General features: G+C 40.3%; 1 protein-coding gene across 3 annotated transcripts; it reads left to right on the top strand.

Moving 5' to 3' along the window:
* Positions 1–19,318: 19,318 nt before the first annotated feature.
* LOC124269977 lies at positions 19,319–67,037 on the top strand. Of its 3 annotated transcripts, XR_006896646.1 has the most exons (4): positions 19,334–19,575; positions 49,114–49,263; positions 49,934–50,374; positions 67,018–67,037. XR_006896646.1 is itself a non-coding variant. In XM_046704977.1 (3 exons), exons 1-3 carry the CDS (start codon positions 19,386–19,388, stop codon positions 57,287–57,289), a joined length of 498 nt encoding a protein of 165 aa, XP_046560933.1. In that variant the 5' UTR covers positions 19,319–19,385; the 3' UTR covers positions 57,290–57,637. The 3 variants fall into 3 exon arrangements, 2 of the variants coding, with proteins under 2 accessions (XP_046560933.1, XP_046560932.1); XM_046704977.1 differs by lacking the exons at positions 49,934–50,374; positions 67,018–67,037 and adding an exon at positions 57,132–57,637 and having other exon boundaries at positions 19,319–19,575; XM_046704976.1 differs by lacking the exon at positions 67,018–67,037 and having other exon boundaries at positions 49,934–50,475.
* The last annotated feature ends 5,052 nt before the right edge of the window (positions 67,038–72,089 follow it).

Below are 72,089 nucleotides of genomic sequence, written 5' to 3'. Positions count from 1 at the left end.
CCCCAAGGATCTGTCCTTGGACCTTTACTGTTTAGTCTGTACATTCTTCCCATTGGTGACATTGTCCGAAAGCACTCACTGAAATTTCATCTTTATGCTGATGACAATCAGTTATATCTGTCAGCGGAGCCTAACCTTGCTGAAGATTGTGCACTGAAGAAACAACAATGTATTGCTGAAATAAGAGACTGGATGACCTTGAACTTTCTGAAACTGAATGACACAAAGACTGAGTTCTTAACCATCGGATCCAGGCATCAACCTTCCAAAGTGTCTGAAAGTTTATCTCTTGAAATTGGACAAGATGTTATCACGCAGTCAGACTCTGCTAAAAATCTTGGTGTCATCTTTCAATCAACAATGTCATTAGAAAATCAAATCAAATCACTCAGCAAAGGATGCTTCTATCATATCTTCAATATTAGCAAGATCCGAACCCTCTTAGACTTTAACACCGCCCAGCTTCTAACGACCAGCCTTGTTCTCTCTAAACTTGATTACTGCAACTCCCTCTATTACAACATTCCTCAACAGCTCCTTTCACAACTCCAACGGATTCAGAATTCAGCCGCCCGTGTTGTTGCCCGTGCACCACGCTACATAACTGTGACACCTATCCTCCAAACTCTTCACTGGCTTCCTGTATCAAGCAGAATTTAATACAAACTGCTTCTTCTTACACACAGCTGCATCTATGAAAACATGTTTTCTCAATATCTTAAAAGCCTCATTCATCTCCATGTTCCAAGCCGATTGCTCCGCTCGTCAAACTCCCTACTGCTTACACAGCCTCACGTCAAAACAGCCATGGGATCAAGAGCGTTCTCTGCTGCAGTACCCTATCTCTGGAACATTCTACCACTCACCCTAAAAGAAATAGAATCTGCTGATGCTTTCAAAACTGCCCTCAAAACTCATCTGTTCAAACTCTCTTTTCCATAGACATTGTCTACATTTTTTTCTCTTCATAGCGCCATTGAGCAATATCTTTTGGAAATAGGCGCTCTATAAATCAATTATTATTATTATTATTATTAAACAATGGAGACCAGTGCGACAGCCTCACCTGTTTCATATTTAGATCTAAAGATTCAAAGTGACAACACACTATCCACACGAGTGTGTGATACGAGCGTTGACCAATAGCCAAATTCCCCTTCTTTTTGAACACTTATCCTGCATCCCCAACTTTTTGTGTTTACATTTCTCAATTATTGACGTACACAGGAGCATGCCCTTGTCACCAAGCTTTTAAATAGTCTCACGATTCTTTCTCAGAAGATGTTCAGTGAAGGTTACACCATTCAAGGCCTCAGTAAAGCTTCCGGAAAGTTTTATAGTAGACATGAGGAGGACATTTCCAAATGTGATGTGTTTGTGGCTAAAATGGTGTCCAGTGTAATAATTGCCTATTTCACTTGTACCACAGGTGAACAGTTGAGTAGCCTTTGCATGTTATGGCTGGTGCAACCGGTGCGGCAGGAAACATTCATCTCAATTTATATCGTCGGATCGAGGTTCCTCGTGGAAGTGGAAAGGGTATTTATTCATATTCCATGGGTAGAAATAGAAACTACAGTAGCTCTTCATTCAGAAAAAAAACAACTAAACCCAACACGTTAAAACAACCAGCAACCAATGTGCGAAATAGTTTCCAAATTTTGCTAGTCCGTCGGGCTAGCTATGCCTAACGTTACAAGCCCACCAAATAATTCACTAGCCCAAAAATTGAATGTAGACACGGGTTTCATCATTAAACTGCTAATATGAATAATTTATCAGTCCATGATCTTGCATGATTTGATAGTCTGTTATAACTTAGCATGTCGATGAGAGTGATAAATTTGCAATATGACTCCATGAAGGTTCACTTGCCAGTCGGGCCAGTGACTGTTGAGATTTACTGGCCGACTGGACCTCTACTAGCCACGGACAAGCAGTCCAGTGGCTATTTCACACACTGCCATCAACCTGACTCCACCCAAGGCCCCCCTTCCCTCTCCACACCCCAGCGTTTAACACACACCCACCTCACACACGTTACACACACAAACAGAAAACACGCAAATACCTTTCTCGAAGTTCTTTCATCCCAACAAACATCAGTGTTTTAAATGAATTATTTCAATGTTTGTTAAGCTTTTAAAAATACTTTATCAATTGTTTCAAGCTGTTATCTTAATCTACTTTTAGTGCTAATGTTCCTCAGCATAATTTTAATGTCGTCCCTATAGCTTCAAATCTTAAATCTATATTTATTTATTCATCATTTATCTTTACCTCATATGTTGGGCGTTGTTGCCAGCTATTCTGGTAATATTTAACATATGCATGGGTGTTTTTGTGGTCTTATGTATGTGTTGCTCAATGTTAATATGCAACCGTGTACAGCAACTTTCCACCCATTGATGATAGCATATTTAAAAATTCATTCCACTTGTAACAGTTCATATGTTTGTCGTTGTGGCCAATGAAGGAAGTTTCTTTTCGAGTTAGCTTGCTCCGTCGACTGGTTTTAGAGCTTTCTCGCAGCCTTCATTGAAGTCGACAAAGCGATTTCCCCGCTCAGTCACCATTCAAATTGTACGTGTCACGCAATATCACAAAGGAATAATTTGACTGACAACTCATAGGCAATATATCACAACATTCAGTGTTAACCACAAGTGTTAGGATGGGACAGTCATGTGAGTACACACACTGGCGAACTCCTCCACACCCAACCCCAAACCCCACACCCCAAACCCCCAACACCCAACCCCTAATCCCAACCACACCAAACGCCTCCCTACACCGATCTGGAAAAAATCACTAATTTGTTTGGCTATAATGTCTTTCAGTGGCATTTAGAAGTTGTACATAAAAATATCTTGGACATATATGATGATTCAAGCAGATTCAGCCCGGATATTTTCTCAGTACTTCAAAAATTTCCTGTATGCGATTGATTTGGTGCAGACCCCCACTTGATTTGATTTTCACACAAAAGAAGCAATAGTGCGCTGGTCCGGACTGGAGAAGGACCCATGAATATGGTTTCTCATTGAACGCCGAAAAAAACCCACATAACATGTTGAAGGATTTCATAGCAGAATATGAACACTAGAACTACTTCAAACGATAAGAAAGTAAGCATCATATATAATAAAGAAAGTGTCATCCATAAACTATCTTACTTTCTTATTACTCAACTTAAAGAGTCAAACTGATACTTCAAACAAGAACGACGATATTGACGTGGCTTTCATAAACACGAGATAATTTGTTTTGAGGCACCAGCAGTAGATTTGACAGTGCTGTAGGTGTGATCACACAAAATACCACCAGACATGTATAAAATGTATGATTACATACAATGTAGGAATGCGCACGTAAAATCTATAAATCATCAGTCTTTGATTTGGTTTAAGATTTCCATACGTATTAGTAGACCCTTAGTGTTTAAGCACATCCCACTTTGCAACTAGCCTTAGCCCTGTTAACGCAGCAACACTTATGTGACACGTCATAGATTATGGATAGTTTAACTTAAAGAGGTAGTCTTCTGAAAACAGGAATCTAAGTTGTTCGGATTAATATTTTAATGTTTGAATAAAATTCATGCAATACAAATGAATAATTAATGAGAAAATGAGGTATGTATAGTATAAAATTTATTATACGTGTATGCATTTAAGTGTATACATCTGCAGGTTTTATGAAAGTGGCAAATGTTGATTACAGGTGTCAGTGGGTACGAGAGATACATTTGGTTAAAATGTGACAAAACCCTTTCCACAGTCATAAGGAATTTCTGCTCAAAGCATTGTACAATTGTGACCACATATTTGTTGCAGCTACATTACAGCAGTACGATGTTGTTTGTTAACATATCGAGTCTGCACATGCATGGCTAATTTTGTTATTTTCTTTGCTGCAGCTGCATGGTGGTAATGTTTCTGACTGATGAAGTAATGAAATTGTTTGTGCAATGTAATTATATAAAAGTTGTAATTAATATATGATATATGACCATTTATCACTATATGTTAACAATTGTATTTTATATGGTTTATATTTATCTACTGCAAAAACATTGACATGATTTGCTTTTTATTTCTATCAAAGCTGCAGAGTTATTTGTTTTCTGCCCTGCGATAGACACCTAGAATAAAATAGTCCTCTCCCCTCCCAGCATTGCGTTATCAGGAGAGCTGGTCACACAACGTTAAGCTGACATACCGTGACGTAAGTGTAAAAGTGGTTTTATAAGAAGCGTCAAGTGCACCTCCCTAAGACAAAGGAATGAACTGACTCTGAAAATCCGGTTTCCTGGTTTGTTTAGGGTGAGAGTAAGTACGTTAATCACACCCCTTATAGAAGTACATGTAGGTGGTTTGTTGGGGGTGAGAGTAAGTACGTTAATCACATCCCTTATAGAAGTAGGTGGTTTGTTAGTGGTGAGAGTAAGTATGTTAATCACACCCCTTATAGAAGTAGGTGGTTTGTTAGTGGTGAGAGTAAGTGCGTTAATCACACTCCTTATAGAAGTAGGTGGTTTGTTAGTGGTGAGAGTAAGTGCGTTAATCACACCCCCCCTTATAGAAGTAGGTGGTTTGTTAGTGGTGGAGTTAGTATGTTAATCATCACACCCTTATAGAAGTAGGTGGTTTGTTAGGGTGGTGAAAGTACGTACATTAATCACACATACCCTTATAGAAGTAGGTGGTTTGTTAGGGGTGAAAGTAAGTACGTTAATCACACCCCTTATAGAAGTAGGTGGTTTGTTAGTGGTGAGAGTAAGTGCGTTAATCACACCCCTTATAGAAGTAGGTGGTTTGTTAGTGGTGAGAGTAAGTACATTAATCACACACCTTATAGAAGTAGGTGGTTTGTTAGTGGTGGGAGTTAAGTATATTAATCCACCCCTTATAGAAGTAGGTGATTTGTTAGAGGTGAAAGTACGTACATTAATCACACACCTTATAGAAGTAGGTGGTTTGTTAGTGGTGGGAGTTAGTATGTTAATCACACCCCTTATAGAAGTAGGTGGTTTGTTAGTGGTGAGAGGAAGTACGTTAATCACACCCCTTATAGAAGTAGGTGATTTGTTAGAGGTGAGAGTAAGTACGTTAATCACACACCTTATAGAAGTAGGTGGTTTGTTAGTGGTGGGAGTTAGTATGTTAATCACACCCCTTATAGAAGTAGGTGGTTTGATAGGGGTGAGAGTATGTACGTTAATCACACGCCCTATAGAGGTAGATGGTTTGTTTGGGGTGAGAGTAAGTACGTTAATGATTTCCCTTACAGAAGTATGTGGTTTGTTAGTGGTGAGAGTAAGTACGTTAATCACACACCTTATAGAAGTAGGTGGTTTGTTAGTGGTGGGAGTTAGTATGTTAATCACACCCCTTATAGAAGTAGGTGGTTTGTTAGTGGTGAGAGGAAGTACGTTAATCACACCCCTTATAGAAGTAGGTGATTTGTTAGAGGTGAGAGTAAGTACGTTAATCACACACCTTATAGAAGTAGGTGGTTTGTTAGTGGTGGGAGTTAGTATGTTAATCACACCCCTTATAGAAGTAGGTGGTTTGTTAGTGGTGAGAGTAAGTGCGTTAATCACACTCCTTACAGAAGTAGGTGGTTTGTTAGTGGTGAGAGTAAGTGCGTTAATCGCACCCCTTATAGAAGTAGGTGGTTTGTTAGTGGTGGGAGTTAGTATGTTAATCACACCCCTTATAGAAGTAGGTGGTTTGTTAGTGGTGAGAGTAAGTGCGTTAATCACACCCCTTATAGAAGTAGGTGGTTTGTTAGAGGTGAGAGAGTAAGTACGTTAATCAAACACCTTATAGAAGTAGGTGGTTTGTTAGTGGTGGGAGTTAGTATGTTAATCACACCCCTTACAGAATTAGGTGGTTTGATATGGGTGAGAGTATGTACGTTAATCACGCCTTATAGAGGTAGATGGTTTGTTTGGGGTGAGAGTAAAAGCACGTTAATGATTTCCCTTACAGAAGTATGTGGTTTGTTAGTGGTGAGAGTAAGTACGTTAATCACACCCCTTATAGAAGTAGGTGGTTTGTTAGTGGTGGGAGTTAGTATGTTAATCACACCCCTTATAGAAGTAGGTGGTTTGTTAGTGGTGAGAGGAAGTACGTTAATCACACCCCTTATAGAAGTAGGTGATTTGTTAGAGGTGAGAGTAAGTACGTTAATCACACACCTTATAGAAGTAGGTGGTTTGTTAGTGGTGGGAGTTAGTATGTTAATCACACCCTTATAGAAGTAGGTGGTTTGTTAGTGGTGAGAGTAAGTGCGTTAATCACACTCCTTACAGAAGTAGGTGGTTTGTTAGTGGTGAGAGTAAGTGCGTTAATCGCACCCCTTATAGAAGTAGGTGGTTTGTTAGTGGTGAGAGTTAGTATGTTAATCACACCCTTATAGAAGTAGGTGGTTTGTTAGTGGTGGGAGTTAGTATGTTAATCACACTCCTTATAGAAGTAGGTGGTTTGTTAGTGGTTAGAGTAAGTACGTTAATCACACCCCTTAAAGAAGTAGGTGGTCTGTTAGTGGTGAGAGTAAGTGCGTTAATCACACTCCTTACAGAAGTAGGTGGTTTGTTTGTCGAGAGAGTAAGTTAGTTAATCACCCCCATTCTAGAAGTAGGTGATTTGTTAGGGGTGAGAGTACGTACATTAATCACACCCCTTATAGAAGTAGGTGGTTTGTTAGTGGTGAGAGTAAGTGCGTTAATCACACCCCTTATAGAAGTAGGTGATTTGTTAGAGGTGAGAGTACGTACATTAATCACACCCCTTATAGAAGTAGGTGGTTTGTTAATGGTGAGAGTAAGTACGTTAATCACACCCCTTATAGAAGTAGGTGATTTGTTAGGTGTGAGGGTAAGTACATTTACTCTATTCCGTATAGAAGCAGATGGTTTGCTAGGGGTGAGTGTTTGTACGTTAACCACACCTTATAGAAGTACATGTAGGTGGTTTGTTAGCGGTGAGAGTAAGTATGTTAATCACACCCCTTATAGAAGTAGGTGGTTTGTTAGTGGTGAGAGTAAGTGCGTTAATCACACCCCTTATATAAGTAGGTGGTTTGTTAGTGGTGAGAGTAAGTACGTTAATCACACCCCTTATTGAAGTAGGTGGTTTGTTAGTGGTGAGAGTAAGTATGTTAATCACACCCCTTATAGAAGTAGGTGATTTGTAAGGGGTGAGGGTAAGTACATTTATTCTATTCCGTATAGAAGTAGATGGTTTGCTAGGGGTGAGTGTTTGTACGTTAACCACACCTTATAGAAGTAGGTCTATAAACTCTGTCAAAAAAGAAACGCAACCCTGTATTTTAGAGATTTTGATCTGAAGTTTTAAGACGACACAGCATTTTTATTATTTAAGACAGAAGTCTGAAATTTGGCAGAATAATAACCAAGATGGGCATGTTTAAAATTGTCATTTCAAAAGTCATCTCACAGACACCAGTTTGTCACCAGGGGGCGTCTTTCTCAGTATCTCGTATGAGCACCACGAGCTGCAATCACTGCACGGCATCTCCTTGACAAGAACGGATAAGACGCCGGATTCTTTCCTGGGGAATGGCTCTCCACTCCTCCTGCAGTGCAACGCCGAGCTGTTGCAGCGTCTGTGGCGGCGGCTGACGTTGACGTACGCGTCGACCCAGAGTATCCCACAGGTGTTCAATAGGGTTGAGGTCTGGTGATTTAGAGGGCTATGGCAAGACATTGACGTTGGAATTCTGCAGAAAGTTCATTGTTGCACGCAGTATGAGGCCGGGCGTTGTCTGGTTGAAAATCTGTGTCTGTTGGTCAATAATCGGGAGAAGGTGAGGCTGTAATACGTGGTTGATGTAACGTTGGGCTGTCAGGTTCCCTTCAACGATCACCAAGTCTGATTTCTGGTTGTATGAGATGGATCCCCAAACCATAACGCTTTCTCCGCCAAATCTGTCCCCCTGTCGGACGCAGATGGGCGCAAAACGTTCATGACGTCTCCTATACACACGTTTTCTTCCGTCGTGATGTTGCAAAAGAAAACGGGATTCATCAGAAAACCAGATGCGCCTCCAGTTTTGTAAAGTCCATATCCTTACGTTGTTGCACCACCTGAGTCGTCGGCGGAGATGTAGGGGCGTAGTACAGGTCCAACAACTGGTCTACAGGCACGTAAACCCGCTTCTTTCAGACGGTTCCTAATCGTTTGAGCTGACACTCTCCTCAAACCTGGTATTTGTGTGGCAGTCACGGTTGGTAGGGCATGCCGATTACGCAGGTGATGGACCCGGATGTACCGATCTTGAAGGGGGTCGTGATTCTGGCCTTCCACTCTCGGGCGATCGTTGGTCAAATTGAAGTTGTTGTAGCGGCTCCAAAGTCGGGATATCGTTGTTTTGTGAACATTTAGGTGCCGTGCAACAGTTCCAAAACTTTCTCCGGCTTGAACACGACCAATGGCGATATTTCGGTCGGCAGCACTCAATCGTGGCATTTTTCACACAGCTTTTCATGCGACAAATGAATGAATATAATACGAAAGCACATGGGCTTTATACACCCCTACATTAACTGCCATTTTCATGATTTGCATGTGTTTTTTGTGCGAAGTCACCATGAGGGTCATTTCATGCGTTGTGACGGAATAAGCAATAAAATACACTTATGCGTACAAATGCAGTTGTTTGGATGGTAATCTTCATTAATTACGTGTATAATTTCAATACATCTGAATAACATTTAGTTTGGAAGCAATAACTTCATTCAAACGAATTTTCATATCTGAGGACAGGGGTTGCGTTTCTTTTGACAGAGTTCTTTGGGGTTCTGGTTAAACTGTGACGTGTTGATATAAGAAACGCTGTTATCAGCCATTTGAATGACACTTTCTGTGGTGAATGTGGGCTAAATACTTTAGTTAATGGAAATACATATATAAACGCAAAATATTTGACTGATTAACGAATCAGAATCCATGAAACCATTTGCAATTTATGTACGCATTTATCAATTAAACTTAATAGTCTTTGTAAACACGATTTTACTCAGTAAGTTTTTTTCATGTGTGTACACAGTATGTCTTTTCCATGTGTGTACACAGTAAGTTTTTTCCTGTACGGTGTTTCTCTAGTTCCATCCGGTCTATAAAACTCACAACCGTTACTTTTAAACTTGCAACTAATTTCATGCCACAAGATATCGGAAGACAACCTCCTAAACATCCACAGAAATCGTTCACCATCACCATCAAGCATCCCTGTACACACATCTGTCAAACAGCGAGGAGTAGGTCTTTCTTGCTGCACCTGTTCAACTGGTTAAATGAGAGTTTGACGTCCCTATCCAGAAACTCATCACTCTAGTTGTGCAGGTTCCTTAGTACAACAGGTTAGCATAATGTAATGGCCGTATGGTTATGATGAGGAATATTTGGAGCATATTAAAAGTACCCATCCAACTAAGTAAATCCGCAACCCGTTTTTCATAACAAAGTCAGTTATCTGTTTGCCGCTTTGCACTGTATTTCAGTTATATAATTTTCTGCGGAAGTTTGGTTGGTGCTTAACGCCGCACTCTGCAGTATTCCAGCTATATGGCGGCGGTCTCTAAATAATCGAGTCTGGACCAGACAATCCTGTAATCAACAGCATGAGCATTGATCTATGAAATTGGGATACGATGACATTTGTCAACCAAGTCATCGAGCCTGACCACCCGGTAATGTTAGTCGCCTCTTACAACAAGCATGGGTTACTGAAGACCCGGATCAATAAGATATTGATCAAGATATCAATAAGATACTGAAGACCTGGATCTCCACAGGTGTTCTGCGGAAGGAGGTGGAGTAAAATTGGGACTTATGGTGGTTTCATTGTGCTAGCTCAGTGAAATACCATGTTTAATTTAACATGGATACCCCACTCACATACGCTGACCTATATTGTCCTAAGAATGTCGAGTGTACAATTTGCATTTCACTATAAGGCAAGAACATACATTTTGAAACCAAAAGAGACTGTCACAGTGCATCTTTTTTACAGTGCTGTCTGCAATTATTTCGAAAACTATCACTTTGTTCCAAACGAAAATGGCATTCAGTCTACTATTGCTCGTGGTTACATGGTTACAGCGGAATGTGTAGTATCTCAGCGTACAGAGACCGTCTATCCGTCACATGTTCAAAAAAAGCATCTATCATACATACAGTGTGACTAGAGACTAACAGACCCACAGGGAATTATTTTGTCGACAGACGCTTTTGTGTTTTAGTTCACCTGACTAAGAGTCAAGAGAGCTTATGTCATGCCCTGGTTATGAGTCGAAATATGAAAGTCCGACAGTGTGTGGGTTGAATAATTATGAAGGCGGGCGGAAAACGGAAACAATGGTACTTTCGGTGTTTTCATATAGCCGTATGTCATCGATGTCTGCCGTCCCAACTTGCTTCTTTCTTTCAAGCCGTTCGTCACCACTCGCCCCTTTCCTTAAAGGTCACATGCAACCAAAATATCAAACACGATTAAAACACAATTATCACTTATTCGTGACATATAATGTACATTGCTGGTTATGAAGAAACATATAAACAAAATTATAAGCGTACAATCGCAAATCAAAAGTGCAATATTGTGTACTTGGGTTTACTTCCCAAGAAACGAAGCAGCCGGGATACCGAACCCAGTCAGAGCGGGTGGGTGTGCACTCAAGTGTAACGGCTGGTTCATTTACGTATGCCCTCACGGCTTATTGTGTGTGTATATGTAGAGATGTTGGGTTTTGTAAATACATGCTCATTTTTTGTGTATAACATTTTGCAATCAACAGACATCATAACATGTCAAGTGTTCAACTATCACACCTGCCTGTCTGTGTAATTACATAATGTGACAGAGACCGAACTCGGGCCATAAATCAATGCATTTTGTTTATGGTGTAAAGCCTGATTGGTGTTAAGTTCAAATTGCATGTGGTCAGTGATAGCAGCTGTGTATTAAATATTGTCATTAGCAGACAGGCAGGCAGACACACAGGTGTCAATAAAACAAGACATTGAGTTTTGTCTGTGACAACGACATATCTATATCACAGTTAGAAATTCTGTCAACGCTAAATAATGACATTGCTCTTACGTATCGAATTGAGAAAGTGACTCGGTAAGAAGAACGTGTGGTGAAATTATATAAACAGTTAATTTACTGTCATAACATATAAAAAGCTTGCGCCTGTGAGATATCAACAAAACATTAGAAAAATAGCTCACACCAAAGCCTTCACCGAGTATTCACCGGACAACCCGTTTCCAAGCTGCGCGAACCTATTTCACTGCGCATGTTCTATGAGCGCAGCCCAGCTGTTGAAACCCGTTTTCCCCAGAAAAGTCGGGGGAAAATTAGTGAAACATTTGAACTCCGATTTCGCGCGTTTTTTTCATCGCGTTATTTTTCAACTTTATAAGTTGACTTTGCATTTTTGACGATTTGTTTCGGTAAGTCCATACCGAAAGGTATCAGAATCTGCAAAGTTGTGTTTTACGTTGCATGTGACCTTTAAGCAGTCAACAAATCAGCTGTTCGTCCCCACTCGCGTGTTCGTCCCCACTCGCCTCCTCTTTCCGTGAGCACTCGCCTCTTTCCGTGAGTCAAGGAAACAAGTCCTTCGTCGCCACTCACCCCTTTCCGTATGCAATCAAGCCGTTCGTTACCACTCGCCTCTTTCCGTAAGCAATCAAGTGGTTCGCCCCCACTCGCGCCTTTCCGTAAGCGGTCAAGGAATCAAGCAATTCGCCACCACTCTCACCTTTCCGTAAGCAGCCAAGGAATCAAGATTGGTTATCCATGCCTTGCGTCTAGTGTGTAACTGTGATATATCGGCATTTAAAACCGTATTGTGGCGTCATCCTATTCTTCTTGTGGCTTCTTGTGGCTTCTTCAAACAATGGAAAGTCTGAAAAAGTTGTGTCCATGCCCTGGGCATTCCGGGAGAATGACTGGACATTCTGATTTTCGTCTGTAGTACAAGTATGTATTGGCTCGCAGCAGTGACAGACCAATCTCCCAAGAGTCAATATTACAAACTTCTATAGTACATATATTCGTTTGTTTGAGTGGCATTCTAGAAGTTGGTGGTATAGAGATGACAAGACTTTATGAATGATCAACTTCTTTATTTTGACAATGGCGACGTTTCGGTATAGATGCTTATACCGTTGTATGCTTGTAAACGGTAAAAGCATCTATACAGAAACGTCGCCATTGTCCAAATAAAGACGTTGATCATCCATAAAGTCTTGTCATCTCTACACATATTCATGCCAAAAATGAGAGGTCGATATGAAAAGTCTTTACGGTACCTTTTCTTCCAGGCTGGCTACGTGCGACTCAGTTCTTTGAGACTGTCGGGTTGATCGCCATTGGAATAGCAGCTGTCATCTTGTTCCTCTCCCTAGTGGTGCAGTCGCTTCGGAACAAAAGGCTCGTCACCATCCTCAACGCGCTGACCTGCTTCGTTGCTTGTAAGACTGTTTGTTTCACATTCTGGTTCATTTCAAACGTAATTCATTCCTCAATAAGAGCATCTGCTTTTTACCCAGATTCGAACTAGCGGACAAAAGCAATTTAGATGTTGGAGGATGTTATGATAAATAAAAATAATAAATCTTGTTACATTGCGGACCAAAGAAAAGCATACACCTAAAAATTGATTATGACATCAACATACAAATATTATCAAAATGTTATTAGGTGTGAAACAGTCACGTAAACACTGTAAACTTTAGGCATACTAACTTTAGGTATAACAACTTTAGATATAACAACTTTAAGTATAACAATTTTAGGTATAATAATAACTTTAGGTGTAACAACTTTAGGTATAATAACAACTTTAGGTATAACAACTTTAGGTATAATAATAACTTTAGGTATAATAACTTCAGGTATAACAACTTTAGGTATAACAACTTTAGGTATAACAACTTCAGGTATAATAACTTCAGGTATAACAACTTTAGGTGTAACAGCTTTAGGTATAATAGCTTAAGGTATAACAACTTTAAGTATAACAACTTTAGGCATAACAAATTTAGGTATAATAACTTTAGGTTTAATAACTATGATACCCATAACAAATAGTCTGCCGATTAAATAATTATTTCTTCATTTTCTAACTGATAGACACCATCAATGCTCATGATGTCAATCACCCGATTGTGTTGTTCTCGCCTTGTATTAACTAGATTATTTACAGACACAGATGGAAAATTTCTAAAAACAACAAAACAACACTCATTTATAAACTATGTTCTGTCTATCGCAGTTGGAACCATCATTGTCGGCGCCATCATCTACGCCTCCCGGAGCAACAACAGCAGCTACCTGAGCTGGGCGTTCGCGCTGTGCATTGTGGAGGCAATACTGGAGGGCGTGACAGGCACGCTAATCCTTGTGGGGTCGTTTGCGACCAGAAGTTAATGTATTCTTTGACACCATCAGGCGCATCTGGCGTTACGATCTACTGTTACCTGGAAGTCTATCAGTACTTTCTTCTCATCAGGTTAACAACTTCCGGAAACCCGAAGTGAATATTCCTCGTTTTCTCAGTTGCCGGATGTTTGATGGAATTCACAGCAAATTTGCTTCTGAATCTAATTGGCTGATCACTTGATCGTGGCTCGTAGTCTGGAAATGGAACAATTAATTTTAATTAATCACCATTGTGAACTCACAAAAAGCTTACATCAAATGAAAACAATTGGAGTTTACATAAACCTGAATATAGCTTGTACTATGTAACCGAGATCTGCGATGGGGCCCAGAAGGGGTTACATGATACTACATGATCCTTCATGATCTAACAGTCATGACATGATCCTACATGACTCCATGATTGTACGAGTTATATCGGACACAATCACGTCTCTTGGCAAGGTAGAATGTAGAAATGTTTGTTACTGTAGACTACATGATCTAACTGGCAGTCAAAAACACACAAGGAAACGCCTTCTTAAAGGCACAATGTCACACATTTTCGACAATATTTTGGCCTAGATAATATATATTGGGGTATATGCACTCACTTTAACTTCCTATTGATGTAATAAAGGACCTATTATCCCTTACGACTTGCCTGAAATCGATAATTGAAACTTCGAGTCGAACCGCTTCCAAACAGAGAATACTTGTCATATCATTCGTCACCACTCGCCCCTTTCCGTAACCTCCAAGAAGGCTCGTCCCCCTATCGATGCTTGTTATGTGCGAACATACGACAAACCAATCAGAACGCGCGTAATGATAAAAATAATCCCGACTACTTAAATAGTTTATGGCATTATGTTATTGTTTAAAAAATCTTGAAAAATATGTATCGTCATACTGAAAATACTAAGAACGTAGCTAACAGAATTGTGCTGTCTACTGTGAAGTTTTTGATAAGAATCATGCGATTGACGGTGAGACATTCAAATACACGCACGTGCGTTTGTTGACATAACGGTTCTCACTGGTCCAACTGAGTGTATTTCTGACGATCTTGCGGGCTTGTTGTGGTGATTGTACATTGTACATGCGCTTCCAACAGTTAGGAAATGTAATGATAAATCGCTACGAGTTTCAAAACAATACTTTTATATCTGTATGTATCTAATCAACTTTAATCTTTAACATTGGGCATATATTTCACATCTCTGGGAATATTTTAGTCTGACCTTTTTTTGGTCATTCATATATTTTTCAGTGAATTCATTTAAAATTCCACTTGGGGTATGTCAGCAAGGTTACAGGTATGTTCAGTTTGAGAAATATTTTAAAGTCATTTTTTGAGTTTCTGTTATTTGGATCCAATGTAGCTGGGTTTTTTTAAAAATAATTTTTTTTTGCATATTCAATAAAATCCTATTTGTGATTATTAAATCCTTTTCAGAAATATAATTGGAAATATAAGGTGAACATCTGGTAATAGTTACGTCAGAATATGTCCTTAAAAATATGTTTTTCTCCTTCTTTTAGTTGTATCAAGGGGGTTTAATTCTTTAAAATAAATAAGCAAAAACAAAAACAGCAATACAATGTATGAATACTTCGGTGGTATTAAGTACCATTGGAAATTAAACAGGAATAGAGTTATCGTTCCTGTTTGAAGTAGTTCTGATGTTCCTACGCCAATATGAAATCCTTCCAGAGGGGCACGAGTTGCTATTTGGCTTGTCCCGGAATAACACGAGTTGGTCACGAATGCGTAGGATATTCGTAAAGAGCGCTTTAAGGGACATAACTCTACTGGCTTCGCTTGAAATAATGTTCGACCGGTTGAGGGCGCAAGAGTCGATTTAATGCAACGTTGCATTCATTCATTCAAACTTTTTAATTTAATATTTTAATCTAAATACGTAAGTTTTTTTGGAATATATTATATATGATAGCTTCCCTGAGGACTAATAGTTAATATTATTGAGAGAAATACATTATCACTATTCCCAAAATCGGCATATTAATAATGTTGTTCATAGCATTGGTATTCGATGGATAATTCGCCACACACGCCTCTCAGATAGGTTAAGCTAAATCTGTTCCGCACGCTACTATTTCGTGACCAGCTGGGTTGAAGCATTAGGGCTGAAGAATCGAAGTTTAGGAAGTGGTAGAAAATAGAGAGCTTAAGGCCCTCCCGGGTCGACTAGTCTTGTAAGAGTTAGTTCCCTTTAGTTAAATCGCCATGGATTCGATAGGGCTCGTCGTCTTCCGTGTTACAAACACGGTTTTCACCCATCGCTGGCCATCTGTTGTCCAATCCTTCCCAACTTATATTTGTAAAAATGATCTCTTGGTAATTGTTAAAATATAATTAAATGTCTCCCACTGTCAAAACAATATTACGTTGCTGGCATCGTGAACGATAAAATACTGTACACTTCCTTGGCATCTAATTAGCATGTTTTGCATAACAGTTGTATAGCTTATTGTGTGTGTGTATACAATGTCGACATTTGACCTGTCAGAATGTGCTTTTTTTGCCTTGAGTTTACACCTTTACAGCTTATCACAAGCTGATAAAAAAAGGTACCGTATTTCCTCTAATAAGTGCCGGCTTAAAGCAGCTCACAAACAATTACGGTAATTAGACCCAGTAAGCGCAAAAAGCGCCGGGCCTCTAATGAGCGCCGGGTCTGGAAGTCCGCTGAAAAAATCAGCGCCCCGGTGCATATTATAGGAAATATGGTATTTAAATCGCTGTCATTTCAGGAACGTAACTGAAGTATGCAGATTTGCTAAAATAACTAGTTGTTCTGAGAGGTCATCCTTTGATTTTCCATATGGTTGAATATAATACTTTTGTCAGTTTTTGCAACTTCCGTAATTGAAGAACAGGCTTTATACAGTGTTTCAAGTTTTACACACGCCAGTTTCTCGATTGTCATATTTTCTGTGGTATAGCGTTTGTACCTTTTTTATGAATAAAATAATTTATGTAACCAGCGGAAGGCGTCCTGGTACTGTGCCATGGGATGGCCGAAGTGGAAACTCCTAGGGGGAAGTCACGTTGGGATATCAGCACACACACACACGCGCATGCACGCACACACGCGCACGCACGCACACACGCACACTAATGGCATTCTTAGGGTGGGGGATGGATGGACACATGGATGGGAGGGTCATACATGTGTTTGTGTTGGTGGGGTGGGGGTGGTGGGGCGAAATCATTTCGTCAAGTGCTCATATCATGTCAGCGATGGTTACCTGTTTGGTACAGCGGTGTTTTGTGCAGCTTTGTGCTGTACGAGAGCCAACCAGAATAATTGAACTCGGGGACAACAATTGAGAGTTCCAGGTATCTTCTTATTAAAATGGGTACATTTTGTAAAGCCCATTCATGGTGTCGTGATATTGCTGGAATATTACTAAATGCGGCGTAAAACCAAACTCACTCATTCACTCCAATTAACAACATGTGCAAAACACCTTTAGAACAACTAGGTCATGATGACCGAACCATTTTTGATGCATCAAAGAAAACACTTTTTATTATATGCTTTGCAAGTAAATTCTGAGACTGTGGCTTTCTGCTATGGTCTTATTAGGTCAAGAGTAAGATGATGCTAATGACCACTGCACGGGAGGCATGTGGGTTGTGGACGAGGTTCCACATGGTCTTGCCATATTACCATTTTAGGAATACAGTCGGAGATATAGTCAAATTAATGAGCGCTAGTGAGTTAGTTTGGAACTGGGAGCTGAGCACTAAGCTCCTAGTTAAACACAGCTCACAATAAAGTGTTGTGGACCCACTGATGAACGTTCGTATTTGAAGAGACCGATATCCCCAAAACCTTTAACCAGCCCGGGATACCTTTTACAAAGCTAATGTCACAACACTATTTAGAATTGTGTTTAACGATATTTACCTTAGTTACGTTGACCAATTAGCATGGGGGAGAGAAAGCATGGGTGAAGGGTATGTACTATTTTGGTGAAACCCACGAAAGACGGTTTTGTACTTACAATGAAAGATCCAGGTTTAGTGCGAATAAGGGATTCAAACACACGGTCACTGGATCCCAGCGAGTCTATGGGATGCAACTCAGCGCTTGGTTTGTTAATGTTTAAATAAAGATGGTACAGAAATACCGTGTCGCAGGGTGTGTAGACTCCCCGACACTGAAGCTTTCTGTATAACTCGAGTTGAACAACTGAACTCGTGGACAACAATTCAGAGTCCCAGGTATCCTCTTATTAATATGGGTACATTGTGTGAAGCCCATTCCTGGTGTCCTCCACCGTGATATTGCTGGAATATTGCCAAAAGCGGCGTAAAGCTAAACTCACTCTCTCACTCACTCACCCAAGTACTCAGTCAGCACATTGGGAGGTACCAAAGCCAACCTGGATGCAAGCTTGAAACTTTTTTCTGCTTCTTGTTAATCAGATATGTCAAAACGGGCGGAACATGTTAAAAACTATGTGATTAGTTTTATCAAGAAGGTGCGTGAGTGTGTTTAGTTTTACGCCGTACTCAGCAATATTCCAGCTATATGGCGGCGGTTTGTAAATAAACGAGTCTGGGCCAGACAGTCCAGTGGTCAGCATTATGAGCATCGATCTACGCAATTGGGAAACGATGCATCATTCATTCATTTCATCTGGAAAATACTATTACCGAATCGGGAGGCGTATTCTTATTGTACACACCATTGATGGGTTCGGGGTAGGTTCGGTCGGGTTCCAGGTAACTTCAACCTGGTTCCCGGGGTCTGCTGCACTAACGTTTCGACATTGAGGCTGCAGTTAACTCAAGCAACCGAGTTATTATCATGTAGGGCAAATAGTGTCATGACGTCGCTCAGAGATACAACACTAAAAGTGAAATGCTGTCATGCGGACAGACAATCCTGTGTGAGCTTGAAAATAACATGTAAGTGTATTTGTGTATGAAAAAGTCAAGGTCAAGGTCAGTAACTGAATCCAGAAGTGGTGGTAAAATGTTTCTTTCAAAGCGTGTATGAATTACAGGAGGACGTTCACGAGTGTTTTATAAACACTTGACTCGCCTTTGCCTTTATTTATGACCGGTGCCACCGGTGGGGGCCGATATGCTCATCTTTCCGCGAACACCTGGTATCATATCACTATTTGATATTGATTCATAAACACCTGCTTATCTGATAGGCGGAACTGTACAATCAGCCATGCTTTAGCAGATTCTTCTTATGGATTCGAAAGGGGTTTTGTGGCTTCTATTTTATCAGACGATATTGACGAAGTTATTTCTTAGCTGTTTCAGAAAGATTATGCGAGTTGGTCATAAACAACAGAAAACGCTGGTATCGTGTGCAAAATGGGATTTCTGTTGTGACGTGTCTAGGTCACATGATACTTACGTTCTTACAGTTTGGGAGGGAGGGGGGAGGGGTGGTTGGGTGCGCTTAATGGATACCTTTGATTGAAGAGCCAACAGTTAAAACGTGGGAAATACTGTTCTTATTTACTGTTTGTTGACTTGTTTGTTTGTTGTTTAACTCTTCACTCAACAACTTATAGTGTAATATGGAAACTGACAACGCTAATTCAGCTGTTGGAGGAAATAGCTGCATCATGATGAGGACGCTGGTTATCTGATCCTATTCCTCTGTGATGAAATAATACACGAATATGTCTCCTCATGTATATAATTATATTTCTTTTGTCCCGATTTATAATGTTGGCGGACGAATGGTCACATGTTATGTGTGTTAAATTTCATTTTGAAACGTGGGTGTTAGCGATTGGTTAAAGTCTGGTTTGGCGGCATGGCTGGTAAAGCTGACGAGTGCCGCGTGATTGTTGCGCAATGACACCCGACGCTCAGACCACAGTGACCCTAGAGTCCTACTGCAGGAGAAACAACCATGGCTGACCTGTCGAGCACATCTATTTGGGTTAAAGTGTGTCTAATCCTCATTCCTTTGGGCGGATTGCTCCATTTAATAGGTTACGCATCACCATATTGGGTCAAAGTAGGAATAGACCACAGTGGACTCTGGCGAACTTGTACTACAATCTGCGTTGATTATCTAGACTATCAAGAATCGCTGGCGGGTAAGTACCACAAACCTGTTACATACAACAAATACATTTACCCCGCATTTGTTGAGGATTCAGGGGAGATAATCTTTTGCAACCATCCATATCTACAGCCCGTTTGATTTCATTAGAGACCGATGAATTGCTTACTAACACAAAATCTAATAAACTTTCATTATTTTGTCGTCACTTTTCGTTATGTTTTACGAGGAGGGCCACTTGCTAGTAGAACAGCCAGGTGTGCGAGTTGCACGTGTGAAATTGAAATTTCATAACACACGCTTGTTGATTACCTGGCTGTTCTACCAGCAAATGGTAGCCCTCGTGAAAAATAGCGAAAAGTGACAACAAATTAATAAAAGATTATTAGACTTATTGATCGTTGGTTAAAACAACTATTTTTTCGGGTGTCCAAAATTATGAGACAAATCATCAGAGTTAATCTGTCGATTTCATTTGGTTTTGTTGCAATTATTATATTTTGTGTTAATGAGCATTTCATCAATCTCAAATGAAATCAAACGGACTGTACCTATGTTTGGGGTTTAATACCCCTTTTATAGAACGGAACGAAGCTATAATGTGATCTTTTCGTCTATGAACTGATCATAACTGAACATAACTATTTGTATAGCCTTGTGTCACTCACTACATGTTATGCAATGACGTGAATGTAACACTTCTGGCTGAATTTCTTTACTGCAGAGTTTCTGCAAAGTTTTAGAAATAGTAGACATTATTTTTAAATATAAAATATACTTGCAAAATATGTTTTCACAAGTATCACTTGATATCGCAAGGAATGAAAGACTTTACAAAGTCTGTAATTCCGGACTCGTGGAGACAGAATACCATTTTTTGCTCACCTGTGGATAACTATTATAATATTTACTAGAGACATATCCCTTTGAATTTTGAATTCCCAACTCTGGCTAAGTTTAATTTACTTATGTCTTCGCAACAAGAATCTGTCATTAGAAACCTCAAATCTCCGCCTAAAGCTCTTGTATGAGTACCTTGTAAAATTATATGACACTGTATATGGGCTGGTATATCTTCCAGGCCTTGATGTACTTGTATGAGTACCTTGTAAAATTATGTACTACTGGATATGGACTATTATACCATGCCTCAAATCTCCACTTTAAAGCTCTTGTATAAGTACCTTGTAACTTTATGTATTTAAATGGACGCTATACCACTCCATACCTCGATATTTGTATAAGTACTTAGTAAAATATATGTATCACCGTATATGGACCGTCATGTCTTCCATGCCTTGATGTACTTGTATGAGTACCTTGTAAAACTATGTATCATTCGATATGGACTGTTGTATCCTCCATGCCCTAAATCACCGTCTTGCTGTACTTGACAAGCACTTTGTATTGTGTCACTGTATATGGACTGGTATATCTTCCAGGCCTTGAGAAGCGAATCAAGCCGAAGACCCGGGTTTGATTCCCATCATGGGCACAATGTGTGAAACCCATTTCTGGTGTCCACCGCCGTGATACTGCTGGAATATTGCTAAAAGCGGCGTAAAACTAAAGTCACTCACTCCAGGCCTTGATATACTTGTATGAGTACCTTGTAAATTTATGTATTACTGGATATGGACTGTTATATCTTCTATGCCTCGAATCTCCACTCTAAAACTCTTGTATGAGTACCTTGTAAATGTATGTATTACTGGATACGGACTGTTATATCTTCCATGCCTCGAATCTCCACTCTAAAACTCTTGTATAAGTATCCGTGACTCTATGGCAGATGTGTAAACAACATGTCTGTGTCTGAACCTAGTGAAGTTGATCTGCAACCTATCTATAGGTAGGTTCATTGACAGTAGTGTTCGTAATCAGCAGAAGTTCACTAAATTCAGATCTTTCAGTGAGGAGGAAATAATCAAGCTGATCAAGACATGTAAACCCACATCATGTGCTCTGGACCCTTTACCAACGTCCGTGCTGTGCTGTTAAACGACCTTGTCGTCCTTCTCCCTGTCTTGACGGTTATCATCAACACCGGCCTTGAATCCAGTGAAATGCCTCATGTGTTCAAATCAGCACTTGTAAAACCATTACTGAAAAAGCCAAACCAGGAGACCGGTTTCTAACCTCACCTTTGTCTCCAAGCTCATTGGACGTGCAGTGTGTGATAGACTGTCAGAACATCTCCAACAACACGATTTGTCTGACAATCTCCAGTCTGCATATCGTGGTCATCACAGTACTGAGCCGGCGCTAGTCAAGGTCCTCGATGACTGGAGGCGTGGTGTTCATGAACAGAAAGTTGATATATTAATCCTTCTCGATTAAAGCTGTGCCTTTGATACCATCGACCATGGTAAACTCATCCATCGACTCTGGTGTGATTTCTCAATTGACGGAATAGCTCTTACTTGGTTCCAGTCGTACCTGTCGGGTCGTGTTCAGACCGTCATCATTGATGGTCATTACTCCGACTCGGCCAGCATCAAGTATGGTGTTCCACAGGGGTCGGTCCTAGGACATTGGCACTATTCGTCAATACCTGACAACTGAAACAGCAAGAACTCTTGTTCTATCCCTTGATACAAGCTGTTAAACACACCATAAGGTATACCCCCATTAACTTAAATTTACAAATAATTACTACCAGTGCACGGCTAGCAGATTCTGCTATTTCCTTAGCAGTAAAGTTAAGATCTAAATTTTCTTGTAACCATACACCTAAATATTTGTAAGCAGGAACATAGTCTATAACATCATCAGCAATTGAAAATACATATTCAGATTGTTTAATGCTACAGGGACGGTAGTGTACCACTTTAGTTTTATTAATATTAACCATCAAACGCCAAGTTGAACACCATTCTTATACACAGTCTAGCATACGTTGTAGCCAATTCTCGTCCGGGGCTAGAAGAGCAATATCGTCAGCAAAGAGTAAAAGGCTAAGCATACTACCGTGTAATTGAATGCCACAATTCAAACTGTTAATCTTATCAACTAAATCATTTATGTGTACGGAGAATAATGTAGGCGATAAAACACATCCTTGACGGACACCAGACTGGACCTGAAAGGGATCAGTAATACTGAAGCCTTTTCATACATGGACTAAACGGCGGTTAAAATCTTACCATTTATACCAAGCTTTAATAATTAATACCATAAACAATGTCCAGTAACTTTATCAAAAGCTTTCATTATGTCAATATAACAAACAAAGGTTGACTGACGGGATTGTTTCCTATTGTTGATAATGGCAAATATATTGTAAATATGCTCCTGGGTGCTACGCCCTTTGTGAAAACCTTTTTCCTCATCAGCTAAAATGTTGTCACTCTCCAACCAATAACTAAGACGACTGTTTAAAATATCTGAATAAGGCTTGCAAGGAACAGACACAAGGGATATACCCCTATAGCCTAATGAATCACGTGGATCACTGTCGGCTTATTTAATTGCCTTAATTATACTATTACCCCAAACATCTGGGCATGTACCGTTATCAAAACAAAAAGTAAAAAGTTTGTGAAGAATGTCAGTGCATGCACTGTTCTTCAGTGACTCGGCAGGTAGTAAGTCGGCAATTCGCTGTGCAGAGTTGCGTCTCTTAGTCACACCAGAAAACTATGATCATGGGTTTGAATCCCAGAACCATACACATTCATCACTTACGTATGACAGTATGTAATCGGAGGCGTTTCGTTACGAAATATAACAAAATTACTGATATGCAAAATATCTATGGCGAATCATGATGGGCGCGTAGAGAACATATTAGAAAGTCCTACCGAAATACATTGAGTGAGTGAGTATGGCTTTACGCCGCTTTTAGCAATATTCCAGCAATATTACGGCAGGGGGCACAAGAAATTGGTTTCACACATTGTACCCATGTGGGGAATCCAACCCGCATCTTCCGTGTGACGAGCGAACGCTTTAACCACAAGACTACCCCACCGCCCCCTGAGTGCATGGGTTTGCTATCAGGAATACAGCCCTTCTGAAACTCAAGGTAATGCAGAAGGCTGCAGTGTGAGGGAGTCTTCGACGTGACGAGCGAAATGTATTCTCTGAAATATAGTCAGGCCCAGCTGAGTAGTATACACAATGGGGCTACGGGACCAGATCCCTTCCAAGAGCTCAATTAAAATTAAAAACAAAAAAATTGAGCTCTTGGAAAATCCTTAATCCCGTAGCCCCATTGTGTATACTACTACTGAGTTGCATGCAAAATTTGTTGAAAATCGGTCGAATAGTTTCTGAAATATTTGACTTTTAAGCGAGCATGGGGTCGGTCGGGAAAAAGGCTCGGGTCGCCTCAGAGGTGGTTGCTCCTCCGAGGGCTGTGGGTGGGCGAGTCGCAATGCGTGTGCGTGTGTCTCTCTCGGCTTGGTGTACGGGTGGCTGGCTGGCTGGCTACATTAAGAAGAAAAATAGACTGATAAAAATTCATGACGAGAAACTATCATCACACGGTGGGTGATGTGTAAGGTACTGTGTCGTGAGGTACAATCATCAACTCCTCTCTGACGAATGCTCTCGGCGGTCCGTCTTTCAAGTAGTACAAGTTCGGTTCGACATCTTTGATGTCGACAAGGTCTATGTTGTACGTTTTCATGGACTATATCGGATCAGTGGCACGTTTTCTGCTGTCTCCCTCGTATCCTCCCGGCTGGTACAAGTACCTAACGCTGACCCGGTCCGGTAAAGTTTTCTCTGTTTATCATGACGTGCTGCTGCAGGCAGTCTGGTGACTTCATTGTTGATGACATCCACCACCCGTGGCAAGCGTACGACCCATTTCGTGTTTCTGTTTCCGGGATCCATTAAATCCTGCGAGTATTGGTGCGAAAACGTTCGGCTAGGGTGCGATTGAATCTTTCAACGATGGCTTGGCTACGGTGAACTCCCTCACTTGGACTTTGTGCTTGGCCAGCAGCTGTGACACGGCTCCCATGAACTCGCGTCTGGGATCGATTTCCAATACGGTAGACCATGTCAAGCGACTGCGTTTGTTTATGCGTTCAAAGGCTTTGGAGACTTCGTTTGAATCTTTCGTTGTCAACGGTTTGGCTTCCTTGTAGCGACTGTTGACGACTGTCAGAGCGTACTTGTAGGTTTTGCGCCTCACCCTGTCGTGAGGCAGAAACAGGAGGTCGGCTTTCCAGTACCTTTGTGGGCTGTGATAAATTTTCTCCATGATATATGTACGCATGTGTGCGTAAGTGTTCAATTATTTGATATGTGTTTGTGCCAATACGCGTAAGTGGTGACTCTGTCGATGGCGATCCATCGTTTCGTGTCCATGGGAGACAGCAAGGTCTTGTTGATTCTCAGTCCGTATATCCTGTGTCCGTCGCTTCTCAGCATGTTCTGCTAAAAGCGGCTTTAAACCATACTCACTCACTCACTCTCAGCATGTTCATTTGGTGTTTTAACGTTTTATTCTTGAACATGGCTTCCTTGAATCTGGCGTGTTTGATGTGTTTTTTCACCACATGTTTTTTCACACCTTTCGCCTTTCGGATTTCATCATCGTCGGCTTTCTTGATGGAATACATCTTTGGTCTCAAGCCGACGTGCCCACGCATTCGTCCTTCAAATTTACAAGCACTTTTTTGTTGACTTGGCTGTGCATAGGGTGATCTTTAGGGTAGTAGCTGGTGTCGTACAGGTGCATGTGTTTCTTCATGTCCTCGTACACGTCCTCAGTGTGAATTTCCATCAGCAGGGAATCTGTGTCCGTGTACAGCACCTCGCACCTGTCGTCGTACTGCTTTTTCAGCTAGTTGTAGTAGAAATCGTACATCAAGTGTTTGGATAAGTCGAGGATGCTCATCCCGACATAAACGGGCCGGATGAATTTGATGTGGCTTTTGCTCATGTGCAGCGCTGCCAAGTCGTTGTCGAATATCTTGCTTCGGTTGAACGCCTGGCTGGCTATGAGTTTCCTGAGTTTTCTTCCTCACTGTCTCTGACTAATTTCACGTTAACGCGTTTTCTCAAATTCTCCATCGTCTTGCCAAACACCGAGTTGTTCATGAGCTTGTACAAGTTTTTTTCGAAGTCACTCTCGGCTTGTTTTCACAAATTCTTGTTCAACCGAATGTAAGGTTCCATCCATGGACTTTGATCGAACTGGAGCGCCTTGTGTATTTTTGTGAGTTTCATTCCCAGTGAACGACGTATTTTGACTTGTTCATCAAGTTAGGCACGACGTTAGCCAGCTTGTTGTCTCCCAGCAAGTTTCGTTGATATTCGGACATCCAGTCCGGGTTCACCATCAATCGTTCGGGAAAGATTGAAATCTCATGAACAAACACACGAGAGAAAACCGCTCGCCCTCTCACTGCTAGCCAGTCGCCGTGGCGGTAGTCAACTGATATGTGACGAACTAAACCTGCGAGATTATGGCGGCACAAGACGAAAACAAGTGAGATCTGCAAAACGTAAGGACCAAACTCGGTGGTGCTGGCGCTGCCGATCTGAGAGAAATGCCCCAGCACGCCAAAGAAGCGTTGGACGAAATCGAAAATACTATTGGTCACATACTCGAACGAACCCTTGCCCGGTTTCGAATTTCCTCTTAGGGAACTTCAGGGTGTAGACAAAGCCTTGAAAAACGTATGCGGAGAACTCAGAACAACATGGGTAACAACAGCCGCGTGCGCAAAACCATCAACCGAGTCTTGAACGAGAACACCACGCTGGCCGACAGGATCCGAATTCTGTTCCGGGAACAAGGAATCACCATTGCCAGCGTTCTCACGGCTTTGGGCTTCATTATATCGACCCTGGTCATGTCGCTGACGGGCGGTGGTGGTGTACCACCACTAAGCCCAACACTACCAAGCCCATCATCATCAGGCGATGACGTCAGAGACTGGATCAAAACACATTTGAAATCTCTCTGCTAAGCCCTGGCTAAACTGGCCGGCAAAACTGCAGAAGCGCTGCCTGGCATCTTGGGCAGCATCGTTTCCTGGTTGTTAGGATTCTTGTCGAAAACCATCATGTGGCTCGGTGAAAACCTGTGGGCTTTTGTCGTCACCATGCTGGAACGCGTTTGCATCTGAGCGCCCAGCACGGCCAACATGTACGTTCGAATCGAATCGTTCAATCTGATGACACCGGCATGAGTAAACCCTTTCGAAATGTCCAGCATTAACATTTTCCAATCGTCCGCGTGTCCCTGCTCAAACCTCCAAACGCGGTAATCCTTGCTGTCGTTGAAAGCCATGTAATCGTCATTCCACTAGTTCGTCTTGACATAATGATACGACTTGTAACCCCAATCTTTCACTAGATGTTTGCTGGCTTCCACGAGAGACATGTTGTGAACAATGGGAATGCCCAAACCATGGTTCGCAAATGCAAATGGACCGTCTTCGGATATAGTTCGAATTCACTGCAAACGCGTTCGTATGCACGTCGATCGTATGGATTGTTTACGGCTCTGCGATATCACCTACTACCCGCAATGGACCAACATCAACGGGAAAAACAACAGGCTATTTATCAATAACGCCCGCAACCAAATAATGGACGGCTACTACAGCGTGTGCTCGCTCAACGAAGAAATCTTCAAACACGTGGGAGCCGAACTCAAAATGAACAACTCGAACGGCACGGTCATGTTAGCCAACAACGGAAAAAAACGACTTGAGACTCAGTCATCTGAGTTTACAGGTTTACGTAGAGCGACATACCACCGGAAAGCACCGTGACAGGCACGAAATTACCTGATCTCGTTTCGTATCACAAACTGTGCATTCATCTCGATCAGCTGAGCACGACTGACAAGGCGAACGACCTTCCACACTGCTAAAGCCTTGCTGGTGAAAATGGAAAAGTACAACGACGGAAGAACCGAATCGTTTACGTTGCAGCATTACAAGAAATTAATCCGAGGCAACATCACGGAATTGAAAATATCGGTTTTAGACGTTAAACACGATCCCATAAGCATAGGATATCTTAGCGCGACGCTGCACATACGACAATGACAGAGTCTCATGGTCCTGTAACATGTGTTAGAAAATGCGCCAACATAGCGATCGCCGACCTCAGGGACACGCTTGGATTCAACAAACCCGGAGTTGACAGCAAACTGGATGCCTTACAACTGAGAAACAGCATTTACAAACGTGTCGAACTGCCACCCTCTACTGGCCTCTACGCTTCTCGTAGCTTACGTCCCTACGCAAAAACGGCGCGTGATCGTCAGCATGTTGAGGCAAAGAGTAGCCCAAATGCTGTCGAGCAAACCCGGGACGCAAAACGTGCGATTGCAGATGGTGTCGGAATTCGACAGCGTGGTAGACGTCCTGGAAAACCTGCCAGCAAAATCCCTGCTGTACATCCAAGTCTACCTCGGCAATCCACCATCGGCACGTAATGTCGTCAAAATCGTGAAAGGTATCAAACTCCGCTGGGCCAAAAAACAACACTACCACGTTTGCTCCGTTTACGTGCAGGTGAACGTTCACGCCTACACCAGTCTGCAGGGAGTCACCGTGACCATGGAAGACACCATATAGATCACCAAAATTTTCTACTCAACAACATACATCGCATGGGTTTAAAGTGCACGTCTGAGGATTTATCCAATAACCAATTGAAAACCATTTCATAAGTTTGTATAAAACAACCGATACACAACCATCATCCCAACGTAACGCTAGCCGATCTCGGGGACACGCAGGGATTCGATCTGCCCAGCGAGGAAAACACCTTGTACGTCCTGCACTTAAAAGACAACGTATATATACGAGCGGGTGTCACTAGCAGACTTCAAACAGCCAGACTGGTTGATCGACATGACCCTCCCCTCACCCCACATATCTTTTAAAACCAATGGTTACGTCTCCAAAATTACGAACAACGGGATCCTTCTCACGTCTTTCACAGCAAAAATAACTTGATTGAAAGTGGACTGAAACTTAAGTTTCCACCTAGAATCCAGTGAGTTTCCGTTCTTTTACATTGAGTTTCCGCAATTACGGAAACTTACAATTACCCACTTTCTAAGGGTTTCCGCAAGGTTTCCGTTACCCACACTCCAACAGGTTTCCACAAGGTATCCGTTACCCACACTCCAAGAAGTTTCCGTTGAGTTTCGGTTAACTTTGAATCCATCAGGTTTCCGCAAGGTTTCAGTTATTAAGACTCCAACAGGTTTCCGCAGAGTTTCAGTTACCAACAATCTGACATAGTTTCCACATAGTTTCAGTTACCAACAATCCGACATAGTTTCCGCATAGTTTCAGTTACCAACAATCCGACATAGTTTCCGCATAGTTTCAGTTACCGGTTTCAATATCAGGTTCACAGGTTTTCATATGCGTTTCAAAGAGCTAAATGTAAACATTCTTCTTTATTCATATCATAAACTCTTGTTAAAAACAATACAAGCAATTTGTTTTTATCATGACATTTACTTATAGAAAAACAGAATATATAATAAGATTCATTTTTTTATTTTCTCAACATGAATATGAATTAGCATTTAAGGCAAATAAAGATCATACATATAACTAGTAGTAACTAGTAATATAGCACTAAAGAGACAGGGCAAAACGTTTTGGCATAACTCAGTCCAGTTTAAGAAATCATATATCATTTATAACAAAGTAGTAATTGTTCATCAGTTAAACTTTCGTTCACTTATTATCCTGAAAGAGCATGTTAGATATGAAATTTATTTCTAAAATCATGCTAATGGTGAAAAACAATAACATACACCTTAACACAGTAATAAAACATAGCTGCATCGGACATTTGGCATTCAGCCAAACACTCTATGTCACAACTATCTCCAAACATCCACTATGATATACATCATACAATAACACAACATACAGCTTACACTACAAAAATAAAATAAAATAAAAATTACATTATGAAATTGAAAATTGCAAGAGTTGGTCAGTTAGCCCAATAAGGGGCATCCCTTGGCGGAGATCCCTCTGTTACTTTGGTTGGATGCCTCATCCTCGTCCTCATGTTGGCCTTGACGAGAGCAGTGGAGGTGTAGATTCTTTCCAAGTTCAGTGTCGTCGTGTATGCCCTAAGCTTGCTGGACTCCCAGACAAAGGGGGCGGAATGCAACTAATTGACGTCATCTTCGTCACTCACGACTGGTGATGTCATGTGTATGGTGAGTGTTGTCGCTACCTTTTTCTTTCGTCTATCTGGCCAATCGATAGATGCAAGTCTGTTTAGGGTTGTGCAGGTTTCTTAAAATGGTAGGGAATAACGAATTGCTAGGTTATTTTGATAAATTACACAAACATCAATCAACAAGAAACTGACAATGCCAAGGATGATTAAAATGAGTAATCCAAAAGGAAGTTTGAATAAAAGAGAACTAAATTGAACAATCACACTTTGCATTAGTTTTCTCAAAACTGTAATTATACAATTCATCACACTTCATTGACCGAATGAAATATCTTATTTTCTAAAGAGGACACACAATCTATACAACATTTGCTCTGGAGTTACATGCTTCCCAGACCAGAGGTAGTAATACGTTATATATACATATATATATCTGAAGATTTATTGCATTTTCTATATACAGTAGTTATAATGGTACTAGTAATAGATTTTCATCAAATTGCTATATTCAATCTCTTACAGATTGTATTGTTGAGCCCATTTCTGGTGTCCCCCGCCGTGATGTTGCTGGAATATTGCTAAAAGCGGCGTAGAACTAAAATCAGTCAGTCAGTCGTATTGTTGAAGGCACAAGTATATTCACCCAGTAGTGACTGTATGTTTACACCATTAAGTCTTTGAGGTGTATTTAGAAGTGAATAATACAAGACATGAATGTTTACGGATGTCAACTCTGAAACATGTTTTCACATAATAAAGGAGATGACATCCATAAACCTTGTCTCTAAACTATTGGAAATTATTTACTATTTGGTTTATGGACACGAAGTCGACCTTTTTGAAATTTCGCTATGGACACGAAGTCGACCTGCGGCTAACTTTGATGTCGAAGGTGTTGTTAGAGTCACGCTAATCCGCCAGTGGGTGTTGTTTTTAAGATTGTCATTAACTTGGGCGTGCAAAAGGCGTGAACATAGTTCACCCACGTAGTTCACACAAAATGTCATCAATGTCATAAATGTTATCATATGAGAGTGATTTTTACAATGATGAACACATTTCATTCAATTTGGATATATATAAGGAAAGAACTTGAGGTAGTTTACATTCAGTTTCGAAATGGCAAATGCTCAGTTGAATCAGCGATTTCTTCCTACTTCTCGTGGTGGCAGATACCTGTGTGTTGGTGGCTTTATGTACTGTGTGAATAAGAGGAAGAGAGAGATTGGATATCTTGGAAGTGCACAGAAAAGAACTGTAACTCCACTGCGTCAACTGTCAATGACATAGTGACGAAGGTGAAAGGCGTCCATAGTCTTCCCAATGTTGAAGTAGACATGAAGGTAAGCATTTTCTCAATGCCTAATATCAATATGTTACAAAGAAAAATATAAAATAAAATGTAAAATAAATATATCTGATCCGAACCATGTTTTGCATAATTTACATTTGATATTTTCATCACAGGTGAAGGAAACCCGCACCAAAAACATTTAGAAGGGTGGCACTCTCGATTGGCACCAGAGATTGGTGGGGAAGGCGCACCCCAATATCTTTGAAATGATCAAGTTTCTTGCAAAGGAGCAGACTCACACTGAAGTCCGCCTGTTGCAGTTCGGCGGTGGACAAAAACGTCCCTTGAAGAAAAAGAAGTACAGGGATTTGGAACGTCGCCTGGACGTCCTAAAACATGATCTTAGGAATGGCCTCATCAACACCAGAGATTTCGCAGATGCTGCATCTCACCTGCTTCATGCGGGATGATTTCGAATCAGAAATGAAATGGACGAAATATATTAGTTTTCTCCTGTTGTCTGTGCTTTCAACCGCATAATCCGCATTATCACCTTGTGTAAACACTGGATTATCTCTGTCTTTTTTAATCCCCTGTTGATTGGTACAATGTCGAATGGACAGGACGTCGACCTTTTTTCTTACCTGAACCGTGACATGTCACCCAAAGGTCGACGTCCTGTGCAGACACCTACTATTTATAATGAAAGTCACTACAGATAGGTCAAAATTACCTTCACATGTTCCTGCTGACCATCTTTGGTCATTCTTTATAAAGTTTCCAGACTTATCATCAGCTTTGATGAAAAAATAAACAATAACACGTTACTTTTCTTTGCATTTCCCCATTCATTCATTCGAGTTTTAATGATCACATATACCCTACGGGGTACAACTTCATAAATCACTAACTGGCATCGTTATGAATGAAACCCCGTCATTAAAACTACTCATTTCGACCTTTAATTGACTTAAATCGACCTTTTTGACAACAGTGCACAATTCTCACCGGCGAACGAAATTTCAACCAATCAGAGCGGCGCGTCTCTGTGACGTCATATGAGGAATAGCTTTGAGGGCCGATGCAGAATTCATCTACATTTTACGGGGTAAATTATCTTGTTTACAGGCTTGTATAAACCTGAAATCGTGACAATTGTTGTTGAAAATGAAAGCTATATGTTCTCACAATCTACTGTCATTTAATTTTGTCTCCTGCTTTGCCTAGTTTCCGAGTTACAACTTGTTTTCATAGACGATTCTCTCAAAATCGATTGGTGTCGTTAGGCCCTATTTGTATAATGACTGATCCAAATTGATCCCATTTCTGTGCTTTTTTACCTCGATATTGAATCATGTCATGTAAAAATCTGTTTGTATTCTCAAAACAGTGTCGGCCCATAAGTTTTCACATGCAATACAGCAATTAATACTCCCTTGTTGTAACCTATGTAAGGTGGTATAAACCTACACATGTTATTTGTCATCATTCATTTGATGGTCAGTTAATGAATTTACAACAGGTATAATTAGTGGTAACACACTTAGATTACCCGACAAAAGTTCCCATTTGGCATTTCTTGTGTCTGGAGTAAATATTCAAAGTTATAAACATCGATCGAAGGATTAACCGATAACACGCTGATTGATTAATTACTTTTATCTTACACAGCGGAATTGTCAAAAGGTAGTGTTTATGTATGTAGATTTACTAATCTATACTGAATACACTCTGCCGTGTCGGTGTATGCGTAAAAACAACGCCCTTCTTTCAAAGGATTAACCGGCAGTACACTGATTGATTGCCCTGGCTAACTAAATTACTGTTTTTAAAGAAAGGTGGAAATTATGCAATTAGTTGCCAGGTGTGCTATCTTGGGTGACCAATGAGACTATACACCAATACCTGAAAAGATTTATCACTTTTTCGTATATTAAACTGTTAAAAGACACATCATTTGGAACAGTTCAGTGGATATCGATGGATACATTCCTCAAACAAGGTAATGGCCTGATATTGTTCCTATAACTTTAATCTGTTTTAATTTTAATATTTGCATTTTGTTTTTTATTCATTTGTCGTAGCATTCAACAGAATCATTGTTTTCGCCGTGAAGTGTGATGAGACAGATAACATACACTAGGGTGTGTATGCGAATTATGATTCACATTGATTCAAACTGTAAAATGTCTAGATATTACAGTTCTGTTATAAATTCACTAAAAGTATCAGCAGATCGTCTGCTTTTTAGTTAGTTTCAAAATGCATACAAGTATGATAATAAACTAATTAGGATTATAAGACCAAATATAAAGACGCACTTTGACTAGTATCTACATACTGGTGAGTGGACATTAACCATGTGAATGTAGCAAGAAATTTATCGCGCAGTATTGTGACTTCGACCCCCACCTCGCTTCCTTGGAAGAAATCGTTATAAGTTGTGTCATGCAAAATCCGTTTGGTTATGATTCCAATACATATTTAACTACGAGTAGAAAGTAGTTTGGATTTTCTAACTTGATGAAAACAAACTATAATCTCATTAATTCTAACAGACTTTACGATTTTCAAAAATGGCGGCGCCCTGTCGTGAACATCTGCCAGTCTGAGGATAAATGCTATTTAAGTTTGTTTTCACCGATTTACAAAATCAATAACTACTTTCTACTAAAATATGTATTTTATTGATGGCCAATGGGATTTTGCATGACATAACGTATAACATAACAATTTCTCTCCTGGCAGCGAGGTGGGTGTCAATGTAATACTATTTACAATATTATTGGTACTTCGACCACAACCTCACTTCCGAGGAAGAAATCGTTACGTTACAAGTTGTGTCATGGAAAATCTTTATGGTCATCAATCAAATACATATTTTACTGCAAACTAGTAAGTAGTTTTGATTCTTAACTTCCGTGAAGCGATCTGAACACAAGTAAGATATCGTTTCAGGCTTCCACAACGCTCGCTTCGCACTCACAAACATAACCCATTTAGCACGAACTGCGGGGTCCTGTGGAAATCTGTAGCATGGTGACACCATCGCCCGACCCCTAGGAGCAATTGACGACAAAGCAACGATTCGGCATGTCGTCGTTGATGTCGAGAAATCATCAAAAAGCAAACTACAGATTTATCACTTTAGGTTATGCAATCAGTAACTGAACGGCCTGACATAAACATCCTGATGAATGAAAATTAGTTATCTCATGTGACATAACCATGGTATTGTATTTACGGTATTGTAAAATCAAGGGGTCAGTTTGACTGCAATTTCACACAGGTGTGGAGTTCAATTTGAAATCATGATTAAGTTACCGGTTATTCAAATCCATTTGCAAATGCAAGTTTAGTATGGTTCATTTTGTGAAAATGTATCTAGGGAAGCATAATAATAAAATATACAAAGTGAAATTATGTCTATGTTTCGTAGTACCATAAACACATACCTTCAGTAAGAGAGGGTGATCATTTCCTCCAGGAGTAGTCGTGACACGTTTCCTCACAACAGCTTAAATGAATAAAACAAATCCATTAATATATAATCTATTTGCTGTATTTTTCAAAATTGTAGTATATGTTTAGACAGACACTTATTTTACTTCACCAACCTTTGAAAATAGTTCGAGCAAAACTGTTTATACAGTCATGGGACTTAAATATACGTCAGTCGGCAAAATTCTCATCGACTTGCATGCTATTTTAGTGTAGCTGTGTAATTTTCATTAATTCAGTTTTCAATATTTGGTTGTCAAATTTGCAGGTCGTTAGGAAATCATCTTGGTCACAGATACATAATTTTCCGCATTGTAGTTACATGAGCAACATATATACAACATTGCGTATTCTTTCCCCATAGACCGCCATGTTAAAAATTGCCATAACCATGACACGCACTGAATTGAAAATAAAACGGAAATTATGTCTTTGTAGTTGAGATAATTCATGACCCATGTGCAAAATATAAACAATATCAAACGGATATTAAATAAATTCAAGACATATTTCTAGCTGCACCAAATTAACATGTAAGTCGAATAATGCAAAGTGACGAATACCTATGGCCAGTGGCTGTAATTCGATAGATTCGACAATGAATTCATGGAATGCCCTACCAAAGCGTCATGTAATCTCACAGAATTTAAAAACCTAATTACAAAAACTGAAAATAAGATTTACTTTGACCTTAATTATGGCACTCGTTTTTGCCAAATCGTTCACTGTCGCCCCAGGCTCGGATGTAGCGACCTAAACGCCTTTAAGTATAACAGACATTTAAAAGACAGCCCTTGTTGTTCTTGTGGACATCAGAGTGAAAACGCCCTACACTATTTCCTCCCTTGCCGTAACTATACTCGGATAAGACTTAATATGTATTTTTACCCTACCGGTTATAACCTGGATACGATTCTTAAGGGAAACAGAGAACTTACTCCCTGTGTAAACCAGAAAATAGTTGAATCCGTCCTCGATTATATAACCAAGACACAACGCTTTAAATTTTCTCAGGAAAATAATTAAATTTACTCAACAACCTTCTCATGATTGATTTATATTTCTACAATGGCTTGTGAGACACACACAACTGTAACTCTCTAACTTATGACTACTTAGAGAATAGTTGTATTTCATGTAATCTGTATATATTTATACATTTTAAAAATATTATATTTATGCAATGGTCAGTATCGATGACGTCAAATCCTCCATTTTCATGTTGTACTGTAATCGTAGTTATTTTAGCGCAAAAAGATTGTGCGCCAATAACCATACCAAGCAAAATATTCATGGTGAAGTCATGACAAATACTCAAGTAGGAACAACATGCAATTTGTTTATTCTCTCAGATAACAACATCAAAGCAAATACTCAAGTAGGAACAACATGCAATTTGTTTATTCTCTCAGATAACAACATCAAAGCAATTATTCCCGGTCCATGTTTACAAATTACGAGATCAAACAATGTCAAGAGGTCCACAGATGTTCGCCTACCGGTAATTCCTCAACACAATGTACTTACGTCACAGCAATCACTTACATACTGCGTCTACTCACGTCTCAAAATAAAGTGTAGTTGACAGTAAATGGATACGTATACATATTTTGTTTCGCCAAAAGTCATAATTAGTGTAGCTGGACGATCACATGTTGACAACAAACGCGATTCAATTATGGCAGCTAGCTTTGATCATTGCATGTCTATCGGTTGTGAAAACGTTGTGATGGATACCATCACTCAGGTGTTTGAAATGCGCGAAAAAACAACTGCGCGAACAGGCCTTTTGTGAACTTTCCGCGAAAATTGCACCCCGCGAAAATATATGCGATTACAGTATATATGTTGCATGGGAGCGGTGTTAATATAAGCAGTAATGCTTGTTCACCAATCCCAATTCATCTTCATGAATAAAAAAATGTTTAAATCAATTCGATAGATTAACTTGTTTACCAATCCGGACTTCTGTACGTAAAGTAAATAATTCATGAAACGTTATTTGATAACAAAATAAATTGGTCTTACCTGACAGGGTCGTGGTACTGCGAGTTTTTCGCAGCCATTTCAATCTTTCTTTTCCTGGTAGCCAATTCTCTCTTCCAGTGCTTTGAGGGAAACTGAGGCGACTATGAAAATGGCGTCTCGCAAAGACTCACGGGAAAAACACTTTGTTGTTGTTTTTTAATCTAAATCTAACATTACACTTTTGACAATATCTTTCCGTGTTATACAACAAAATTAAACATACACTATACAAATAAAATGTCAGCTGTGTGTTTTTATAATGATTTAGGTAGTCTCGCGTGGACGTGATCCGGTCGCCATTGTTTTATTTGTTTACATTGCCGACATCGAAGGAAACCGTGTAAGGTGGAAATGAGCAGATTGAATGTGAGTACCCAAAGTGACAACAGTGGGCTGTTATGGGCTTAAGGGTCTTTTCATGGCATAATGGGCACTAATTGCTCCTCCTCAGTGTCAAGCATCAACATGTAGGCCTAGGATAATTAACAGTGAATAAATCTGAAAACATATTCACGTTACTTTAAAAGTCTTGGGTGCCGTTCCACTAACCGATCTTATCTAAGATCAGCCTTAGCAAGTTACGCCAATTTTACAATCGTCTTAGCTAAAAGTTACACCCGTTCCACTAACCGATTTTAGCCGGTCCCGATCACTCAGCAATAGTCCAGCTATATGGCGGCGGTCTGTAAATAATCTAACTAAAATGATGCATAGCGTTCACTAACATGAGCGTTCATGTTAGTTAACGCTATGTATCTTAGCTATAAATAATCGAGTCTGGACCAGACAATCCAGTGATCAACAGCATGAGCATCGATCTGTGCAGTTGGGAACCGATGACATGTGTCAACCAAGTCAGCGAGCCTGACCACCCGATCCTGTTAGTGGCCTCTTACGACCAGCATGGGTTGCTGAAGTTCAATATTCTAACCCGGGCCTTCCTTGGTATTTTTCCAATCAAGTGTAAACGTGGAGAAAAAGGCTGGAGCAAAATAGTACGGTAGTGAGCACCTTGGTTTCAGGTGCAAGTGCGTGTGAACGCTGGGTATCGGGCATAATATAATAATAATGCATATTATAGAGCGCCTATTCCACATCCTGGGGCATGCTCAAAGCGCCATGTACAGATAATTTACACGAGAGCATTTACTGCCGAGGTAATAAACTGAGAACAGGTTTTAAGTTTGGACTTTAAAAATGTCAATTGTGTCAGAGCTTTTAATATGTGCCTGAATAACTTGTCAATCAGAATAAACAAGGCGTGAGGAGGCAGAATGTAGAATTTGTCAGTGGTCTTGAATAACACGCGGCCTGCCTTTAGAATCCCCCACCAAATATGCACAGTGAAGTCAAACATATTTGTATCTTTTTGCTTCAGAACATTGTTCACTTCACGGCTGTCCCTATTCTTAACCATGACGTTGCAATATTGCTGTTCAATACAAGTGTGTTACACCGACTCGCTCGGTTGTGTTCCCATGACGACAGTGGTCAGACTGGCCGGACATTTGTAAGGCTTCAGTGCAGTGTTTGTTTACATCACAGAAATGTACAAATTCATTTCATGGGGGATTTTAGGGGACGCTCACGGTGAAATGCTCGCTCTTATTTTTCACATAGAATAGGAAAGCCACCATTTTAGTTTCTCTACGATTGATTTTAGCTATCCTAAGTTGGTCATGAGCAACTTAGACTTTGAATCTTAACTTTGCGATTGACTTAGGTAAGATCGGTTAGTGGAACGGCACCCAGATCGAGCTTCATGAGTCCTACTCAGGGGAACTTGTGTTAGTGGCAAATAGGTGACTTTTCAAAACTCTGTCAGGAGTAGGCAATATACGAAAATATTTCTGCTGGACGTAAAACTTCATCATGCAAGTACTATTGAGCTCAAAACATGCAAGTGTATTAGATATGCTTATATCATGTTCATTCTTTTTAGTTTTACACCTAGATCTACGTATACTATTCCCATGTATTATCAGTTTACTTATCTAATTTTGCAGTATATATTACTAGTTTATATGTAATGTCAGCTCAACATATCTAAGTGAGTGAGTTTAGTATTACGCCGCACTCAGCAATATTCCAGCTATAAGGCGGTATTGATCCAATTATACCAGTTCATCTTCTTTATCATTTTATAAAACAGTAACAGTAATAAATATTACCACAATTTGCTTCAGAATACTGGGTTGGCTAGTATTTTCTGGTACCAATCAATCAAATAAGTGACATGTCCAATGGAAGAAACAATATACATGTATACTACAGATCTTTCCTTTGTGATTGTGAAAAAATCTTTTGGTTACATCTACAAATTAGTCGTTCTAATTTTATAATTTCATTGTGATCAGATGTACCACTGTGCATGTTTTTGAATATGTATCAATGTGTTACTTTGGCTGTTTTTGTAGTTTTACTAAGCATTGTATGTATTGTATTTGCAGGATGATACAGAGTCTGTGTGGGATGATGATGATGGCAACGATGTTGTGCCAGACATCAACCAGGACTCTTCATATTCACCCACAGATCTTAAGTAGAGCATACACCATCTGTTTGCGGTTGTGGACTGGTTCAAGCCTTGTAATCAACCTGGTTATATTTCCCCTTTCTCTGTGTGGCAAAACAAATGTCTCAACTCAGGCTCTGCTTCATATGTACCAGATCAGAGGATTGCTGTCTGCTCAGTATGAGTGCAACAGAAGCTTCATGATTGTCAGCAAGTTGCCAAGTCTTTTTATGTGAGATTGTTAGTGTGTGTATATTAAGATACATTGAGGCAGCTTCAAATGTACACTTCATGTATATGTATATGGGCCCATGACCTTTCATACAATAAACATTTGAATGTTAATTTGAAATCTGTTTAATAAATACCACAGCAAATATGTTATGCCTGCACTAGTAGACCTCATTTCATCATATGCATAAAATGTTGTAGGGTTTTAACATATTTGTATTTGCATATTCATACAGAATTTGTGTTCTCCAAATCTGAAGATCCCTCTTGATGTGGTCATACACACACACATACATTGTTGAGTTCTGTTGAAATGTGAGCTATTCAAAATAATAAAACAGATGAATCATAACAGTGACTGTGTTACTGTGTTTGTTGTTTTTCGTGTAAAATATAATAAATGGTACATTCCCAAGTTATGCAGAATGGTAGTGAGTGAGTTACAAAGTCACATCGGCAGCCATATCGTGACTATGAAAGTCGTAACTCTAAATTTGTAAATGTGTACATGAAATAAAAACAAACCTATTTCTTACCTGTCTTCGAAGGACAGTAAAATAACTAGTCTATCACAAATGTACACTAAAAACTGGCATGTAACCATAAACACTATAACGGTACAGTATAAAAGTGGGCTATAGATTGCCAACACCTGAAGGTTGATCAACATACTAGGGACTACGGCACGTACAGTACGTTTGCTTCCTGCATGGACCCTAGAAGGATTCTATATATAGAAATTATCTTGCAAATGTAACAGTAAGTAAATATAGTCCCCCAATGGAACAACACAAAGCTATACTAAGTGTGCCATATCATCTAAGCTGAAACCAACAAAAACCAAGCGGAAACCTACATTACCCAGAATCCAATAGTTTTTCGGAAAAAGCGGAAACTAAGTCATTTTGCTATGAATGTTTCAGCGAACTGAAACTAAATGGAAACGCATAATGATAGTTTCAGTTGTAGAAACTTGACGGAAACCTAGATTTGTTAGTTTCAGTTTTGTAAACTATGCGGAAACTCGCATTGTCTGTTTCCGGATACTGAAACCTAGCGGAAACCTACATTACCCAGTATCCATTAGGTTTCCGCAAGATCGGAAACTCAGTTATTTTTGCTGAGAAATTTTACTCAAGGGTTTGATGTACAAGTTTTACAAATACCAGGCCACACGGGCAACATGTTAGCCTCAAACGACGTGACTTCATATTTACGGTTTGACGTACCCAATTACTAACGTGATTTTTTCGATTCAAATTTGACTATCAAATCACACACCACGCTCGTAATAGATGTCTATCTCGCTAACGCTCGTGGGAGGTCAGAACGAACACTTTTGACTGGATTGATAATACACTGGTTCGACAGACACAATCACCAATGGTCTCGTATCGTCATAAGACCGGGATCGACACCTTTAATAACCCTCGAGGGAGTGCGTGTTATAGAAAAAAAATCGATTCATGTCTCGTATATTTACGTGTACGATAATCTAAACCTTGTCAGCCTCAAATACATCGATCGGATATTAACGGAGAACCAATTAAATATTATTTTAAAAAAATATATATATACACGCACACAGGGTGGGACTGTACCCAGTCGTGGATGAAGTATCAAAAACACTGGAAACCGTAGACGGGTTTCGTTTGCGACAGATATGTGAGATCAAACAACAACTAGAAAGCGAACCCGATACTCGGTGGGCATTACAGAAAAAATATCACAGGGCCGTCAATTCCGTGGACGGTTTTGACAGCGCTCTTGTTTTAGTCAGCATGGGATTAGGTGTAGCAGGTATCGGGTTATTTTCCACAATTGTGGCTGCACCCGTGGTGCTAGGCATCGAAATAACAGCCGGAGTGGTAGGGTTGATGGGATTGGCCCTTAAGTTCATATCTCGCCGACGTAAAGCATTGAAACGCGATGAAATTAGAATTCTAGCTGAAGCGAAGTTAAACACGATGGACGATCATATTTCCAGCGCGCTCACCAACTCTAAAATCTCCAAGGAAGAGTTTCGTTTGGTGCTATCAGAAATCGCAAAATGTCACAGAATGAAACATGAGATTCGGACCAAGTCTCGTAAAAAATGACGTCATCAGCGAACACAAGAATCTTTTTTCATAGAACAAGGGAAGCAACACGCCCGACAAGCCTTCCTTACGAAAACCAAACAAATTATTATCGGAGAAGATTCACAATAAACTGTTTCACGTTCATCAACATAACGTAGCCAACCATCTCAGCGAGCTGTAGGTAAGTAGTCGAACCGAGACATACACACTGCGACTCGCCCACAGCGCTCGTTCAATGCTACCGAGATGGCAGCGAGTTGACCCGAGGGAACTGCCGAGAGATGCGGTATGATTTAGTGGAAATCAACATAACGTTGTCAGCCAGCCAACCAGTCGCTTGTACAAGCCGAGCTGAGCCGAGCCACACACTGCAACTCACCCACAGCGCTCGCTCGGTGATACCAAGACGACGACCAGGGGGAGGAAACTGCCGAGAGATGTGTTTCATTCGCTTTAAGACATCTGTAGCCTCACCAGTCAGCCTGCCGTGCATCATCATACCCGAGCCGAGAGACACACACACTTATACTCGTCTAAGGCGCTCGCTAAAAGCAACCCCCGAGATGGTAGCGAGGTGATGACTTCCGAGACCTGCGTTTCATTCAGCTAAAAACACCTCTCGCGTCGATAATATACAACAAGTACGACAATAAGTTGGATTGTTAGCTTTCGCCAGACCGACCCCATGCTCACTAAAAAGTGATCATTTCCTAAACTGTTTGACCGAATTTCGTGAAATTTTGCATGCATCTCGGCAGACGGTTACGCTATAGCAAAACGTTACTGGGAACTCTGGCGATGACTTCATTAGATTAATTAAGACAAAAAGTTGGACATTTTGCCTTTTCTCGACCGACTCCATGCTCACTTTAAAGTCAAATATTTCAGAAACTATTCGACCGATTTTCATCAAATTGTGCATGCACCTCGGTAGTAGTATACACAATCGGGCTATGGGATTAGGGTCTTCCCAAGAGCTCATTTTAAATTTATTATTTTTAAATTGAGCTCTTGGGAGGGGACCTGGTCCCGTGGCCCCCTTGTGTATACTACTAGCTGTGTTTACTCCGGACAACGTGTTTTCTTCAAATGTGTGCATGAGATACGAGGACATTCCCCTAAACACACAACTTTCTGTCAGGTTATAAATCTGGACAAATGCCTGATATCTCTTAACTTTTTGTGCGCTACGGGTCTACAAAATTTAAATCAGCTTCTTTGTTGGAGAAGAGCTGAAAGTGAATCACATAATTTACAAACTTTAAGTCATTCTTCTCTTTGTATGTTTTGCCAGCGGCCAGTCTGAATGAGCAAGTTGTGTTTTGAAGTACGGAATTTTCATATCGGCATGTACTTGCATTTAAGGAGAAGCTGTTGATTTTTAAAAATGATGATTTTCGTTTCAAGCGTAAATTTTTTTAAACCTTTGTGATTGACTCCATATATCCCTGTCACTACCATGTTTAATCAGCACTTCAATTGCACATTATTCCCAATCTGTCAACCAATAACCTGCAATCAATCTCTGCCATGTACAGCTGTGGTACATTTTCGCCGAATCACACTTTTTCCAAAGCGAGCGTGTGGAAAATTGAGAGTTTTATAATCACATCATGTCTGAAAATATATTAGCAATAAAACATGTCGTAAATTGTTTTCAAGAAATTATATTTAACTTACAGCATGTTTAAATAGTTGTTCATCAAAGTGGCCATCATGACGTTGAATTATCATTATCGTTACTCTCTGGTGATATTGCTGAATATTGTTCAAAGCGGCGTAAAACCATACTCACTCACTCACCGGTGCAGAGGAACGTTGAGTATTTTCCTAACCAACTTTGAGAACTGTTTATATATATGTAAAGCGTTATTGATTGAAATATGCTGAAAGTTTCATGAACATATTTTCATTTGTGTTTAGATATTTACTTCAGCAAATAATTATTTATATTTATTTAAAATATACTGCATGATTTACTAGATAACTGAAAATGCTTTGGTTTAAAATCATGCTGTGGAGATAAACGTTACGTCACTAGCACCTGAGATATATCAAACCCTTATTTGGTCTCTTTTGTACATTGGATGTGGGTCAATGACATCCTTTCATAGATTTAATGTTAATATTCTGCGTAAATAAAAAGATGTTTTTTCTTTTTAGTTCTACGTGTCTCCACTGTGCATCTTGTGCAACTAACTTCCTTCACCCAACTTACTATCATCCGTAAATGACGTTGTTATATTTACATCCTCAGTCAGACTCCGTCCGTCCGTCTGTTTGTGTACATAGAAGCGGTAGGGTGGCCTTAAGCAATGAATGTTCGCTCGTTCCGCCGAAGACCGGATTCCTCACATGGGTTCAATGTCTGAAGTCCGAACACTGTTAAATGTGGCATAAGACATGCCATCACTATCCCTCACTCAGTCGAGATGTTTAAATTTCAACTTCTCAGAAACATGGTATTTTGAAAGTTGCGTGTAAGGAACACATAGCTTACGCGTATCGCCTTGAATTACTCACTTCTAATTACTCAGCAGAACATCTGAGACTAAATTAGTTTTCGCAGAATATAATACAGTTTGTATCTACAGGGTTTAAAACAGTCTAACTTGGTTGTAGAGAAAATCATGGTTGTTGACTATAACCCCATATCGCACGAATTCCCTCGAGTCAAATTACGCAACTGTATGCCTCTTCGTGTCCTGTATCTATATATGGGCTTTGCCCTGGGCAGGTTACCTGGGTGGTTTCTTGGCTGAGCTGTCCAGGTGCATCGATTATACCCCAGGCCATACAGCGCCTAATCAGTCCTATGCTCTATAGGCTTCTGGGGACGAGAATAAACACGATGCTCTTTGGAAGGCAAACACAAGCTGTTTGTATTTGCTTTCCTTTCACCTGCAAAGACTTAATATGTAGCTTGCTGAAACAATAGAAAGAAATATGATTTTAGAAATGTTATACATACTATATTCAAGAATGTTAAACATACTATATAAAGGAATGTTATAATATACATGTATTGAGAAATGTATTAGTATAGGTGAGGTGTGTTCTGCATCAGGTCCGCTTATGAGGAATGTTATGCATACTACATGAAGAAATGTTATACGTACAGTATGAAGGAATGTTATAATGCAATATAAAGGAATGTTATACATACTACATTCAGGAGTGTTATAATACTAACTTCAGGAATGTTAAACATACAGTATGAAGGAATACTAAGCATGCAATATGAAGGAATGTTATACATACAATATTTAGGAATGTTGTAAATACAATATTTAGGAATGTTGTAAATACAATTATTAGGAATTTACACATTGTATGTTAAGGAATCTTATCTATACAATATGAAGGAATGTTATACATGCACTCTTACAGCATGTTATACATACAATATGAAGGAAAGTTATCCATTCAATCACACAGAATTGTATGCATATTATATTAATTAATGTTATACATACAATATTACGGAATGTTATGCATACTATATTCAGGAATGTTATGCATACAATATTCAGGAATGTTAAACACACAGTATGAAGGGAGGTTATGCATCCAATGTAAGGAATGTTATAATGCGCAATGAAGGAATGTTATACATACATTATGAAGGAAGGTCATACATAAAATATGAAGGAACGTCATAATGCACTATGAAGGAATCTTATACATGCAATCTTATGGAATGTTATACATATTTTAATAAGGAATGTTATATTGAAGTAGTAAGTAATGTTATACATACAATATTAAAGAATGTTATACAAGAAAATGTTAAGGATTATTATACATGCAATATGATGGAATGTTATACATACTATAGTCAGGAATGTTAAACATACAGTATGAACGAATGTTGCGCACGCAACATGAGGAAATGTTATACATACAATATGAAGAAAAGTTATAATGCAATTTGAAGGAATGCTATACATGGATTTAGTCGCATTTCTGGCAGTGAGATTATCACACCTTTTAATTGGTCTAGTGCGTTGTCCAATGACACCTATACATGCAGCGAAGTAATGATATTAATGTAAGATGAGGAAAGTTCTACATACAATATGAAGGAATCCTATGCATGCAATATGAAGGAATGTTAAAATGCAAGGTGAAGGAAAGTTATACATACAATATAAAGGAATGCAATGGATACAATATGAAGGAATGTGATAACGCAATATGAAGGAAAGTTATAATGCAATTTTAAGGAATGTTATACATGCAATCATAAGGAAAGTTATACATGACTGACTGACTGAGTTTGGTTTTACGCCGCTTTTAGCAATATTCCAGCAATATCACGACGGGGGACACCAGAAATGGGCTTCACTCATTGTACCCATGTGGGGATTCGAACCCGGGTCTTCGGCGTGACGAGCCAACGCTTTAACCACTAGACTACCCCACCGCCCCAAGTTATACATGAAATCTTATGGAACGTATACATATTATATTAAGTAATGTTATATTGCAGTAATAAGTTATGCTATGCATACAATATTAAGGAATGTTATATACTCAGCAGCAAAACAAAACCCGTCAGTACGAATTCAAAATTAGATAGGCACTGTAATCAAATCATTACAGAAATTGACATAATAAGCGGATCAAAAACCTTTTTGTGTACAATATCTTGACACTTCAATGAATAACTCAGCACAATTTCAAGACATTATGTGAACGTTTGCAGTCCATTCAGACTCTTGACTTCAGTATCTAGTGTGACCACCACGAGCGGCAATAACTGCAGCACAGCGTCTATGCATGGAGTGCACCATTCGATTGATGAAGGCCATTGGCACCTGGAACCACACTCTGAGAAAGGCCTAGCGCAATAAATCTGCTGTGTTCGGCCTTGGTATGACATTATTCAGTCTCCTCTGAATTTCATCCCAAAGATGTTCAATTGGGTTTAAATCAGGACTAAGGGCTGGCCACTGCATAATGTTGACACCGTTCTGCTGTAGGAAGTCCCGTGTAGCTCTGGCAGTATGGGCCCGGGCGTTATCATGCTGGAAAATGTTGTTCCGGTGACGTGCGAATGTGGTATGACGTTGGGTCTGAGAGCTTGGTCGATGGAGCGCACCTCTGTGATGCAGCCTCCTCTTCCTGGACCAAGGTTCTGGAACACCACAAGACCGACTCTCTGGTTCAGGCCTATTCCACCCCATACCATGATGCTTGCACCTCCCCATGAGTCTCTTTCCATAACACATTGGTCTGAGTAACGCTGGCCACGGCGTCGCCATATTCTTGTTCTGTCATCTGCAGTTGATACGCAGTACCGACTCTCATCTATGTACAGAACAGTCCTCCGTTTCCTGTATCGCCAGTTTTGGTGTTGTAGGGCAAACTGTAGACGTTCACGCCGATGACGAGGGGTGAGGATAGGTGAACGGTAAAGTCTACGGCAATAGAGGTTCCCGCTGTTGAGACGTCGGCGTACTGTATCAGTACTGATTGGTCTTCCGTGTGTTCCCACTGTCTGGCGTGCTGTTTCGGATGCCTGCATGAAGGGATTCTGTACATGCTGTCGCACAACATGGCGGTTTTGTCGTCTTGTCGTCTTGTGGTCACCCTTGGTCTGCCAGTACGGGGCGATCATTTGTGGTGTTGGTGGCCCGGAAACGTTGCTGCAGCCTATAGATGGTCCGAACGTTGACCTGGAAGTGATTGGCAATGGCTTGTGCAGTGTGGCCAGCTTCAAGTCTTCCTAGCACCTGGTTTCTCTGAGCTGTCGTGAGTCACGGCATCCTGCTGACGTTGTAATGTGAGGTGCATGAAAAACATGGAGAACACCGTATCATCTCTGAGATCAGGTTGCGTTTTTGAGACCATTTCTTGGGTTCCATACTGAGTTTGGGAAGGAATGTCTTTGCTCAAGTAAAGTTGGAGATCTGTTTGATTGGCATTTAGAAGTTGCTGACTAATAAGAAAGTAAGATTGTTCATGGATAACAACTTCTTTTATTATATATGATGCGACGTTTCGGTATGGATTCTATATCAAGCAAGAGTGACAACGGTATGTCAAGCACTGCTATAAGTGACAACGGATATAAGAATCCATGATGTGACGACGTTTGGTATGGATTCTTAACCCGTTGTCGCAAGATGACAACGGTATAAGAATCCATACCGAAACGTCGCATCATATATAATAAAAGAAGTTGTTATCCATAAACAATCTTACTTTCTTAAAGTTGGAGATGTTGTAAAAAATTACAATCAAAACATTACATGAGTTTATAGTTATCCGTTTCTGCGAAGGAAAATTCCAAACTGACGTTTCTTTTGCTGCTTAGTATATATACAGTCTGAAGGAATGTTATACATATCATATGAAGGAATATTATGAAAACAGTTTGAAGGAATGATATACATGCAATCTTAAGGAATGTTTTACATACAATATTCAGGTATGTTATACATACAATATTCAGGTATGTTATACATACAACATTCAGGAATGTTATAATGCAATAAGAAGGAATGTTATACATGCAACATGAAGTAATGTAAACATATAGTATGAAGGAATGTTATGCATGCAATATGAAGACATGTTATACAAGCAATATAAAGGAATGTTATGCATAATATATTGATGAACGTCATGCATGCAAGTTGAAGGAAAGTTATACATACAAAACGAAAGAATGTTCTAATGCAGTCTGAAGGAATGTTATATATACAATGTGAAGGAATGTTATATATACAATGTGAAGGAATGTTATAATTCAATATGAAGGAATGTTATGCATGCAATATGAAGGAATGTTATACATGCAATATGAAGGAATGTTATACTTACAATATTTATGTGAACGTTATGTATGCAAGGTGAAGGAAAGTTATGCATAGAAAATGAAGGAATGTTATAATGCAATATGAAGGAATGTTATGCCTGCAGACTGAAGGAATGTTATATATACAATATGAAGCAATGTTCTCCAGACTATATGAAGGAATTTTATTATGCAATATGAAGGAATATTATACATGCAATATGAAGCTATGTTATATGCAATATGAAGGAATGTTATAAATACAATATGAAGATATGTTATACATACAATATGAAGGAAAGTTATGCATACAATACATACGGAGAACTGTTATACACGCAGTCGCACGCATGCACATCCGTCCGTCCATCCATCCATCCATCCACGAATTGTGCAATCGTAAGGAATGCTGTACATTCAATATTAAGGAACGTTATAATGCAATATGAAGGAATGTTATAATGCAATATGAAGGAATGTTATGCATACAATCTTAAGGAATGGTATGCATACAATCTGAAGGAATGTTATACATACAGTATGAAGGAATGTTATACATACAGTATGAAGGAATGTTATACATACAACATTCAGGATTGTAATAATGCAATATGAAGGAATGTTATACATAGTTACAATGTGAAGGAAAGCTATACACACAATACATACACGCACATCCATCCATCCCTCCATACACTCACATACACACACATTCATACACACACACATTCACACATACACACACAAACACACACAGAGAAACACACACATACACATACACATACATACATACATACACACATACATACATACATACATACATACATACATACATACATACATACATACATACATACATACATACATACATACATACATACATACATACATACATACATACATACATGAATGCATATCTGATTATCTGATACCTCTGATATCTCTAACAGATGCCATTTTCACACTTCGTTTCCTTCCAGGCTGGTTACGCGCGACCCAGTTCTTTGAGACAGTCGGGTTGATCGCCATTGCCGCAGCAGCTGTCCTTCTGTTCCTGTCAATCTTCGTGCAGGCGTTCAAGGACAAGAAGATCATCACAATCATCAACGCCTTAGCCTGCTTCGGTGCATGTACGTGTTTATATTTCACTACCTACTTGATCCTCACAAACATATTTATTCAATTCTTAAGTGGAGTGATTCTAAAGATTAGTTACTTCACACGACATAATGCGAGTGAGAACGGGTGGTTGTCTATGGCGACGGAATCCGTTGTGCTGAGTTGTGTCCATTTGCAGTAATAGATACCTGTGCCGATAGGTTCGACTCATAGTTGGCATTGATTATGCTTCTTGGTTTGTAACACCACATCCGTGTCAGTGGGGTTAACGAAAGTGGTGAACGCTTGAAGTCTGCCTCATTGCGAGTATTTCTCGTTCCAAACCTGGGCACGCCATGATGTAACTGTACAAATCAGCCTCGTTAACATTATCCTGGGTATCAGGATATGAAGGGTTATGAGCAAATATACACCCATGGAGTGAGGTTGTAGTGCCAATGAAAGGCTGATGCTTGAAGGTTGTAGAGTCACATCGATTTAAACGGTGCATCGAGTTAAGAGAGTATTACAGTGCATGCAGTTGTTTCTCTTCAACATAAAGATACAAAAAGTTACAATCCACCAAGTTGAAGTCGACACAACACCCAAATGTCTAGAAAGAATACGGAGATACGAAGCTTTTACTTCGAGACAACCGTAGGTTCGACACAAAGTTGTTTGATTATATTTGTATATTTCCAGGTGGAACAATCATCATCGGTGCGATCATCTACGGCAGTCGGTATCTCGTGGTAGACTACCTTAGCTGGGCTTTCGCGCTGTGCATTGTGGGGGCAATAATGGAGGGCGTGGCAGGCGCGTTAATCATAGTGGGAACGTTCGCTGCCAGAAGAACATAAGCGATAAGACCAGCCGGAGAAGTCTAAAAGTTATATGTCAAAATGATAGAGAGGAACATTTCATGCCTTTGTGTTAAAGGATATGTGGATAAAACAACGTGTGACTGGGAATACGTTTAACTCTAATATCAAGTGTTCTGTAAAATGTACAGTTGACTAGGAGTTACGGCAGTTTTATGGCATGTTTCTTGTAGACATTTACCGGCCGAGAGCCTGCCCCGAACACAACATTGTATCTGTATTTGTATTTGTATTTGAAGTAGTAGTAGTCGTAGTAGTGGTAGTGTTTGAATCTTGTCAATCACGGAAAAAGAAGATCTCTAATATACTTTGCAAGTTAGCAATTAGTTTATGCAAGTAAAGGAAGTTGTTCTGGAAAAATAAGCGCTGAACACTTTCATAGTTAATGTTACGAATGATGTGATTGGTGTCATCACAAAGGTGAGTGAGTGAGTGAGTGAGCAATATTCCAGCTATACGGCGGCGGTTTGTAAACCATCGAGTCTGGATCAAACAATCCAGTGGTCAACATTATGAGCATCGATCTACGCAATTGGGATACGATGACATGTGTCAACCAAGTCAGTTGAATGTTCAACAATCCCGCGAGATGAGTGATGACAAAACGATTAAAAACGACAAAAACGATCATCCTGTGCTCGTACAACACTGCATTGCGAAATGGGTCGCGACTAGGACATTGAAAGTTTGGTGCGTCAATCTGCTCTGCAATGTAAGCAAATCAAACAACAGGAACATTTAGGAGATATATAAATTTAAAAGTGGGTGTTAGCCATTGGTTAAAATCTGGTTTGACGTCATTTTTGTCAACCTTACGGAATGCGGCTCACACCCCACAGCACCCGACGCTGAGTGAATGGCAAGTGAAGCTGAATCGTGTCGTGTGATTGTTACGCAACGGCTCAGTGACTCGAGATTCCTGCAGTTGGAGACACAACCATGGCTGATCTGTCGAGCATATCTATTTGGGTTAAAGTGTCTCTAGTCCTCATTCCTTTGGCCGACTGTTACATTTGATTGGTTTCGCATCAGCGTATTGGGTCAACTATGGAACAGTCAACGGTGGACTCTGGCGATTTTGTATTAATACACACTGCCTTGACTATCTTCATCCACGAATCACGCTGCAGGATAAGTACCGCATAACAATCCAGCCACATACAACAGATACATTAACCCCGCCTTCGCTGGGGATTCAGAGGAGATAATCTCTCGCCAACGTCCTTATCTTGTTAGCTATGTGTGTTGTTTGATACCCCTTCTGTATGATCGTTTCGTCTATGAACTGAACATAACTATTTGTATAGCTTTGTTGCACTACCTTTTATGCAATGACGTGAATGTACCACTTCTTTACTGAAGACATTTCTGCAAAATTTCATTTTTCTTTCAGAAAGTTATGGCAAAAATTTTTTTTAACTGTAAAAATACACTTACAAAATATATTTTCCACAAATATCACTATACATGTATTAATTACTTCAAAAAGATCGGCCGTTTTGTATTAAATCTGCGTTTGTGTTGAAATATTGGACGCCATTTGACAGTATGAGATGTCACTATTGACTGACAGGTGAGGGAATAATATTTTAACTGACAACAAATCATTTCATATATCACATGGCTTCAAAAGCCAAACAAGCTAAAAAGACAAAAAAAACCGCAAAATTGTCTTCGGACTTGTAGTAGTGTCCTGGAATTCATATCAATTGTAAGTTTGACAGTTAAAATACATTAGAGAATAGCAGACAAACGTTCAGGTCACAGCTGAGAGTTTTTCAGATTGAATCCAACCCAGGAGACCTTTCAATCACATAGACCTTTATCAGGAACTAACAAGTTGTTGTCCACTGGATGTTGAAGCATTGGTGGATCAAATGATGATTCATACAAGTGAGAGTGAGTGAGTGAGTGAGTGAGTTTAGTTTTACGCCACTTTTAACATATTCCAGCAATATCGCGGCGGGTGACACCAGAAATGGGTTCACACATTGTACCTAAGTGGGCAATCGTGACGGGAAAACCGTGATTGGAAGAGCGAAAACAGGGAATGGCTTTATGATCTTATCACTGTCCACGTGAAATAACTCACAGTATTCAAGAAATTATAGTAGTTGTTGGGTACATGTTCAAAATATGGTTTTGCTGGCCCTTTATTTATCAGCAACCAGTATATGAACTATATTGGTTAGTTGTGTTATTTTAGAAATAGAGTGTATCGCAAATGGGTTGGAGAGTAAATACCAAGTGTTGTGCAATATATTCAATATAGTGCACGTAATCTCCTTACTTCAATAAGACCTGAATCCCTGAGAGCGGGTTGTGCACTCAAGACCTTCCCTCTACAACCTAGAAACATGAAAGACAAACATTGAACTGTAAGATATTCAGCAAGAATTCTGGGCCTACATGACGCACCTATTCATAACAGTCGTTGATGAATTAACCAAAGCGCCACAGTGGGACAATGCGACAACGTGGAATTTCGGCCATTTGTCGCATTGTCGGTATGTCGCGCTTTGAATAATATCTTTGTCTTTACCCAGACGAAATGACGTGTTGTTGCATTGTCGTGCTTTGGTTAATTTTGCCTCTTTTTGCTTGTTTTTGAGAGGGCGATAGGCGACAATACGACAACGCGACAATGTCCGTTCTAGGATTCCATAGTGGGACAATTTTTATTTCAGATATGATACAACGGCAGTGTTTATCCAACATCATTCTGTGAAAATGCAAATCTTGAAACATCCTTTCACGACGTAAGGCTGAATAACAATCACGTGTTGACAGTATGTAATCGGAGATGTTTCGTAACGAAATATAAAAGTAACAGATAGGCAAAATATCTATATATAGATATTAGGCAATCCTGCCGAAATGTATTAAGTGAGTGAGTTTGGTTTTACGCCGCTTTTAGCAATATTCCAGCAATATCACGGCGGGGGGACACCAGGAATGGGTTTCACACATTGTACCCATGTGGGGAATCCAACCCGGGTCTTCGGCGTGACGAGCGAACGCTTTAACCACTATACTACCCCACCGCCCCCTGAGTATATGGGTGTGCTATCAGGTATACAGCCTTTCTGAAACTCCAGGTAATGCAGAAGGCTGCAGTGTTGAGGCTATGTTGAGGCTATAGGCCAAATTCCACGGTTGATAAAGTGAGACCGAGCTGTGTCAATACCAGACAAGGTGTTTCCTTCAAATGTGTGCATGAGATACGAGGACTCCCCCCCCCCCCCCAAACACATGTTCACAACGTTCCGTCAGGTTATCAGTCGGGACAAATGGTTCATGTTTATGAACGTTTTGTGTGCTAAAGGTCTAAGCTGAACGTGAATCACATAATTTGCAAAGTCATTCTTCTCTTAGTATGTTTTTCGATCGACCAGTCTGAACGAGCATGTTGAGATTTGAAGTACCAGATTTTCATGTCTGCATGTACTTGCATTTAAGGTTAAGCTGGTGTTTTTTTCAAAAAAGAAATGGTTTTGGCTTCAAGCGTTTATTTTGTACCCTTTGTGATCTTCTCCATATATCCCTGTCACTACCATGTTTAACCAGCGCTCCAACTGCACATTATTCACAATCTGTCAGCCAATAACCTGCAATCAATCTCTGCCATGTGCAGCTGTGGTACATGTTCGTTGAAGCACACCTTTTCCTCAGCGATCGTTTTGAAAACTGAGAGTTTTATAATCACATCATATCTGAAAATATATTAGCAAAAAAACATGTCGTAAATTGTTTTCAAGAAATTATATTTAACTTACAGCATGTTTAAATAGTTGTTCATCAAAGTGGCCATCATGACGATGAATTATCATTATCGTTACTCTGGTGATATTGCTGAATATTGCTCAAAGCATCGTAAAACCATACTCACTCACCGGTGCAGAGGAACATTGCGTATAATCCTAACCAACTTTGAGAACTGTATATATATATATATGTAAAGCGTTATTGATTGAAATGTGCTGAAGGTTTGATGACTTGGTAAAGTATGCTCATGAAAATATTTGTATTTTTGTATGGTTATGTATTTCAGAAAAGAATTATGAATATTTATTTGAAAAATACTGCACGATTTACTACATAACTGAAACTACTTTGGTATAAAATCGTGCTGTGGCGGTGAATGATACATCACTAGAGATAGATCAAACCCTTATTTGGACTCTTTTGTGAATTGGTTAATGTAGGTCAATGCTATTCTTTCATAGATTTATTGTTAATGTTCAGCGTAAATATAAATATCTTTATTCTGTTAGTTCTACGTGTGTCTGTTGTGCACCTTGTGCAACTAACTTACTTCAGTTAACTTACTAGTCTCCGTTTATATACATTGTATTAACATCCTCAGTCAGACTCACTGTGTCTGTCTGTCTGTCTGTCTTCATAGAAGGTGTAGGGTAGCCTTGTGCAAGAAACGTTCGCTCGTTCCGCCGAAGACCCGACTCGAATCCTCACATGGGTTCAATGTCTGAAGCCAAATTCGGGCGTCCCCCGAGCACTGTAAAATGTGACATAAGACATGCCGTGACTATCCCTCACTCAGTCGAGATGTTTAAATTTCAACTTCTCAGAAACATCTCATTTTGAAAGATGCATGTAAGGAACACAGCGTGTATCGCCTTGAATTACCCACTTCTAATTACTCAGCAAAGACCTGAGACTAAATTAGATTTCGCAGAATATAATACAGTTTGTACATATCTACAGGGTTTTAAAAAATCTAACTTGGTTGTAGAGAATTGCATGGTTGTTGACTATAACCACATATCCCACGAATTCCCACTATTCAACTGGGCACCCTTCTTATTGATATAATGCAGTCAGTCATGTTGTAGAAAGCGAAGATGTAGCGCTTCGCTGAACTATCGTATCTGTTCAAACACGTATCCATGCCATTTGTATCAAGATATTTTCCCCCATAGCATTACGCAACAACGCTCCACTGCATGCCGCTTCGTCTTGTGTACCTATGGATTTTTCCCTAGGCAATTAATCTGGGTGGGTGAGTGGGTGTCGGGATACCTGGGTTTCCCGGCTGAGATGATCAGGTGCATCTATTATACCACAGGCCATGCAGCGCCTACTCAATCCTATGCTCTATAGGCTTCTGGGGACGAGAATAAACACGATATTGTTTGGGAGGCATACACAAGCTGTTTGTACTCGATTTCCTTTCACCCACAAGGACTAAATATGTAGCTTGCTGAAACAACAGAAAGAAATAAGATTTTAGAAATGTTATACATACTATATTCAAGAATGTTAAACATACTATATAAAGGAAGGTTATAATATATTCAGGAATGTTATACATGCAATATGAAGAAAGGTCACACAATATGAGGGAGTGTTATAGATTCAATATGAAGGAATATTATGTATACAATATCAAGGAATGTTATGCATATAGTATGAAGGATTGTTAAACATGCAATATAAAGGGTTGTTATACATGCAATATAAAGGAAAGTTGTACATACAATCTGAAGGAAGATTATACATACAATATGAAGGAATGGTATGCATACAATCTGAAGGAAGATTATACATACAATATGTAGGAATGGTATGCATACAATATGAAGGAAGATTATACATACAATATGAAGGAATGGTATACAAACAATATGAAGGAAGATTATGCATACAATATGAAGGAAAGTTACACATACACTATATGTTAGTAACTCAATATGATCAAATGTTATTCATATAATATAAAAGAAAGTTAAAATACAATATGAAGGAGTGTTATGCATACAATATGACGGAATGTTATACATACGATATGAAGGAATATTATATGCAGTGTGAAGGAATGTTATACATACAATATGGAGGAATGTTATAAATACACTATAAAGGAATATTTTTCATACAATATAAAGGAATGTCTTAAAGCAAAATGAAGGGATGCTATACATGCAATATGAAGGAATGTTATACATACAATGTGAAGGAATGCTATACATTCAATATATAGGAAAGTTATAAGTACAATATAAAGGGATGTTATAATGCAACATGAAGGAAAGTTATGCATGCAATATAAAGGAATGTTACACATAGAATGCGAAGGAAAGCTTATACATACAAAACAAGGACTGTACATGTTATACACGCACTCGCACGCACGCACATCCGCCCATCCATCCATCAATCCGTGCCTGCCTGCCTGCATGCATGCATGCACGTGTGCATATCTGATTATCTGATACCACTCATACATCTGACAGATACTATTTTCACACTTCGTTTCCTTCCAGGCTGGTTACGCGCGACCCAGTCTTTTGAGACAGTCGGGTTGATCGCCATTGCCGCAGCAGCTGTCCTTCTGTTCCTGTCAATCTTCGATAATAAGTTCATCACAATCATCAACGCCTTAGCCTGCTTCGGTGCCTGTACGTGTTTATATTTCAAAACCTACTTGATCCTCACAAACATATTTATCCAATTCAAGTGGAGTGATTCTAAAAAATTAGTTATTTCACACGACATAATGCGATTGAGATCGGGTGGTTGCCTATGGTGACGGAATCCGTTGTACTGCGTTGCGTCCCTTTGCAGTAACAGGTACCTGTGCGTGGTGAACGCTTGAAGTCTGCCTCACTGCAAGCATTACTCGCCCCAAACCTCGGCACGCCGTCATGTAACTCAAATGCTGTTCAAACCAGCCTCGTTAAAATTATCCTGGGTAACATATGAGGGGTTATGGGCAAATATACTCCCATGGAGTGAGGCTGTAGTGCCAATAAAAATGCTGATGCTTGAATGGCCACAGAGTCACATCGACTTAAACGATGCATTGAGTTAAGAGAGTATCACGGTGCATGCAATTGTTTCTCTTCATCATTAAGATGTAAGTATTTACAGTCCACCACCAAGTTGAAGTCGACACAACAGCCAAATGTCTAGAAGCAATGCGCAGACACGAAACCTTTTACTTCGAGACAACCGTAAGTTCGACATAAAGGTGTTATATTTTATTTGTATACTTCCAGGTGGAACAATCATCATCGGCGCGATCATCTTCGGCAGTCAGAATCTCCTGGTAGCCTACCTTAGCTGGGCTTTCGCGCTGTGCATTGCTGGGGCAATAATGGAGGGCGTGGCAGGCGCATTAATCATTGCGGGAACGTTCGCTACCAGAAGAACATAAATGATAAACGGGAGAAGTTTAAAAGTTTTATGTTAAAATGACAGAGACGAACATTTCATGCTTTGTGTTAAATGATGTTTGAATAAGTCAACTTGTGACTGGGAATACGTCTTCTAACGCGACTTGACAACAATTGATCATCCATTAACTCTTATATCGTGTCTTCTGTAAAATTTACAATTGACTATGAGTCATGGCAGTTATAGATATAGCATGTTTCATGTAGACATTTACCGGGTGAGAGCCTGCCCCGAGCACAACATTGTATTTACTGCAGCAGCAGCAGTAGTAGTAGTATAAGTAGAGTTGGTGGTGGTGGTAGAAGTTATTGCCACCATTGAACTGTCTAATCAGCCTAATTTGTTATTCCCAACTGAAAAAATAAAACTGATTTGAAACTAGGAGTGTAAAATCCTCATACAAACTGCAAGAGAGAAGAATTTAATGATACTCGAGTAGAATAGACCTCCAGTACCCCGTGATGATCGTGACTTGAAGGATCAAGTGGTTACCAGCAGGGGACATGGCAGTTTTCACTGCGAACTGCTCAACCCCCAAACCCAAACCCAAACCCAAACCCCACCAAACCCCTCCCAACACCGATCTAGAAAAATCACCAATTTCTTGGCTATAATGATTCAAGCACATTCAGCCCGGAAATGTTCTCAGTACAAGAATTGTGGCACTCCAAACTGTAGCCCAAAACATAAGGCATTGCATTTTTACTTCCTGTGTGAGATTGATTTTGGATCCAGACTCCACTTGATTTGATTTTCATGCGAAAGAAGCAATAGTACGGACTGAAGAAGGACCCATGAATATGGTTTCTTGCTGAACGCCGAAAAAAGCACATGACATGTGGAAGTATTTAATATCAGGATATTAACTGGAACTACTTCAAACGATAAGAAAGTAAGTATCATATGTAAAGTATCTTATATATAAATTACTTTCTTATTACTCACCAACTTCACCAATAAAACTGATACTTTAAACAAGAACGACAAATCTATTTCTGTGTATTTCCCAAAAATATAAACATGTATACAGAGGCGCTCGCAAATTGTTACAATCTTTAAGTTTTAAATCTAAATTAATCTACCTTTTCAACAATAACAACAACAACTACTACTACTACTACTACTACTACTACTACTACTACTACTACTACTACTACTACTACTACTACTACTACTACTACCGCCTCCGTGGTGTAGTGGTTAGAGCGTCCGCCCGGAGAGCGGAAGGTCGCGGGTTCGATCCCCGACCGCGTCATACCAAAAGACGTTTAATATGGTACTTGTTGGTCCCTGCCTGGCGCTCGGCATTCATGGGTACAATAAGGACTGGTCGCCTCGGAGTCAGTATAATGTGTCTGAGTGGGGTATTCATGCTTCACTGCGGCATGGTATCTCAGTGAGCTAGCACTATAAAACCAGCTTAAGTCTGGGCTAGTACAAGCAGCCGCACATACACACTACTACTACTACTACTACTACTACTACTACTACTACTACTACTACTACTACTACTACTACTACTACTAACTACAACTGTTACCACTACTACTGCTCCTGCTGCTGCTGCTACTCCTCCTCCAACTACTACTGTTACTACTACTACTACTACTACGACGACGACGACGACGACGACTAATGATGATGACCATAATAATACATATGATAATACATAATTAGAATACATATTCTGATGCAATTATTCTAAGCTGATCATGTTATATTCAAATGTATATATTAAGATGATAGTGATCGGAATAATGGGGTGGTGTTTAATGTGCCATAAACATAAGACAGATAAAACACAATCCCAATATTCCAAACGCTGATATTTCATTTTACCCTCATAAACGCTAATGAACATTTTCGTATAGAAGGTAGAAGGTTTATAGAGGGAAAAATGAATTACTAATTATAAAAATCATATTTGGAAGGCAATCTGTTTTCAATATAATACATAAATCTGACTCGGATAAGAAAACCATCAAGACACACTAAGGACACGGGCAGTGGAACTTCAAGACCTATATATTCTCTTTCTGAATCCTCAGAACCAAAATGGTATTCCGTGATGTCAACAAAACATAAGTTTTAGTCCTAGCATGGCTTGTGAAAAGATATGACTCTTGAATTGTCTCGAGATATTTATAAGTTAAGGGGATGATGAAATTTGTTTTTCATTTACTATCGTTTATTTATCATTTATAGGGGATTAATATGTTATATTAACCAGATATTGTATATCCGTATGTCCATCAAAACAACTACCTGTATACCTGAGCCCTAAGCAATATCCTTGTTATCTTACAAAATTAGATGCATAAAGTACACAAGAAGTCTGGAGAGGTGTATTTAACATACAAAATCAATTTTATAGATGTAGCTTTCATAGAACTAAAAATGTCTTAATTTGAAGAATTCTTGGATAACCTTGTAAATGATGCATTGTATAAATTGTTTGTCCAGTTGTCTTCGCTCTGACTCCAATAAAACTAGGGAGATATTGTTGCTTCTATTGATGTTGTTCACTGCTAAATTCTTTCATCAGCATCTTATGCAGCATGTCACCCGTGTAGGTTCTGATGCCATCAAAACACGAGTTTGTGTTGAGGCAGTAGGTATGCTGTAGGTGTGATCACACAAAATACCACCAGACATGTATACAATGTATGATTACACTACATGTCAGAAATGCGCACGTAAAATCTACAAATCATCATCGTTTCATTCTCGGCGAGGCTGTCCCGTATGAATCCAGACTTGATTTGAAACTCAGGCGACAGAATGATAGGCAGTGATGTGCCTGGTCCACTTTCGAAACAACTGCTCAGTGTTACAGCTCTCTCCCACCTCCGTGGGTGGCCCAGTCGTCTAAGGCCCCGAAAGTCCTTGTTCAGTGTTATATCCTTTCGGCACGCCAGAACCCTATGATCGTGGGTCGAATGTGATCCGAGTTCCAGTCTCTGATTTGGTTTAAGGTTTCCATACATAGTACTAGACCCTTAGTGTTTAAGCACATCACACTTTGCAACTAGCCTTAGCCCTGTTAACGCAGCAGCACGTATGTGACACGTCATAGATTATGAATAGTTTAACTTAAAGATGTAGTCTTCTGAAAACAGGAATCTAAGTTGTTCGGATTAACATTTTAATGTCTGAATAAAATTCATGCAATACAAATGAATAAATAATCCGTAAATGAGTTATGTACAGTATAACATTTATTATAAGTGTATGCATTTAAGTGTATACATCTGCAGGTTTTATGAAGTTGCAAATGTTGATTGCAGGTGTCAGTGGGTACGAGAGATACATTTTGTTAAAATGTGACAAACCCTTTCCACAGTCATAAGAAATTTCTGCTTAAAGCATTGTACAATTGTGACCACATATTTGTTGCAGCTACATTACAGCTGTACGATGTTGTTTGTTAACATATCGAGTCTGCACATGGATGGCTATTTTGTTATTTTCTTTGCTGCAGCTGTATGGTGGTAAGGTTTCTGAGTGAGAAGTAATGAAATTGTTTGGGCAATGTAATTATTTAAAAGTTGTAATTAATATATGATATATGACGATTTATCACTATATGTTAACAATTGTATTTTATATGGTTTATATTTATCTACTGCAAAACATTGACATGATTTGTTTTTATTTCTATCAAAGCTGCAGCGTTATTTGTTTTCTGCCCTGAGATAGACACCTAAAATAAAATAGTCCTCACCCCTCCCAGCATTGCGTTATCTGGAGAGCTGGTCACACAACGTTAAGCTGACATACCGTGACGTAAGTGTAAAAGTGGTTTTATAAGTAGAGTCAAGTGCACCTCCCTAAGACAAGGGGGGAACTGACTCTGAAAATCCGGTTTCCTGGTTTGTTTGGGGTGAGAGTAAGTACGTTAATCACACCCCTTATAGAAGGAGGTGGTTTGTTAGGGGTGAAAGTAAGTACGTTAATCACACCCCTTATAGAAGTAGGTGGTTTGTTAGGGGTGAGAGTAAGTACGTTAATTATATCCCTTATAGAAGTAGGTGGTTTGTTATGGGTGAGAGAAAGTATGTTAATCACTCCCCTTAAAGAAGTAGGTGGTTTGTTAGGGGTGAGGGTTAGTGCATTTATTCTATCCCTTACAGAAGTAGGTGGTTTGTTAACGGGGTGAGGGTTAGTACATTTATTCTATCCCTTATAGAAGCAGGTGGTTTGTTAGGGGTGAGAGTAAGTATGTTAATGACTCCCCTTATAGAAGTAGGTGGTTTGTTAGGAGTGAGAGTAAGTATGTTAATTACACCCCTTATAGAAGTAGGTGGTTTGTTACTCGTGAGGGTAAGTAAATTTATTCTATCCCTTGTAGAAGAAGGTGGTTTGTTTGTGATGAGTGTATGCATGTTAATCACTCCCCTTACAGAAGTATGTGGTTTGTTAGGGGTGAGAGTAAGTACGTTAGGTACATCCCCTTATAGAATTTGGTGGTTTGTGAGGGGTGACAGTAAGTCCGTTAATCACACACCTTATAGATGTAGGTGGTTTGTTAAGGATGAGAGTAAGTACGTTAATCACACCCCTTATAGAAGTAGGTGGTTTGTTAGTGGTTAGAGTAAGTACGTTAATTATATCCCTTATAGAAGTAGGTGGTTTGTTAGGAGTGAGAGTAAGTACGTTAATCACACTCCTTATAGAAGTAGGTGGTTTGTTAGTGGTTAGAGTAAGTACGTTATACACACACACCTTATAGAAGTAGGTGGTTTGTTAGTGGTTAGAGTAAGTACGTTATACACACACCTTATAGAAGTAGGTGGTTTGTAAGGGGTGAGATTAAGTACGTTAATCACACACCTTATAGAAGTAGGTGGTTTGTAAGGGTGAGAGTAAGTACGTTAATCACACCCTTATAGAAGTAGGTGGTTTGTTAGTGGTTAGAGTAAGTACGTTAATCACACACCTTATAGAAGTAGGTGGTTTGTAAGGGGTGAGATTAAGTACGTTAATCACACACCTTATAGAAGTAGGTGGTTTGTAAGGGGTGAGAGTAAGTACGTTAATCACACACCTTATAGAAGTAGGTGGTTTGTTAGTGGTTAGAGTAAGTGCGTTAATCACACACCTTATAGAAGTAGGTGGTTTGTTAGTGGTTAGAGTAAGTACGTTAATCACACACCTTATAGAAGTAGGTGGTTTGTTAGGGGTGAGAGTAAGTACGTTAATCACACCCCTTATAGAAGTAGGTGGTTTGTTAGTGGTTAGAGTAAGTACGTTAATTATATCCCTTATAGAAGTAGGTGGTTTGTTAGGAGTGAGAGTAAGTACGTTAATCACACTCCTTATAGAAGTAGGTGGTTTGTTAGTGGTTAGAGTAAGTACGTTATACACACACCTTATAGAAGTAGGTGGTTTGTTAGTGGTTAGAGTAAGTACGTTATACACACACCTTATAGAAGTAGGTGGTTTGTAAGGGGTGAGATTAAGTACGTTAATCACACCCGTTATAGAAGTAGGTGGTTTGTAAGGGGTGAGAGTAAGTACGTTAATCACACACACCTTATAGAAGTAGGTGGTTTGTAAGGGGTGAGAGTAAGTACGTTAATCACACCCCTTATAGAAGTAGGTGGTTTGTTAGTGGTTAGAGTAAGTACGTTAATCACACCCCTTATAGAAGTAGGTGGTTTGTTAGGGGTGAGAGTAAGTACGTTAATCACACCCCTTATAGAAGTAGGTGGTTTGTTAGGGGTGAGAGTAAGTACGTTAATCACACACCTTATAGAAGTAGGTGGTTTGTTAGTGGTTAGAGTAAGTACGTTAATCACACACCTTATAGAAGTAGGTGGTTTGTAAGGGATGATTTACGTTACTTTTAAACTTGCAACTATATTTACGTTACTTTTAAACTTGAAACTAATTTCATGCCACAAGATATCGGAAGACAACCTCCTAAACATCCACAGAACTCGTTCACCATCACCATCAAGCATCCCTGTACACACATCTGTCAAACAGCTAGGAGCAGGTCTTTCTTGTTGCACCTGTTCAACTGTTTAAATGAGAGTTTGACGTCCCTATTCAGAAACTCATCACTTTAGTTGTGCAGGTTCCTTAGTACAACAGGTAAGCGTAATGTAATGGCCGTATGGTTATGATGAGGAATATTTGGAGCATATTAAAAGTACCCATCCAACTAAGTAAATCCGCAACCCGTTTTTCATAACAAAGTCAGTTATCTGTTTGCCGCTTTGCACTATATTTCAGTTATATAATTTTCTGCGGAAGTTTGGTTGTTGTTTAACGCCGCACTCAGCAATATTCCAGCTATATGGCGACGGTCTCTAAATAATCGAGTCTGGACCAGACAATCCAGTAATTATCTACATGAGCATTGATCTACGAAATTGGGATACGATGACATTTGTCAACCAAGTCAGCGGGCCTGACCACCCGATAATGTTAGTCGCCTCTTACAACAAGCATGGGTTACTGAAGACCCGGATCTCCACAGGTGTTCTGCGGAAGGAGGTGGAGTAAAATTGGGACTTATGGTGGTTTCATTGTACTAGCTCAGTGAAATACTATGTTTTATTTAAAATGGATACCCTACACACATACGCTGACCTATATTGTCCTAAGAATGTCGAGTGTACAATTTGCATTTCATTATAAGGCAAGAACATACATTTTGAAACCAAAGAGACTGTCACAGTGCATCTTTGTTACAGTGCTGTCTGCAATAATTTTCGAAAACTGTATAACTCTGTTCCAAACGAAAATGACATTCAGTCTACTATTGCTCGTGGTTACATGGTTACAGCTGAATATGTAGTATCTCAGCGTACAGAGACCGTCTATCCGTCACATGTTCAAAACAAGCATCTATCATACATACAGTGTGACTAGAGACTAACAGACCCACAGGGCATTATTTTGTCGACAGACGCTTTTGTGTTTTAGTTCACCTGACTAAGAGTCAAGAGAGCTTATGTCATGCCCTGGTTATGACTCGAAATATGAAAGTCCGACAGTGTGGGTTGAATAATTATGAAGGCGGGCGGAAAACGGAAAAAATGGTACTTTGGGTGTTAGCCGTATGTCTGCCGTCCCAACTCGCTTCTTTTCGTAAGCAGTCAACAAATCAAGCTGTTCGTCCCCACTCGCCCCTTTCCGTAAACGGTCAAGGAAACAAGTCCTTCGTCACCACTCGCCTCTTTCCGTAAGCAATCAAGTGGTTCGTCCCCACTCGCGCCTTTCCGTAAACGGTCAAGGAAACAAGTCCTTCGTCACCACTCACCCCTTTCCGTATGCAATCAAGCCGTTCGTCACCACTCGCCCCTTTCCGTAAGCAATCAACAAATCAAGCTGTTCGTCCCCACTCGCCTCTTTCCGTGAGCAGTCAAGGAAACAAGTCCTTCGTCACCACTCACCCCTTTCCGTATGCAATCAAGCCGTTCGTCACCACTCGCCTCTTTCCGTAAGCAATCAAGTGGTTCGTCCCCACTCGCGCCTTTCCGTAAGCGGTCAAGGAATCAAGCAGTTCGCCACCACTCTCACTTTTCCGTAAGCAGCCAAGGAATCAAGATTGGTTATTCATGCCTTGCGTCAAGTGTGTAACTGTGATATATCGGCATTTAGGACAACCGTATTGTGGCGTCGTCCTATTCTTCTTGTGGCTTCTTCAAACAATGGAAAGTCTGAAAAGTTGTGTCCATGCCCTGGGCATTCCGGGAGAATGACTGGACATTCTGATTTTCGTCTGTAGTACAAGTATGTATTGGCTCGCGGTAGTGACAGACCAAGCTCCCAAGGGTCAATATTACAAAGTTCTATAGTACACATATTCGTTTGTTTGAGTGGCATTCTAGAACTTGAAGGTATAGAGATGACAAGACTTTATGGATGATCAACTTCTTTATTTTGACAATGGCGACGTTTCGGTATAGATGCTTATACCGTTGTATGCTTGTAAACGGTAAAAGCATCTATACCGAAACGTCGCCATTGTCAAAATAAAGAAGTTGATCATCCATAAAGTCTCGTCATCTCTACACATATTCATGCCAAAAATGAGAGGTCGATATGAAAAGTCTTTACGGTATCTTTTTCTTTCAGGCTGGCTACGTGCGACTCAGTTCTTTGAGACTAACTATTATAACTATTTCTTGATTATCTAACTGATAGACACCATCAATGCTCATGATGTCAATCACCTGATTGTGTTGTTCTCGCCTTGTATTAACTAGATTATTTACAGACACAGCTGGAACATTTCTAATAAACAACAAAACAACACTCATTTATACTATGTTCTGTCTATCGCAGTTGGAACCATCATTGTCGGCGCCATCATCTACGCCTCCCGGAGCAACAACAGCAGCTACCTGAGCTGGGCGTTCGCGCTGTGCATTGTGGGGGCAATACTGGAGGGCGTGGCAGGCACGCTAATCCTTGTGGGGTCGTTTGCGACCAGAAGTTAATGTATTCTTTGACAACATCAGGCGCATCTGGCGTTACGATCTACCGTTACCTGGAAGTCTATCAGTACTTTCTTCTCATCAGGTTAACAACTTCCGGAAACCAGAAGTGAATATTCCTCGTTTCCTCAGTCGCCGGATGTTTGGGGGAATTCACAGCAAATTTGCTTCTGAATCTAATTGGCTGATCACTTGATCGTGACTCGTAGTCTGGAAATGGAACAATTAATTTAATTAATCACCATTGTGAACTTACAAAAAGCTTACATCAAATGAAAACAATTGGAGTTTACATAAACCTGAAAATGATTAGTACTATGTAACCGAGATGTGCGATGGGGTCCGGAAGTGGTTACATGATACTGCATTATCCTTCATGATCCAACATGACATGATCCTACATGACTCAAAGATTGTACGAGTTATATCGGACACAATCAGGTGTCTTGGCAAGGTAGAATGTAGTAATTGTTGTTACTGTAGACTGCATTATGTAACTGGCAGTCAAAAAACACACAAGGAAACGCCCTCTTAAAGGCACAATGTCACACATTTTCGACAATATCTTGTCCTATATTATATACATTGGGACCAATGCACTCACTCTAGCTTCATATTGATGCAATAAAAGACTTATTATCCCTTGCAACTTGCCTGGAATCGATAATTGAAACTTCGAGTCGAACAGCTTCCAAAGAGAGAATACTTGCCATATATGAAATGTAAACAATTGCTCCGTACATCGAAAACTGTCGCACGCGGTGTTGTCGGTGTTTGCCGAACTGGTTTCAATCACAAGTTGTACGTAGGATATTCGTAAGAGCGCTCGAAGGGACATAACTCTAAGGGGTTCGCATGAAATAATGTTCAACCGGCTGAGGGCTCGAGAGTCGATTTAATGCAACATTGCGTTAATTCATTTGAACTTTTTAATTTAATATTTTAATCTAAATACATTATTGGTTTTGGAATAAATTATATGGTAGCTTCCCTGAGGAAGGATAGTTAGTATTATTGAGAGAAATGCATTATTTATTTTTAGAGAGGTGTGGTGTGATACTGTGCCTTTAATTGTCACACTCACTCTTCCCAAAATCGGAATGTTAATAATGTTGTTTTAATAGCATTGGTATTCGATGGATGATTCGCCACACACGCCTCTCAGTAAGGGTTAAGCTAAATCTGTTCCGCACGCTACTATTTCGTGACCAGCTGGGTTGAAGCATTAGGGCTGAAGAATCGAAGACGAGTATAGGAAGTGGTAGAAAATAGAGAGAGCTTGAAGCCCTCCCGGGCCGACTAGTCCTGTAAGAGTTAGTTCCCTTTAGTTAAATCGCCATGGATTCGATAGGGCTCGTCGTCTTCCATGTTACAAACACGGTTTCCACCCAGCGCTGGCCATCTGTCGTCCAATCCTTCCCAACTTATCTTTGGAAAAATCATCTCTTGGTAATTGTTAAAACATAATTAAATGTCTCCCACTGTCAAAACAATATTACGTTGCTGGCATCGTGAACGATAAAATACTGTACACTTCCTTGGCATCTAATTAGCATGTTTTGCATAACAGTTGTATAGCTTATTGTGTGTGTGTATACAATGTCGACATTTGACCTGTCAGAATGTACTTTTTTTGCCTTGAGCTTACACCTTTACAGCTTATAACAAGCTGATGAAACAGGTACCGAATTTCCTCTAATAAGCGCCGGTATAAAGCAGCTCACAAACAATCCCGGTAATTAGACCCAGTAAGCGCAAAAGCGCCGGGCCTCTAATGAGCGCCGGGTCTGGAAGTCCGCTGAAAAATAAGCGCCTCGGTGCATATTATAGGAAATACGGTATTTAAATCGCTGTCATTTCAGGAACGTAACTGAAGTATGCAGATTTGCTAACATATGTACAAAACACTAGTTGTTCTGAGAGGTCATCCTATGTTTTTCGATATGGTTGAATATAATACTTTTGTCAGTTTTGTAACTTCTGTAATTGAAGAACAGGCTTGTGTTTGGTACAGCGGTGTTTTGTGCAGCTTTGTGCTGTACGAGAGCCAACCAGAATGATTGAACTCGGGGACAACAATTCAGAGTTCCAGGTATCATCTTATTAAAATGGGTACATTGTGTAAAGCCCATTCATGGTGTCGTGATATTGCTGGAATGTTACTAAATGCGGCGTAAAACCATACTCACTCATTCTCTCCAATTAACAATGTGTGCAAAGCACCTTTAGAATAACGTCATGATGACCGAACCATTTTTAATGCATTATGCAAATAAGGGATTCATACACACGGTCACTGGATCCCACTGAGTCTATGGGATGCAACTCAGCGGTTGGTTTTTAATGTTCAAATCAAGGTGGTACAGAAATAAGGTGTCGGAGGGTGTGTGGACTCCCCAACACTGAAGCCTTCTGTATCACTCGAGTTGAACACCTGAACTCGGGGACAACAATTCATAGCTCCAGGTATCATGTTATTAACATGGGTACATTGTGTGAAGCCCATTCCTGGTCACAGGTCCTCGTGTCTTTGTGAGGATTAATGATTTAAAAATATTGTTTTTGAGATGACCCCCGACTCGAAATGCTTCGCAGTACAATACATCATGACGTATTATACTGTGGAGCATTTCGAGTCGGGGTCATCTCAAATGTTTGTACATATTTGATAAAATCTCTAAATCCTCGCAAAGACACGAGGGCCTGTGTTCCTGGTGTCCTCCGCCGTGATATTGCTGGAATATTGCCAAAAGCGGCGTAAAACTAAACTCACTCACACACACACAAGTACTCATGCACATTGGGAGGTACCAAACCTTTGGGCACCAAAACCAACCTGGATGCAAGCTTGAAATGTCGTCAGCTAGATCCGCATACTTTTTTCTGATTCTTGTTAATCAGATATGTCAAAAGGTGCAAAATGTTAAAAATATGTGATTGGTTTTATCAAGAATGTGAGTGAGAGAGTTTAGTTTTACGCCGCACTCAGCAATATTCCAGCTATATGGCGGCGGTCTGTAAATAATCCAGTGGTCAACATTATGAGCATCGATCTACGCAATTGGGATACGATGCAACATACATTCATTTCCGCCTGGAAAAAAATACTAATACCGAGGCGGGAGGCGTATTCTTATTATCAACACCATTCAACGGGTTTGGGGTAGGTTCGGTCGAGTTCGAGGTAACTTCAACCTGCTTCCCGGGGTCTGCTGCGCTAACCTTCGACACTGAGGCTGCAGTTTACTCAAGCAACCGAGTTACTAGCCCACAAAATAATTCACTAGCCCAAGTTTGAATGTAGAAACTAAGCAAAATATTACAAAAGGTAAAAATACTATCATTTATCAGGAAGTAATCTTGCATTTAAAAGTGTATTATAACTTAACAAGTCGGAGAGAGTGCTACATTTAAAAACTGAACCCATGAAAATTCACTAGCCAAGCGGGCCAGTCACTGTGGAGATTTACTGGATCAACTGGATTTTTACTAGCCACGGGCTAGCGGGCCAGTGGCAATTTCCCACACTGCTATCATAATGAGGAAAAATAGTGTCATGACCTCGCTCAGAGATACAACACTAAAAGTAAAATGCTGTCATGCGGACAGACTATCCCGTGTAAGCTAATCATTGCACGCACGCACGCACGCACGCACGCACGCACGCACGCACGCACGCACGCACGCACGCACGCACGCACGCACGCACGCACGCACGCACGCACGCACGCACGCACGCACGCATACGCACGCACGCACGCACGCACGCACGCACGCACGCGCACGCACGCACGCACGCACGCACGCACGCACGCACGCACGCACGCACGCACGCACGCACGCACGCACGCACGCACGCACACGCACGCACGCGCACGCACGCACGCACGCACGCACGCACGCACGCACGCACGCACGCACGCACGCACGCACGCACGCACGCACGCACGCACGCACGCACGCACGCACGCACGCACGCACGCACGCACGCACGCACGCACGCACGCACGCACGCACGCACGCACGCACGCACGCACGCACGCACGCACGCACGCACGCACGCACGCGCACGCACGCACGCACGCACGCACGCACGCACGCACGCACGCACGCACGCACGCACGCACGCACGCACGCACGCACGCACGCACGCACGCACGCGCACGCACGCACGCACGCACGCACGCACGCACGCACGCACGCACGCACGCACGCACGCACGCACGCACGCACGCACGCACGCACGCACGCACGCACGCACGCACGCACGCACGCACGCACGCACGCACGCACGCACGCACGCACACACACACACACACACACACACACACACACACACACACACACACACACACACACACACACACACACACACACACACACACACACACACACACACACACACACACACACACACACACACACACACACACACACACACACACACACACACACACACACACACACACACACACACACACACACACACACACACACACACACACACACACACACACACACACACACACTCTTATAGCGTATAGCGCCGATATCCAGCTCAGCTGCTCAAAGGCACTTTATTTTTTCCCTCGATCACTGCATGTCAATCTCAGATCCCACTAGTCGCACCGAGTTAGTGTGGCTTTCCTGTCCTTACGAGGTATTCCAATCACAGCTGGGTGGGCTTGGACACATAGTCACCCAGCTGTGTATGAAAAAGTCAAAGTAGCATCACTATTTGATATTGATTCATAAACACATGCTTATCTAGTAGGAGGAACTGTACAATCAGCCATGTTTTCTGATGTTTTTATGGATTCGAAAGGGTTTTGTCGCTTCTTTTTATCAGACGATATTGACGAAGTTATTTCTGAGCTATTTCACAAAGTTTATGCGAGGTGGTCATAAACAACAGAAAACGCTGGTGTCCTGCTCCAAAATGGGATTTCTGTTGTGACGTGTTTAAGTTTGGTTCTTACAGTTTGGGGAAGGGGTGGGTGGCTGGTGCCGTGGTGGCGCTTAATGGATACGTTTGGTTGAAGAGCCAACAGTTAAAACGTGGGAAATACTGTTCTAATTTACTTGTTTGTTTGTTGTTTAACTCACTCAGCAACTTATAGTGTAAAATGGAAACTGACCGTGCTAATTCAGCTGTTGGAGGAAATCCCGCGCCATGATGAGGACGCTGACAATCTCATCCTATTCCTCTGTGATGAAATAAGACACGAATACGTCTCCTCATACATATAGTTATATTTCTTTTGTCTCCATTTATAATGTTGGCGGATGAATGGTCACACGTTATGTGTGTCTTGGCATTGTGTATCTCACTGTCACTATAAAAAGAAACAGATAGGAGGGGTCGCCTCAAAAGCAAAACCTGGGATCGGGCTGGGGATAGAGATATCAGCTAAGATAAGATAATTCTTTAGGGCAATTATACTGGGGAGGTACACGGCACGTGATAACAATTTACAAATAATATCCAGTCCTGTCGATCTTCGGGTGGTCATGCCACCTATATACTAAGATGCGTTTCTGTGGTTTTCGGTATCATACTCTTTACATATCTCAACATAAACTTTATGAAAGAAAACACGTAAGATGCATGTTAATTACTAGATGAGACATAGTCAACACACATGAAAAAGCACAAACTATCTTTGAGATGATCCCCTTGTGCCTGTAGGCAGCATCGTGCATTTCATGCCAGGTGAGTCGACGGTCCGTCGTCATACCTGGCTGAGCAACCTAATTGCCATCTATAGTCTGATCTGTTGTTTTCAGCAGCTGTTCGTATTTTTTCTAAGTTGTGCCCGATTTTACGAGTAAACATGCTTTTCTGGGATATCGTATGACGCATCCCACTAAACGCCAAGTTAGGCCCAAGTGGGTTATTTCGAAATATGCTTTTGAAATTATGTAAATTTTAGGGATACAGAGTAACAGCCTAAAAACAGTTTTTTTTCTATTTCCGTCAGCTTTAACCAGCCATCCCCTTAGCAGAAAATGCCGCCAAACTATAGTGGAGGAGTGCAGAGAAAGGGACAGCCAGATGTGCGAGAAAGGATGGAGATGGCACAGCACAGGTTAATGGCCACTTGTGCACGTGCTACTCTAACACCTGGCTGTCCCTTCTCTCTGCACTCCTCCACTATAGTTTGGCGGCATTTATATCGTGCAAAATATTGAACTGTGTCAGTATTTTAATGATAGTTTGTTCAACAACTTTTTAATTTTAGGACATACATTCTGCACACAAATCACAGAGTTGATCTGATGTTTTGATTATGATCAGCGTTTCAATGAGTGTTATATGTTTATTAG

The sequence above is a fragment of the Haliotis rubra genome, unplaced genomic scaffold (assembly GCF_003918875.1).
Source record: "Haliotis rubra isolate DU_JTF1 unplaced genomic scaffold, ASM391887v1 Scf149, whole genome shotgun sequence".
Classification (NCBI taxonomy): Eukaryota; Metazoa; Mollusca; class Gastropoda; order Lepetellida; family Haliotidae; genus Haliotis; species Haliotis rubra.
Note: the sequence above shows the minus strand (reverse complement) of the source record. Positions and strands in the feature narration are given on the sequence as shown.

Coding starts and splice junctions, on each gene's coding strand:
- LOC124269977 (XM_046704977.1), top strand. CDS start 19,386: ATGGCTGACCTGTCGAGCACATCTATTTGGGTTAAAGTGTGTCTAATC. Junction 19,576..49,113: donor CTATCAAGAATCGCTGGCGG/GTAAGTACCACA, acceptor GTTTCCTTCCAG/GCTGGTTACGCGCGACCCAG. Junction 49,264..57,131: donor CTTAGCCTGCTTCGGTGCAT/GTACGTGTTTAT, acceptor GTATACTTCCAG/GTGGAACAATCATCATCGGC.